We start from the raw sequence: 72,089 nt of genomic DNA, 5'->3' as shown, positions 1-72,089 counted from the left end.
ACTGTGTGTGCATCCGGACCTGTGTCAGTTCAACACATCAGCTGTTGAGTGCAGCCGAACTGATACTGCTGACTTTGGCCTATTTCAGCCAAAATCCAAGGTGTCACATGGGGCATCACTCAGAGGCTAAGCTCAGCTGCCCCCAGCCCCTCTGATATCTGAGGGCAAGGTGGAACACAAAGGGGTTTAACTTCTGCCAAATTAGCCCTCCTAAACACCACACAACTTAAACGGAACAGCTAGTCAGATTTTTATCTTGCTTGGCAGGCAAAATTCAGTCTGAGGAGATTGGGGGGAAGTAATTAGAACTCACCAATGCCTCTGTCTGAGAATATTTTCAGTGTCTTTTAATGTGATTGTCTGAACACTTACTGTAAGCTCTTTTTTGGTATTGATGCTCTTCCCAAGGCCTTGTCTTCAACCTTCTGTAACTGAGGGTTATTCAGAAAAGTGTGGAGAAGGCTTTATTAAGTCTTTCTAAGACTTACACTGAAACCTGCTTCCAGCTGGGAAACCCAGACAGAGACTGTGCTCATTTCTGGAAAACCCTCTCAAGGTAGATGAAAGTCAACCTTGTAACTGTCGGTATCTTCCAACACCAAAAGCGATGGAGAGGAAGAAGGGATTTCTTCTCTACAATAAACTGAACATGCTGCTTGGGAAGACCCACTCTCTGAAAGTGCAGAGAGTATCTGGGATTTCATTACAGCACACATCTGTGCCATTGGTTGAGGAGGGGACTTCTGCTGCCCTTCAGCATGACCACTGGTGGGGTCAGCGAGGGACTTGAGCTGTCCTGTGTGCTCAGCTGCTGACATATTTTTGAGGCTGAGAACATGTAAAATGCAATTTTTCTGATGCCTTCAAGTGACTCTGAGACCTGACTTAAGGCAAGACCTCAGAAAAGTCTAAAACAAGAACTTTTGCCTAGGAACAGCCACTGGGGTGAGAGCCCTAGCACTGTCAATACGTGCATGCACACTTGCATGCATCCATCCACCTCGTCTTTCCAACTTTGTCTGCTCCCTTTTTTCCTGATAAGGTATTTTTAGGAAAAAAACAGAAAAACTAATTACATCTTAGCACCAAATCAGGTGATAGATGAATTTGAAAGCAGGTACCTTGTGTTGCAGGGCTGCTTGGGTGAGTGCTTGGTGTTATTTCATTTACATACTTATTTACTTATTTTTGAGAGGCTTGCAAATGTGGCTTGCTTGGTTTCCTGCAGTTTGTATTAGGTCTCACTTCTCCCTCTCAGCAGCTCCCAGGTTGGGCAGCTGCCTTTCAAGCTGCTGCCTCTTCAGGAGCATGTTGTTGAACTATTCCTCTTCCAGGAATTGGGAGTAAGAGACAGCCTAACTCAGTGCCAAGGAGCTCAACTGGGGGCAGTGAGCCTTCAAGGTACATGATGAATCTCAGCATTGCAATGTCCGGTTTGACTATGAATTTAGCCCTGGTGTGCTCTCACAGAGGTAGGGTGATGTTGTGGGCTGCAATGTCATACCAGCATGGCATAAACCAGTGGAAAGGGGTGTCAGAGATGTGTATGCTGGGTTTGCATATTGCAATACATTTTGCACTGCAAGCATTGACTCTTCCATCAGTTGCTGGCTGTCTTAAAGGCCAATAATACTTATTTTCATGTTTGAGCAACAACTGGTGAGCAGATGACCCCAGGCGATGTGATTCCTGCCATAGCAGTCTGTGTTAGTGAGCTATTTAATCTGAATTTATGTAGTTACTGTAGTTAGTGTAAGGCAGGTCTGAGTTTCCCAGTTAGAGGGTGTTTTGGTGTATCTGTTCCCACACTGGGCACTTACCCGCCTGGGGCAGCAGAACTCACATGGAAGTGTCCTAATCCCCATGTGAATCTCCATCCCTAGTTTCTCAGCCATTAGTTTAACACTATACAGGATAATTTTTCTTTTTTTTGAGATCTAACAGCATTTTAGAAGTAAAGACAATCCAAGTAAAAATTTGCATTGTTACTTGAAAATCTGCTAGTCTGTGAGAAATAAAAATTTCCCTCTAAAAAGCCTGATTGAATTCCATGTACAGTTAACCTTGCACAGCTGATTATTGCATTGCTACTGCAGATGGCACTTACCCGAGAAAAGCCTTTTTAAAGAATATATCATAGAATTGTCTGAAATTTATCAAGTTAATTTGTATTGTGCACCAGTGGGGAAACTTCAGTGTTGAAAAATACATTGGAAAAATGAACATCTATTTAACTAATATTAATTACGATTTAGAACTACCATAAAGAAAAACAATGTGTTTCTTTTGTAGGGTGACTTTTTTTTTAGAATGTATGTACAAATGATTTTCTTTTTGTCAGAGCAGGTCAAGATATATATGCTATCTTTAGAAATTTGTAGATGTAGATACAATTTTTCTGGAAGTATTCAGCCTTGAAGGTCATGTTTTAAAAATCAGAAGGACTGCCTTTCCTGGTGCAATCCTTGATGCATTCCTTTTATGATAATTATCTTTGAGACAATTTGATGTTCGGAAAAGCTGTGGGAATTGAAAAACCTTTTCACAGCTCTGTGTTTTCTAGCTGAGACCATTCTTGTGCATTAGGATGTCACCTCTTGATGTAATAAAGGTGAACTTGTTACCATAGAGTGAAGAGGCAGAGAAATGAAAAGAAGGGTTAAAAATATCCTGAATGTTAGTTTTGTGCTGAGTACTGTATTTTTCAGAACTAAATATCCCAAGACACTCCCTTGAGACAAGCGGATGCAGTAAAGCTCAGCTATACTTGATTGCAGTCAGTAACATCACAAAATCTTATTTTAACTGGCTTTCCACACGAGCAACACTTGGTGCATGCTAATAATGCTGTGCTGCATTGATAACTAAAGAGAAATTTATTGTTAGTTTTCTATAATGAATGGACAGAAACCAGATTACCTGGATCTTTCGGACCTGATTAGGATATAATGACTTGATGAAAATAGTGTGATTGCAGTTTAGTACTGTCAGGTTGGGACACAGTCTGATGAGCCTGAAAGCTACTCTCAAACCTCATTTTTGTATCGTCATTTTGACCGGCTGTGCACAAACAGTATTAACACGTATTTTTGAAACTACCTAGATCTGAGAATGTGTTTCGGAGCCATTTGGTTTGATGACCAGCTTGGGAGAGGTTAGGCAAAGCAGGCTGCATCCTTTGTTCATGTCTGTATAGAATCACAGAATCATAGAATGGTTTGGGTTGGAAGGGACCATCTAGTTCCAACCCCTCTGACATGGACAGGGACACCTTCCACCAGACCAGGTTGCTCCAAGCCCCATCCAACCTGGCCTTGAACACTGCCAGGGAGGGGGCAGCCACAGCTTCTCTGGGCAGCCTCTTTGGTGTCTCATTTATACTTTGAGATACACCCAGTGTCCAAGACTGACCCCAACACTGCCACCATATTTCAACTCCTATACATCCCTACAAAACAGGGAGAGTGGGCTTTGGATGACAGTCTTGTGATTGCCCTCCAAACTGCCTGCACTGGAGTAACTGGTTCACCAGTTTTCACCACCTGATACTTCAGCACTGACCACTGCCAGCCACTTCTTCCACTCCATCCCTTTTACTGGGCACGAAAGGCCCAGAGCAGAAGGGAGGATCCAGCATGTGTCTCCAGCTGGGCACACTACTCAAGCACAACAATGTATATTGTTTGTTCTTTTTATGAAATTTAGAAAAGAAAATACTATTAATTTCTGTACACAAAGCACTTGTGGGTATAAAGATATATGCAGAGCCAAAACCCCCCCATAAGCCTCACTGGATATGACGGCAGCCTTACTGACTCCACCAGGAGTTGGAGGAGATGTGCATTGCAGGTAAAATTGTGCCACGTCCAGTATTCCTGGTGGCTGAGACCTAACACTGTTAAGAAATACTGTTGGGCCGTTATCCCTGAGGCCACATGCTTGTAAACAGCCCTCCAAGTTGTCCATCTGTGCTAGGTCTGCCTTAGCAAGTAATTCAATGCAACAGGAGTGGTTCAATAGGTTGGAGCGGTTAGTGCTGAGATTCCTACATCTGCACATGTGAGTTATATGGCTTTTTTCATCAGGCTAGATTTTAATTCAGGCCCTGAAACAAAAATCTGCACTATAGATGTGTTTTGAAGGATCAAGGCTTGGTTCAGACCCTTATATCCTCCTTATGGCCAGGATGCATTTGATCTTTCCATTTTCTTCCTGTTTAGAATCATGGAATCATTTAGGTTGGAAAAGACTTTTAAGATCATCAAGTCCAACCTTAACCCAGCACTGCCAAGGCCACCACTAAACCATGTTCCTCAGCACCACATCTACACAGCTTTTAAATACCTCCAGGGATGGTGACTCCACCACTTCCCTGGGCAGCCTGCTCCAATGCTTGATAACCCTTTCCGTGAAGAAATTTCTCCTGATTTCCAATCTAAACCTCCCCTGGCACAACTTGAGGCTGTTTCCTCTCGTCCTATCACTTGTTACCTGGGAGAAGAGACCCAACACCCACCTTGCTACAACCTCCTTCCAGGCAGTTGTAGAGAGCGATAAGGTCCCCCCTCAGCCTCCTTTTCTCCACACTAAACAACCACAGCTCCCTCAGCCGCTCCTCATCAGGCTTGTGCTCTAGACCCTTCACCATCTAGCTCCCTCCAAAGGGAACTTAATTCATGCACACTAAAATTACCCTCTAAAACAAGCGAGAGGGAAAGAAGTGGAGATGATCAGAAGATACACTTCAAAACCACTTAACTGCCTTCAATTAATTGCACTGATCCTTTGTAATGTACACACAACCATCCGTAGCTGTGACCTCACCCGTGCGCACAGCATGTACACTGTCATCTAACTAAAGAGAGCATTGTTATTTTTGTTATATTCACAAATTTAGAAACACTTAGCTAGCAGATGTTTCATTTCAAGGAAGGGCTAAGCAGAGTCAAGTGAGCAGTTTTTCTTCCACTGGAGACCATTAATACTACAAATATGAAAGTCGACATGATAGAAATTTCCTGAGCATGTGGGACACCCTGGTGTGCAAGTGAGTGTCCCTGTCTCTGATGTTCACTCACAAAACCTTAGTAAATGGGCTTATTGGGGCATTACACAGGAGATCAGGAGGATGCTCTCCTAATCTACACGCAAAGAGAATTCAGAGCTCCTGGCAGATGAGCTGTTTGCAACTGCACCCTTCCCACAGTGCAAGCACCCTGTTGTGTTACCCAATGGGTATTCCCATCCCTTCTCTCCTTCCTGCAGCTGGAGCAAGGTGCAGGACGGAGAGCAAAGTGGCATGAAGGTGACTGGCACAGGGCTACACTGGAGCTGGCTCTGTTGTCAAACCTCCAACAGAAGGAAGCAATGTCACTCTCCGAGACCAGGAACTGTGAAATTACCTGTTCTTACTATTCCTTTGTTTTTCATACTTTAGTATCATTATTAAGATATTACTGCCATCCATTCTTGTTAGTTAGTTGCATTCTTAGTCTGTTGGTTTCTTCCTGTCATCCTTTTCCTCTGTTTTTTGTGTCTTTTTTTTTCTGGGGGGAGTGGTTTTCTTGTTAATTTTATTTTAATTGCTGGTGAAAATAAAAAACTCCACATCAGGAACACTAACAAAGAACTAAAACCTCCAGAAAAACATCCTTGAAAGTAAAGAAAAAAAATAGTCACTGATGGCTCATGTTTGGTAACACAGAATATATATTCATTTTATTTTGGGATTTTGAATTTGCCACTGTAAGAAGCAGGCACTGATACAAAAGGCGGTTCTGCTGAAATGAAGACTTCTTAATTTGTTTATCTTATATTTGATCTGGAACTTCAAAATTTTGAAATCTGATCCTTTTCTACAGAAAAGAACACCAGAAACTTAATTTTCTTCTAGCGATTAAAGAAATCAGAATGAGATTAAGTAGAAAGCAAATGGCTTCGTTCATATAAGTACATCATATAAGTACAGTGAACAGCTGAGTAGGAAGTAAGGAGCTGAAATGCCTTACAATATATCTTTTTAGTAGAGGATAAAAGCCAAAATGTTCTTATTCAACTAGTATCAAGGCATACCATTTTAGTTCTGTTTGCTGGCCTTTAAAAAAGAAATGAGTCCATTAAATACCCAGTAGACACATTGGAAAATATGCTAATGCATAATTCATTAGCTGAGTCCCATGTTAAGGCTGCTGTTATTAGTCAAACAATTGCTTGCCTCTGGCAAGAAGAAATAGATGGACTTTACATTTCACCCTGTTGTGGTTTTACAGAGTGAGACATTCTCGGACAAAAAGGAGAAAATATTAGACTCAAAGGACTTCTAATGCGAATTTCCTACTTCCAGTTTGAGGCTTGATGAAGAAAAAGAAGAAATGCCTTCCAAACTCTTGGTCTATTATTAATCTGTTGGGATTTTTTTTAATTATGTGTTTAAATTGTGGCTTAATAATTATTGGGCAAAATATAACAAAGGCAAACTCTGTGAAAGATTCAGGAGCTGAAGTATTGCTTTCTATTGTCTTTCCTTTTTGTTCTTAAAGAATCTTTCAGGTCACCTCTGTTTTAAAGGGACCAACCCTACTCATGGCATGGGAAGAGGAGTAATTCTTTTTCACTAAATGTTAATTATTTTTCAGTAGTAATTATTTTTCATCAGTTCACCTTGCCTTTCTCTTAAAATCAAGAGTATTTGTTAGTTTTGTATTTTGATTTGAAACCCAGAAAATTTTGTCTCTTTTTATACAGTAAATTACCTGGCATTGGAATTTTACTGCTCTGCAGTATATTTGTTCAGCTTCTGTTACTGCTTCTGAAAAAGGGAGAAAACGGCTAACAGATGTGTAAGATTCAGCTTCTTAAAACCTTCAAGAACAATCAGCTGTGGTTGTTGAACAGAAAGCTGCTGGTATTCTTTGTGAGTAAATAAGAGAATGGCTAAATAAAATGGTAGCCTACTACTTCATTTACTAAGTCTCTAGGTGAAAATCGAGACATTTCTGGTTTTATGGCAGTTCCATCAAGTCTTAAATCCAGCCACTTCCACACATGAAGACAGTGTCTCTTTTTGAATAGCGAGATGTCATTCAATGGAAGCTGCTACTATTAACGAAAATCTGAATTATCGAAGGATTACTTCTACCAAAGGCAGTTTTAGTTTTATGCTTAATGTTTTAAAGCGAAAATGTTACTAGTTTTAAAATTGTTTTAACTAAATTGTTAGAAAATAAAGTATGTTTGTTTCAATCATGCATTATGGTAATACAGGTTTCCCTTATTCTGAGTGACAGGTTTTCCTAAGCTCTCTTTCATGCATTTTAACACCTGGCTGATATACCGAAAGCTTCTGGATGATTAGTATTTCTCAGCAAAGTGGTGCAGCGTAGGTAACTTTCAGGGTTAACTCTCTGGCACAGATCAATAAAAGATTACAGAAATAGTGTGATTACAGAAGCTGAAAAGCTGGCCCAGTGCTTTGAATACCTAATTCTTTGCTTGAGACTGGAAATCTTTCTTGTTGCACATTACAAAGAGTGATTTTTGTTGGTTTTTAATTTCTAAGGCCATAGAATTATATAAATAACTTCACACATTCTCCTATACACAAAACTCTGTTCTACATCCAATTTCTAATGATGCATATGCAGTGTAACACCAAACATACGAAAAAATAAAAAAAGCCTTCCTTATTTATGCTTTATTTTATTTTAGAAGATGGCAGAGAACACAAAGAAGGAATTGGTACTTGCATTTCTACTTTCAAAATGCTTCAAAGAAGCATAAAACAAAGGCTTTGGAATACGGTTTTCTTTATTTTCATTGTAAATCATATCCACAGAGTAGTCTTGTAGTCTTTTTTTTTTCCCCTTAGTCTTGTAATCACTTTGTTTACTATGGCAAAGTAAGTATTTTCAGACTTTGATCTGTTCCTTTGCTTTTTGTGTTTTCTGGGACAGAAGTAGAAGAATGGCCAGTCAATAAGGAGAAATCATCATATTGAAAAGAATAACATGATTTAATTGTTGTCAATTCATGGGCATTAGAATTCAGATACATTGTGAAATACAAGACACTGACAGAGAATGTGAATCGATTCTAATATTCTCTCATGAACAGAAAATAGCACAGACTTTTATCCAGTTCTTAAGCTGCTTTTTAAATTTTTTATTCAAGCACCTAGCTAGCTTAGTCGAAAATAAGAAAACATCCCGACATTTGACATTATAAAAGGAAATGGAGTCAGTAGCTGTAAAAATAAATATAATTCGTGTCTTTTTGTCTATTTGTGCCCACTTCTCAGGTAATCACACACTTTTTATGGTTTTTATACCTGCTTACATTAGGATTATTTTTTTCATACAAATGTATTTTCATCAAACTATCCAATTAACTGTATCTGTTATAATAATGTTGTATAGCAATACGCAGATCTAAATCTAGTCTGATCCCAAATTAGACTATTGGGCTCTTCATGAGTAACACGACGAATGCAAATTCACATACTGCAACTCCATTACATGAATATAGGACTCCTAGCAAGCAATATCTTCAACGCGGACTTACAGGCATAACTGAATGATAAATCTGGCCGTCTGTGATCGCACGCCAGCTCAGCGTCTCTCTGGAGACCTAATTCTGTGTTGCCCTGTGGTCTCTTTGTGCTGCCAAGCTGGGAGCTCAGGGGCTTTCCCTGGAGCTGAGGGATCACCTGGGTGGTGCAGAGCCTGCTCAGCCACCGGCCCTGGGTACGGGTGATGCACAAAGTGGGGGTGGGTTGGGGGGATGCTACGCCCAGGCTGTCACAGCGGCAGCCTGGAGATATGGACGCAGAAGGCATAAGCTAGCGCAAGCCTGAGATTGCTGTGATTTAGGACCTGACCAGCCATCTCCAGAGCGTTGCAAAGTTGGTGAAAGGCTGAATTCGCCTTTACCGCAGTGCCTTTGGTCTAGCAGTGAGGGCACTTTAGCCAGCCCCACAAGTGGGTTGGATATGTACATTTTTTATGCAGGCAAAATATAATCCCCAGTCCTGCAAAAAAGATGTGTCTCGGTGAAACCCTGCGAAGGGCTTCCCTGGAGAGGTAAAAAAAAAATAATCTTTTTCTTGAGGGTTTCTTCACCTCTGTGCAATAGGAAAACCATGCAGCCTCCTCCAGATCTAGCAGATCTTTGGGGAGGATAGAGCCAGCTGCATAAAAGGCTTCCCTCTTTACAGCAACTCCGGATCTAGCTGGGGTAACAACTGGGATATGCCCTATAGCTCTTCCCATCCCACAACCTCCCTGTCCAAGCTTCAGAAAAGACTATGAAAGAGTCTGCCTCCTTTTTCCATGTTTCTGAAGGTTGGATGGGGGAATAACATGTATTCCTCTTGGTCATGGTCCAGTCTTGCATACCCCATTCCTTATCCTGTATGGATCTTTTCCACTTCTCTTTCCATTTCCATTTTTTCTCCAAAGGGTTCAGAAAAGGTTCTGAAACGCCTGAGAAAATGTGTGAAATGGACATTGATTTTAAAAATAGATGTTCAGAAAAGATTACTTGGGTTTAGGGGCTTGACCTGTAATAAGTCTCTATTTATATCTAAGGGATAGAGTTTCAAGAAAATCCAATTCCTAGTGGATTAAAAAAAAAGGGGGGTGGGGTTTGGCACCGAGATTGCTTCGTCTGTATAGTATGAGCAAATATCCACAGTGGATGCAAATATCCTCAGAAGGACGGAAATTTGCCTCTGAGCTTGATGGGAACAAACTCCAATATAATACCTCTTACACTATGGTATCTTTCCACTACGATCCTACCATATATTGTTCCTGGTTTGTTCACAGAGTTTTAAAACAGGACCACAACCACTCTGGGAAAGAGATTTATTTACTCATGTCCATGGGAAAATAACTACACCAAACTGTTCATGAAAGCATACTACTTGTGTCCTACTTGGATAAATACCGTTATATCATCTTGTTTAGATACGGAAACAATGGGAAGCTATAAAACTTTGCATAATACAAATATTGGTCCTCTGAAATCTTCATAGTCAGCAAGCGTAGAGTAGGAAAAAGAGTTCTCCATTTTTAAGTGGTAGAACCAATACTGGATAGAGAATGTCAAAACTGCCTAAGAGATTAATCAAGACCAAGATACTTTTAATCAGCAGCCTCTTTGTTTTTTTGGATATCCAGCTTGAGACACCGTAAGTGTAGTAAATTTTCAGAAAGCCTTGAGCACCCACTCTCTGAAAAACTGGTTGCATTAAGGTATCTGAAGATGAGCACCAAGAATTGCTGCATCCAAAATAAGTTTGCATCAGAAATCCAAATTCCCTCAAATTGGTATTTAGGGAGGACCTAGTGCTTTAGGCAGCTCTGAAAATCCTAGGCACCATGCACAGTGCATGTTTATCTCTGACACTGGCAGATATAGGTAAACATCTTCCACCTAGACCACTGCAGATTTAGTGAAAAGAAGTATTTCAGTACTTTTTTCTGTTAACTCTTAGGAGGATTAAATAAACAATTCAGGGCCAGCAATACTGTTTTTTCATCAATAGTTTAAAAAACAGATGTACTTTTTAGATAAAAATGAGATGTGAGGAAATAAATTGTGTTTTTCTCTTCTAAATCTTAATAGCTGGTTTCAGATTTTATTTAATAATCTTGTTCTAAGACTTAATGATTTTAATGGGAATTTTTTTTTCTGATTTTTATTTCTCGTGATGTGTAAATAGGTAAGAAACATTAAATATTGTAATGTTCTTTCATTAAGACAATAGCACATCAAAGGCTAATGTGAAATCAAGCTGCTAAAGTTTACAGCTTCTCTGTCCAGCAGTTCATTTATGCAACTGCCCTGAGTAGATGCTATATGCTGCTTAGCAAATGGCCTTTAAGAGTTTAAAAATAACTCAGTAAAGCTACTCAAAGATAATACAACACTTCTCAGGCATCTTTAATTGGAGTTAAGAAGAAAATAGGGTTTTCTCATTAGGTAATTATTCACTCCCTCATCAATGACTTATACATAACAAAAACACAATTGAAATGTTCAGGAGAACTAGTTGTGCTTGTTCCTATGCATGGGACCATGAGCTTATTTTCAGAAAGGCAAGATTTTAAATTGTAAAACTAGTCCTACTTTTGTGGACTGTTTTAGCTGCTTTTATTAAACTCTGTGTTGTTCCCATGTGAAGCCAGTGAAAACATTTATTTTCTAACATACATCGTTGTGAGGTTTTTTTTCAAAACCTCACTTATCCCCTTTAACAAAAAGATTATCTTATTTCAAAATTCCTGATATAATCAATTTGCACTGTTTCTCAAACTGATACAAATATGTAAAATTTGTGCTTTTAAAAGCTTCTGCTTTGAGTAGCCTTACATTCCATAATTGTGCTCTAGCAATCATCAAGCTCTATTGCATGCCCCATTCACGAAAAGTATATTTTGCTGGGAAGATGTAGCTTAAAGAATTTGGCTCTAAAACTTCCTTACCTAGAGCATCCATTAAATTATATTAATTTAAAATATCTATGGAATGATACTTTTACAAAAATATATGAAAACAAACAAAAAAAATTAATGAGTTGGGTTTATGAAAATGACTCTTTACAGTAAGTAAAAAAGTTTTATCACAGTTTTGGTAACTTGCATGAGTTCATATCGAAAAGAAATCTTTCACATGTTCTTAATGAATTTAAAACTTTTGTGCTCTAGGTTTTTTCAGTTGTATGCTCTGAAACAGTAGACACCATACAGCTTGTGCTTTTTATCAGGGAAGCCTACAAAGCGAACCGCTGCTTCGCTAGGGCTGCAGCGTTTCCTTGGCCTGGAGATTGGGTAGCGGACGCTACCGTCAGCCAGCCAGCCGGCATCGCACCGATCGTACCCCAGGAGCTTCCAGGCAGCAAATATCTGGCCAACTTTAGCGATCTGAGCTCCGTCCTTCAAGCACGCCTGAACGGCTTCATCGTAGGTCAGCTTGGTCGGGTGAATTAGGTAGTAAAAGCGACCTAGTAAAAGAAAGAAGGAAAAAGGGGTCATTAATGACATGGTTAAGATGATGTGGTACTATAAAGGTGGTTTGAGGAGAAATGGGGATGTTCCACTGCAGAATCATATCAAATAGTGGTTGTTTTGGGACTGTGAAATTTGCTCGTTGCACTGTTAAAAATATCTTAATTATTTGTATAGTAAGTTGATAAATACTGGCACTAAAAAAAAAAAAAGGCAAGTAGAGAAAACAGGCTATTTGAACAAAAGAAAGTAGAACTATATTTATTTCTTCTAACTTAGCACAGCATGGCATCCCCACCCTCACTTGCTTTCAGTAGTAACTGAACTGTTGCAATGCATATTCATCCTCAGAGGCAGAAAAACAGCAGGAAAAAGGTCGGGGGACAGGGATGATGGAAGACACCCAGGGATTCGGAGGAGGGCACCTGTTCTGCATCTGGCTTTATGGTGCCAGATGCATTTCGCAACAAGGTGCCAATGACAATCCAGTCACATGTCTGAGGAACCCCACAGATTTCAGGCAAAGCAGAGCTCATGCAGCTGTAGGTTACTGTCAGAGAAGGGCGATGAGTTAAACATCCAAAGCAGTGCACTTCTGCATCACGCTCCCAGCATCAGCTTAAAACCCTTACGAGTTGTCCCCTCAGAAGCATGGCGTAGCAAGATCTGGCCTTTGATAGCACTTGGGTGAGGGTGGCTTGAGTAACACGTGCAGTTTTACTCTCTGACAAGGCAGTGACCTTGTTTCTGATCAAGTACAAGCACAATTTTTATTTTTTTTCCTGTAAGAAAGCCGAGATATTGCACAGCTTCTCAGAAGCGGAGTTTGAGCCTGTGGTAGATCAAAACCATGCTTGTCGTAAGTCTTCATTAGCAGCGTCAAAACCACGCGCAGCAGTTCTGCAGCTCTGTTTCTCTTTAGGCATCAAAGGGTATATCCTCAGCGTACGACGGCATTGAACTGATAGCGCTGCTAAGAAACATGTGCCTCTGTCTCAAGGTAATGAAAACACATGCCAGCAAGTAAAGCTCAAAAAGGAAGTCTCCCCTACCAATCCATAAGCAGCAATAGTACTAACATTAATTTCATTTATCAAGGCAACATAAATTCATGGTAAGCGTTTCACTCCTTATACTTAGGGTTATTTATCACCACTGATTTGACAATTAACCAAGTGTGAGGTAGAAATAGATTGTAGAATAATAGTGTTTATTTGAAGGAATAATAATTTCCAAATAAATTCACAACTTTTCAATCTGACTGTCCTGTAAAAGGCAAGTTACCTGAAAAACAAAGGAATTTATTCATGTGGAGATCTTCTAATTACAGAGTACGCTCTCTAATTCTTAATTAAGAATGTACTCCAGAATAATATACTTTTTATTCCTAATAAAAAAACAGGCAAACACAGAAACAGAATTCTGCTCAGTTTCAGAATACTTTCTTGGTGAAGAAAAAGCAGCGAGCAAGATGAAGAGTTATGTCAGTTCCAGATCCCTGCAAAAACCACATAGCTCTTCTCTAAGTAGAAGAAATGTCAGGTCAGATGACAATATAAAGAAAATTGAATTAACTCTGTGTAAAGCTTGGAAATTGTACACCATGACAAGAACATTAAAAAAAAAAAAAGGCATTCACATTGCAGCTGTGGTGAAGAAACTTATAAAAGATTTCACCACAGCTGTCAGAGACAGTATCTATAGTATTTCCACAGAAAACTGTTGAGAGTAGATAACCGACCCCTTTCTAAAATGCTTTCTTAACTCCATTTCAGCAAGTAGAGAACATTTACAGCGTGTTGTTAAAGAGAGTGTTTATTAAGTGGAAACCTCTTCCTACTATGTTATTAAGAGGTTTCTCAAAAGCGAACAGGATTTCAGACTTATGGGAACAGGGATTTGGACTGACAGTGTGTAAACTTCACCTAGCTTATTAGTTGCTCTTCAAACCATATGTCAATGGAATGTAATTTCCTAGGGATTTGCAGTAAGGTCAGGCTTTTGACATATGACATCAATAATAAAAACTCCTATACTCTGCCCCTTCCTTAAATGGGAGAACTTTAATAGTAAACCCCACAGGGGTGCAATGTGTGTCCAGAATGTCTGATTAAATAAAATTCTGTTAATAAACTCAGTAGAGATTTGCTGTTTTTCCCCTGCTAATAGGTTAGAAGGGTTCCTAACTTCTCAATCTTAGTATTTATTAATTTATGTGGAAGGAGTGCCATGGTCTAGTTGACATGGTGGTGTCAGGGCAATGGTTGGACTCGATGATCCCAGAGGGCTCTTCCAACCTGATTGATTCTGTGATTCTGTGTGATTCTGTGAGAGGGAGGCATTAATTGTCTGTCTCTCATTAATATCTGGTAGTTGGGTCACTCCTACTGAGGATGAGCGTGCTTGATTTGACTTCTCACATCCAAATCACGGAGCAGAGGGTTTATGCAAACCCAATCAAACCTCATCTATAATAGCTATTTTAATCTTTTGCATGTAACAGAACAGCTTAAAGAGGAAAGCTTGAGCGCTTGACCTAAATACCCTACGCCCTTGTGACTGTGGGAGTTTGAGGGATGCACCACCCTTGGAGATTTTTCCAAGCTCAGCTCTAAATTCAGAAATTTAAGACTAAGATTTTATACTGCAGCTGGGTGTAGTGGACAGTGGGCCATCATCTTCAGAGGCACAGCATGGCAGAACCACCTCATTTGCTATTTTCTGCATGGAAGTGTTAATGCAATGCCTTCAAAAGAGGGCTCTTGGTGGAGCGCCCAGAGAGGATGCATCCACGTGCAGCCAGCCATAGAGTATCTAAGCACTTGGGCTCAGCCCTAACACTGCTCCTGGCAGGTTCCTGGCTTGCTGGGGCAGGCGTTTGCTCATCCCCGTGGCTTCGATGCCGTGCAGGGGCAGCTGAGCAGTGAGGTCTGCCTGGTGGGTGGCAGCACATGTAGGAGGACCACTGAGTGCAGGACTGCCTTTCCAGCCAGCGATCGACGTGTAAGCCGAAAAGCTTATGACCACAGGAGTCAGTTGAGTTGTTTTACTGCGCAAAGAGCAAACTGGTCTAATTTGTGGTTTCATACGGCCATAAAAGGCATTCTCAGCAGCCAGCGGGGTGTATCTGTAGCTTGCACAACACGTAGACCCTGTCATCTCCTCAGCAGACACGGTTCAGTGTATCTTGTAGCAATACTAAATGGTTGAGAGAGGCCATTGTTCCTCAAAATTGAAGAACATGTTAGAAATTCGTGATGTGGAAGTAATTTTTTTAAATCCTTTTCCAGCACCCCCTAATATCAGCAGTGAATCTGGTGACTCAGAAGCAACCACTTCCAAGAAAGGTTACGAAATGTTCTTTTGGGGAGGTTTGTTTCTCTTTGTGGAACAACGGCTACATGTTCCCAGCGATAATATATTCTGAAATGGTCAAATAAGCAGTCAGTATGTGTTACTCAGAGATGACTTTCTGTGCCTTTCTGCCGTTTAAATGGTGGAGGTGGTTAGATTATCATCACATGCATTGCTGTAATAAACACGTGGTTCACAGCTGCACCTTTAACATGATCCTTAAAATTTAGTCTTTGTATTTTTAAGTTTATTAACTGAGATTTTTACTTGATTTTGCTAGAGCTGACAACAAATCAATTATGCATTGTGGTTCTGTGTGCAAAGTAAATAACAAAAAGTTAATGAGCAGAAAGTGTGATACAAGCTCTACTTATGTACTTTTTCTTTAAAAATGCTTAATTATAGAGGTATATTTAGCTATGTTTAGCTAGATAGATATGTTTATATTTAGCTCACTTAACACTTCTCAGTGCAAAAGATTCCCATGTTCTTTTTCTTTGAGAAACTCACTGTTCTCCTTCAGAAACCCTTTGAAATTAAGCAAAGAATAACCACTCAGCTATACCATCATATGTTCTTTGTCCTGTGCCTTTTGGGCTCTGTGGGGAAGACTGCCACAAAAGGATTTAGCTGCATTTATTCCCCTGAATTGGTGTGTAGAAGCCCAAATTTACCTTATAGAGGGAATGTATGGAAGAGGAGCATGCCCATTCCTTGGGGCGAGGATGGAAGAGAAAGGGAGGTGGTCTGCAGCCCTTGCAAATCTTTGGATCATGGCAAATTGCCCCACCACATGGGGCAGGAATCTTTATCTTTTCTAAAGAGAACATGGAGTAAAGTGGCTCCTATTGTGAAGGAAAAGCAGAGGAGAAATCGGCTGTGAGGGAGTGGAGATGAGCACACAGAGATCAGGAAATTCCAACATGGAATTTCCAAATTTAGCTTAGATATTTCCCACTTGTGCATATTCCTTTTCAATCGCCTTTATCAACATGAATAATGTAAAAGCAGGTTGGGAAACATGTTGCCATACAATAGTTATCTCTATGTAGGCAAAAAAATTATGTTATTTCATAATATCTGATGGATTTAATGGATAGCATTATGCTAATGCTACTTTTTGCATCGTTTTATGAAACACATCACTATATACTCTTATAAACTGTTAAATTGCTGGTACTACTATTTACAGAGTGTATGAAACATTTTCAGGTTTTTGGCTTTGCCTGCACAGACACAGAACATGAACAGCTCTTCTACGAACCAACAATGATTTCAGTATGAAGCAGTTCTACAGGCAGAACAAAATGTTCAACTATTGCACTTATACTAGTCGAAGAACAGACACTGCAGAGAGTCATTTCACAAAGTACTAAGATTATTTTATATTGCACTGCAGATAAACTTTGCTAAAACAATTTCCCTCTGCAGGTAACAGGAATGCAGTAGAATTCTTCACTAGTGGTATAAAAAAAAATTGTTTTTTACCAGTATTTTCAGCTCATCACAGACGGGATCCAACAGTTCCAGAGTGAAAACACTGAACCTGGGTTTGAACTCACTGCATTGAGTATGTGTTCATTTTCCACCTGAATGGCTGAATGTAATTTTACTGGTTTGTACTCTTCTTCAGGTAAAAACCAAGCTTTGTATGTATTTTAGAGAAAGACTTCTCAGATTTGATTGCTAAACTATTTAAAATTGAACAACCATCCCCCCCCCCCTTTTTTTTAAATGATCCCTGAGATCATCATGTATTTGGGGTATTTCTTTTCCTAAAAAGAACCCACTTATCAGAAATTTAAACCTCATTCACCCTCTCTCTTCACAGAAGCTCCCACAACTGATGCTCTTTGAGATTATTTTTTTTCTTAGCTCGCCTTACACTCCCCTGATCCTGGGGCCCTTGGCATTTTTCCAGCTCCCTGACATAAAGCTGAAGGCTTTTCTGTTTCACACCATCAGGAGACTCCAGCAGTCACTGCCACCGCTGGAAATGCATGGTGTCCTAACCACTTCTCGTTTTCCTTGGCTGTTGCTGAGCTGAGAGAACCAATATTGGGTGTTGCAGAAATAGCTCTTTGCCCATAGCCACTATCTTTGGCAATTGCAACCTGGTGGCAAAATGGGTTGTTACAAGCTTTTCCCTTTACAGTGAGAAAGCTAACATATGCTGTGAAGTGTACATGAGCTATCTGGAGTGTTGAGCTGAAAATAGGGAGCTGGCATTTTGGGAGAGTGACTGGGTTTATTGTGGGTATTAAGGTAAGCTTGGAACGTGAATAGTAGAGAACACAGTAGGGACATGTGAGGACAATGTAACCTGGTGAGTTGCTGGTTGAGGAAATGGATGCTGAGAGAAGCAGAAGTCCAGATTTTCTGCTGACACCTTGAGAGACTTACGTGGCACTGAGCCGTAAGGAACCAGAAAAGATGGTGCTCAGCTCTGTACATCATCCTATTGCTGTGTAGTATTCTGTTTTGCAGGTCAGTTTAACAGACTCACCAAGGATGAGATTCATTTCAGTGCCTTGTCTCTGATTTCTCTACTCCCTGCATACCTTATCCTCACCTTACCCCATTCCTCTTTCTCCCTTTTTCTCTCTCTTGCTGTATCAATGCACAGACAAAGTTTATCTGTCAGTACATTCTTTTTCCCATAAATGATTTTTCCTCATTCCTTAGGAGATACTGTCCAGCTGCTAGTGTGGAAAAGAGTGGTGATTAGTGACCAGTAGTCACAAACATTTACTCTGCAAGCACTGTAATAGTGCAGCTATCACATTTTAATTCTTTTTCCTTGTTTATTTTATTCCTCAGTGCTGTTTCTATAGCACAGGGTTAAATCTGCATATAAGAGATGAGCTCACATAAGATTTCACCTTGGATAAATGAAGCAAGAAAAAAATGAGCCAGCATTTCATGGAATGATGCAGCATGATAAAAATCAGCTAAACTTTTGTTTCAGACCACATCCAGCATAATTTAATACTGTTGGTTTGAGAATTTGGGGGTTTTTTGAGAGGCCGGAGCAGACTTAGCACTCGAGCACTCTTCTGAGAGCAAGGCTTATGTTTATTTTTTGGTGTGCTGTGGGACAAAAATGCTTCATTGTGGATAAGCGATCTGTGCATAAACAAAAAAGGCCATACTCCTTGGTCTGGGTGGGCCGAAAGCCAAACATGTGCAAAGTTGCATAGGAATTATCCACAAGTATGATGCTGTAGTGGATTGTAGACTCATTTTGCACATGTTCACTTGCAGCATTCCTCTCATTCACAGCCACGCTTTCTAAATCCTTCTCAGCCACTAGATTAAACCTGAAATGACAGCAAGCTGAGGTCAAGTCATTTCGTACCTAAAGTAACATCTACTAATAGCAAAAAAGCTTGCAGTTGCTAAAATAAGGTTTAGAGCAGAACAAGCTCAGAGCAAAAGTGAACAGGGTTTTGGCAGTGTACTAAGATTGGGAATCTAAATTATTAGGCATAAAAGCTAGAAATAGCTTTGCTGATAAGGAAGTATTAGTCATTAGCCTCAAGCTTTGCCAGGGGAGGTTCAGGTTAGACATTAGGGAGCATTTCTTCTCAGAAAGGGTCGTTAGACATTGGAAGGGGCTGCCCAGGGAGGTGGTGGAGTCCCCATCTCTGGAGGTGTTTAAGAAAAGACTGGACATGGCACTTAGTGCCATGGTCTAGTTGACATGGTGGTGTCAGGGCAATGGTTGGACTTGATGATCCCAGAGGGCTCTTCCAACCTGAGTGATTCTGTGATTCTGTGATATTAGACCTGGTACATGAGCAGGAGCTGACTGACACAACAGCATAGACAAAGTGGTGATCAGAGTTTTGTTTTGGTGATATGTTTAAGTTATAAAACATCGTAATTATAATTGAATTCAACAGGACAGCTCCATTAGTGAATCACAGATTTCTTCATCACTTTAGCTGAAATAAACTGGGCATATATCAACATTAAAAGAGAACATACGAATTTTAACGGGGTGAAAGTGGAGATATTAGAAACTCCTGCCAATACAAGTTCTGAGTTGTAAAAACGATCTACATGAACATGTGGCAAAGACAACTTTACTCTGCGCATGTGTCCTTGTAAATTCAACAATAACATTTTCCAAGCCTAACATAAGCTTTGACAAATCAAATATCACTTGCTGCCATTGGAGTTTCTTTCCTAAGCACAGAAACAGTCAGGGCAGGGGCGAAGAAGGCTCTTACCGTTGAAGTTTGAAGTAAAGCAGAAAACATCATATCGGCTTTTATCTTTATCCCAGAACCCGTAATTCCTGACCCCAGGCACTGTGTTCTTCCCTCCACACGGCTCCCTGGGCTTGGTGATGGGGTACTGCACGGAGCCATCGCTGAGCCAGCCGGCATTACACCAGTCCAGCCCTGATCTCCAGGCATCGTAGAGCTGGTCAAAGGAGGCGATAACAGAGTCTTGGTCCAGACATGCTCGCTGAGCCTCGTGGAAGTTTAAGTTGTAACGACCCAGCCGTGGAGAGTAAGGGAATACAACACCTGAAGCGGTAGAAAGAGGGTGCGTTACTGGGCACCGAAAGAGCAGCAGAAAGGCAAACGGCATTTACTGTCACCAGAAGGAGAAATAAAGGTTAACTCCATGATGTGTGTCAGACTGTTAAGTTGTTTTATTTATGGGGAAAACCACACTGTCAGCACATCAGCCATTAGGATTGAGAAGGGGATAGGGCTGCCGCCTTACCTAGCCGGCCCCTCTCTCCGTAACCTCATCCCTTTCCAATGGGAATGGTGCTAGCTTTGCACGTTGCTTTGCTGTCCCCACCGTGATCTCACCCTTGTGTACTCTGAGAGTGCTTAAAGATGACCAGAGCTGCCTGAAATTTTGCAACTACATGCTTTCAATCAGAAAATTCCAGTTTATCAGATGTAAGATCAATTTCTCATTTGAAAAAAAGTAAATTAAAACCCAGACCAATTCTTTTTTTTTTTTTTTGTGGGATGGGATTTGGGGATTTTCTGGGAGTCATTTAGAAAGAAGAAATTGTAGTACAGAGGTATATGAACTATTTCTTTTTACACATAGACATTAAAATGAAATGTTTTGATTGACATAAAAGAGTGCTATGTTCTTTGCATGGACTCTTGCCAAGATTTCCTGAGAGGTTCAAGACAGTTGGTTTTTTGTTTGTTTGTTTTTATGTTATTTCACATTATCCTAGGAACAGGAAGGTATTTCATGCCCGGCTTAATAACAACGTTTCAAGGCTAGACTGGTAGGAGGCATAATTTTAGAGTCCTGAGGTCTTAAAGTAGGAAATCTATAGGGAAATAAAATCAGTGAAGTTGTGTGTGGTTTTAGGGAGACTTTTCTGCTACTTCCCAGCTGTTTTTTGGCAGTTTGTCACCACTCAAGGAGGAAGAGCTCCTCACACAGGGCATCAGGGAGCACGTTTCCCCAATTACAGATGGTGAGCCATGTAGCACACAGCACGCGGCAACGCAAGATAGCCCAAGTAGGGAGCCATGTGAGATGGCACCTTCCCTCACTACCTCTATAGCTGCCAAAGAACTGATGGTTTAACCGAAGGATGCTTGCTGGAGGGCCACTGTGCAAGGAGCATAGGTCTACCAAATGCTTCCTTCCACCCCTGAGGACCAGCCACAGGCCAGCCCAAAGGCCTGTCTGTTGCTCAGTGGTGGTGAGCCATTGCAGACAGGTATGGTAGAGAGACCTTCTCATAACCGGGACATCCAAGCAGAGATGCAAAACGTGGGGACGCCTCCAGAATTGTTTCAGCAGCAACATTTAATCAAAGTCATTGCTGTTAGCTGGCAGATTTTTCCAAAGTACATTCTCTGCTTGTTTTATGAAAAAGATCTGTAGTTAAATGTTACTTCTTGAAGCATGAAAGATGTTTCAGAAGATGCTGAAGAATCACCTCCCTATGTGGCTCTGATAAAAGAGAAGAGAGAGACTTGAAACAAAAGTTTGAATCAGACCACCCTAACCTTTGGCAGGGTTTGGAAACTTAACTCAGATCTAAATTTTAGTGTTGGCTTTAGCCCAATCTCATAATAAGCTGAAATAAAACAACATCAGAGAAGATCCAGCTCGTAATGTTAATTCTCAAACATCTCTGTAGAACTAAGTGCTGTAGGATGCAGACAAGATAACTCATGAGATGAGCCAAAAACTTTACACTGGTATAAACATCCATCTTTCTTTGTACTTTCTCCCTGCTGATGAACTCTTCCGCCTACAATAAGTTCCTTGTCCCTGGGGCAACGTAGCATAGGATAGCGAAATTACATTATGAACATGCAAGACTGTCATCATGCAATGAAGCCGTTCTTCTTTACAAACATTCAAACCCACTTTGGTGTCTATTCCACCAGAATCTTAACATCTCCTCTCCTTCCCTTCTCTCCCTTGCCCATCTATTGTCCAAGAAGTGTTATTTTTGTTAAGTAAAATCTTTGGTATTACTAAACCTCAGTGACTTGGTCCAAGAAAATAAAGCATGCAAATGTAAACTTGGCAAGGTAATAATAAACAATATTTTGCTCTCCTTTAGCAATTAACAAGAGAGTCTGCTAATGTTCTTTCCGTTTGTAAAGCTTTTGTTAAAGGGCATTTCAGTTATTAGCTGTTCTGAACTATAAAGCATTAATGTAATGTAATACAACATGTGCTGTAAACTGTAACTTCATAAACAAGAAGCTGTAGCTGTTTCATATTTTTCTGGATCTCTGTTTTTCCTTCCTCCTCCTCTCCTCTTTTAAAAAATTATTTGTTCCCCCTCAGTGCTAATGGATAGAAACATCCCTGGCTATAATAAAAATGCAGCAAATGTCAGAGGAGTCCAAGCTTTATTACTTTATTAGAAATCCAATACTTATTGCTTTTCCAGAACTACATTTCCCCAGACAACCAACTCCTTGTCCAGTACATGTGTCTGGTTTGCATATACCTGTAAAAAAACCCCTAAAATCATCAGAGGTGGGTATTTTTTTCTCAAGACCTAAACTTACATACTTTTAAAAACTGAGCAACAATTAATCGGAAACTACTCAAACAGATTTGATTCCTTAAGGTTTCCAAAATCACTTTTTAAAAGGGATTAAATAAGTATGTAAATTTGTTATGAATCTATTTGAGTTTGACAGTTTGGGACATAATGTTTTAATAACATAAATATGCACAAAACTGTAACATTAGCTTTGGGCTATATTCGGGGGGACTGCATAGAAGCTGATTCTTGTTTGAGTTCATCTACAGTACAAGCCTGCAACTGATTAGCATTAATTTCACTCTGCAGATGGGGGTGGCCATTGGTGATTTTGTAGAGCAAAACTGACTGGGCATGTGTTTTGTGTAGCTTTGCATTATCTTGCATCTTTGTTAATATTTTTTTTCTTCTCAATTTCCCTATCAAACCTAGCTGAAATTCATGGTTAGATCTTACTATTCACCTTCCCTCTGTTACAATTTAGCAGTGCTGAACTGTAGTTAATTGCAAAGCATCTTCTTCAGTCTTGGCTTTTATAACCCGTCAAAAGATAATCCATCCCATCTGTTCTTGAACGGACAAAAGCTGTCCTGAGGCTTGTTGCTGTTCCCAATCTACAGACTGAATCTAAGCGCCTGACTCCAACTTTACCACTAGACAAAACACCCGCTTCCAAATCTTAACAAGTTCAGCTTAGAAAATGGAGGAAGATGAAAACTTCCAGCCTCAGGTGGTCAAAGTCTGGTTAGTTTGTGGGAAGACTGAGCTGGGGAGCCTTAACCTGATCTCAGTGATTCGGCTCCCTACCCTAAGGAAGCAGCTGAGACACTTGTGGAGCCTGAATGGGGAATATTAATTTACAATATAGACTTTATAGTGTGGTTCCTCTCTCAAACACGCTGTTTTCTGGAACAGGTCCTGCTCCCAGGGCAGGACCTCCTTTCCTCCAAGCAAGAGAGAAAGAACCTGAGACGCATCAATTCAGTGGAGAACAAATCTGTTAGTGAAAGAGGAGGGCCGGGTGAGGCTTGCTGTATGCACCCGTGACAACGTAATCACAGAAAATGACTGTTGTAATGGAAATTAGGATTTCTACCAAAACGGAACATAAGAAGTGGATGTGTAACATATCCTCCCCATATGCACACCTGTACTTCCATGAAAGCCTTACATTCAATTACGCAAATGTACAACTCTGCTTCAGTTACTGTGGTTTTTATGGAATGCAAATAGATGGTATCTGTGTGTCCTCTGTAAGCTATTTGTATATCAGGGTCTTATGTGCAGGTAATCCCTAAAATTCAGTCACTACAGACACACTGTCAGTGCAAGGAGCTGTAATGGTTACCCAAGACAACATGGTGATGAAATAATCTTAGAAAGCTCAACTTGTGTAACAATTTACGGGTGTCTATTAAGCCAGCACCATACACAATCAGCAGTTTTAAGAGTATTTACACACAGAACAAAATAACACAAATTTCTGTTGACCCATATGGAAAAAAAGGTCTTTTCACAGCCAGAGTAAAGAAATGGGCTTCCTTGAGTTCTAGCCCGAACAGAAATGTAAGTCTTCTTGTAGCCAGTGTAAACACAGGGTAACAGTAGGGTTTGCTATATACTATACTGTAGGGTACAGTTTTATGCTGGCAGGTTCATACACTTGATGGCAAAATTTTCCATGCTGGATTTCTAAAATTCAAGTGGTAAGTCCGTCATTTTCCTTGAGACTCTATCTCCATTTCTCTGCCCTACAGGACTGTCAGATACCCGGTCATTCAGCACAGACAGCCTGGGTGGGCCACTAGCCGTCAGCAGGTATCAACCTCCCTAAAAATGAAACTGAAGCATGAGATGGTGTCCCTCCAGCCCACGGCATCCCGTAACCAAGCTGTCAGTGAGGTTGCTTTTTTCTGACCAATACAGACATACGAACGAGACTCTCCTGGCCTGGGCGCAGATTATTCCTTTATTTTTCTACAGCCTTTATCAAAATTTGGACACTGTTGTCTTACTTTGCTCTCCTTAGGTTAGTTAGTCCTAATTCTTTTAGCATTTTCCTTTCAGGTCATCATTTCCAGATAATTTTTTGCTGCTTTAATTTGAACTTTTAACTTCACCTGCAATTTTTCAAGTATCACTTCTCACAGCACTTGCAAACACAGCTGTGTCTGCAAAGACCTGTTACCCTGTCACAGAAGGAATTACGCTGGTCTGTCGTGACTTACTCGACAAACACCCGGTGTCTTTTACAAGACTTTTTGTCGTCTTCTAGGCACCCACAAATAGTGTGCCCTATAAAATCAGTTTTATAGCAGAGAGAACAACAGATTGTCATGCAAAGGATATTTAAAATAGCTTTCTATGTATGAATGTAACACCAATACACAGAAGAAACTAATATGACATATGTTATTAGGTTAATCTGATTTTGCCTGCTGTTGAGAGCATGGACTTGGTTTCATTTTGGTTTTGGCTATGAATACCCCATTGCTTACATGCAACTTTAGAGCAAATGACTGGATTAGAAAATGATTGCTGTGACAATTTGGAAGAATCTGTTTACATGGAGCTTATGGATTTGTTTGATCCGTTTTGAACTAGAAAGTCTGTTTTTTAAAGAGATGCCTGTTCTTTTTCTGACTCTGTCTTGGACATAAAGGCTAACATACCTCCAAGCAAGATCATAAAACCTGGTGGGACTTTTGGTTCACGTGGAGCCACCCAAAGAGTTAGCTTCTATCTAGAAGCAGCTTTCTACAGAGACTTTTAATGGCTTTATCTAGATTTGCATATTTCTGGTACAAAGTAATTATTTTATAGTCTGTATTGCAAAACTACCGTGTTCAGTTATCACCTCTCCCTGAAGACAGAAACTATAAAAAAAAATCCCTAATAGAGTAAAAATCTGCCTTTGGCAGTTTAGCCTTGTTCCACTTTCTTTATCACCTGGCCCATGAATCTCACAAAGGAACAATACACAAAATCTGTGCCTGAGCAGTACAAGTGAGAACCAGTGTTGGAGGCTTTGCATGCCTGGGAAGCCGAAGCACACAAACCTGATGTAGTGAGATTCATTACAGTGCCTAGGATTCACAAGAAAGGAAAATAGTAAAGCACTAACATAAAGAAAATTTAGTGTAGAGCAGTAAAACACCAACATAAAGAAAATTTAATGTAAGCTGAGAATTCTTTCTTTGTTTACGACTCAGGCAACAGTATCTACCTGCCATAGGAGACCTTTCAATTTGTTAAGCTCTTAACTCTCAGGACATTTGATAAAGGCTGTAAAACTCATGATCCGTATTTTATGTGCAGGAGGACAGTAAGGCCAGTTCAGTGAGAAAATGGCTTTGGTGACAAGGCCAACAAAAAAATTGTGTCCTGATCTCTGCAGTACATTTCTTGCAGCCACTGTGCCCAGCCCAATCCTCCTGCCCTTAGACCAGTCCTTGTACTTAAGGCTACATCAGGGTGATAATCATGACATGATTGAATCGTTCTTAAAGCTGGTGGTTGTGAAGTACTGCAGCGAATCCTAGTCCTGAGCTCTAGCTGCTAGACAGCACTGTCTTGCTAGTGTAAGGGGAAAGTGGTGTGGTTCTGCATTAAATAGTGAAGAAAACATACCAAAAACATGTAAGGTATGTAAAAAAACACAGACTGAATCTAATTCCACTGTTTTTTCAAAGCTAAAAGTACCCAATTATTATGAACAGTTTATTTAATGACAATCCCAGGAGGCTTTTAAGTCTAACAAGAATAAAACACTACCACATTCAGAGCAGAATAAAGGTCCACTGAGGCAGAGGTCAACTATTTTCATATTGATATATTAACACGCTTTCTCCTAGCCAAAGCTATACTGTTTGTACAGTGAGTTCACATTGGAGAGATCAGCTGTTTTGCACTGCTAGCGGGCATTCCTGGATATAAATGGTTTTATCTTGCTGCCAATTAACATCCTTAGGGCCACCATCTCAGGACATCAGGCTATTGATGCAAATCCTTCCCGCTGTGAGATTAACCTTATTATTCACAACAGATGTAGAACGTTAGGATGGGCTGATATACTTTTATTTCTGTGCAAAGATTGATTTTTTTTCCCTTTATCGGTTCTGCATTACCTAAATACATGAAACAGCAACTAAAGCCAGCACTGCAGAAAGCTGCAGATGAGGTGAAAAAATAAGCACAGGTGCATGCAGAAGAATACATTCCATCAACTATATATGTCCACTGTAAATACAAGTACATCTTAATCATTGTCATTTTAGAAGGACACTTCAATGAAACTTAGACCCAGAATCATTGGATTTAGTTGCCATAAGCAGAACTGACACTGACACACTCACTAGTGTTTTCTCACTTCTTGAAAGTTTATGTTTTATCATGAAGCTTCACAAATGAAATTTTCCTGTCTTCTTAGGAAGCATCACTCTATAATGTCAGAAATGAACAGTTTGACACCTGTCCCACAAAAATCATTAAAAAGACATTGTTCCTTGTGTTAACCAGACCCTAGTTGAAATACATAAACTTTCCTTTCAGCAGAGATTGGAACATACTTGGCTGAAGAAATATGATTTCTCCTGTCCTTATGAATGTCCTTATTTTGGAGGTGGGGGAAAACACGGAGGAGTGGTGCAGTTGCACAGGGTGGGCTGGAGATGGCATACTTCAGAGGGAAACACTGTTCAGAGTAACAGCATAGGCTAGAGGACAGTGTATATTAGAGGTGGGAGACAGATCTCGTATCCAGTGGGCTGGTGCTATATCACAAAACTGTCACAGAAAAAATGGTAGAAAAATCTCCTTTTTTTCAGTTGTGCTATTGTATGCAGTAAAGAAAAGACTTCTCATTGCTTTCTTACTCTAGTAACCATCAAATATGGCCTTTCAAATGTGGATCTTTGCATGTGCACAAGTATTTGTACTGAGCTTCAGTACATCTGCCCCTACAGCCAGCAGCATCTCCCCTTCCCCAAGCCCTCCTGTCACAGCAGGAAGCATTTGTACTGGAACCTCCTCGCTTCTAACAGCAGACAGCTAATGAACTTTTGTTTCAGAGGCACAATGCTAAGTGGCACCAGATGAGTATCTGGTCCAGATGTGTGGTGTGACGAACACTTTGAAGATTTTACACTGGCTCTGACCCTTTTACATTGGCAAAAATATCATAATGTTGTAAAACACAGGGAAATCCCAGTATCTGATGGGGAACAAGATATACAGTTATTTATCTGGAACATCTCAAAGCCTGATAGAAGCATGTACTTAGGAAGTAAGCAGACCCCCAGAAGAATATTATTGAATTATTGAGCATCCTCGCAACCCGGGGTGGGCTTCAGGACCGCCTGCACAACAGTGCGAGAGGAGGAGAGACACGCTGGGGTCAACACAGCTAAACAGATGTGTGTTTCTGACCTGGATTACGTGGTGCTTGCTATTCCTTATGTGCAGTAAATAGCTGCACTTACCGCATTTTTATTGCATCCTTATTGTCTGGAAACCACCCTGTGATGTGGATCACTCTTGTCCCCTGGCGCTGCCCACCTCGAAATGTGTCTCCTGATCACAGGGCCCACACTTGCAGCCCGGGCAGCCGACCAGAGCCTTGCTTTCAGTGAGGAAAGGCTGAGCACGCCAGGCAGAAACTGCTCGCCCTTCAGTGGCTCGTCTCAATGGCAGCAGCTGCAACAAGCAACCACTGCAGTGCCTGCCCCAGCGGAGACTGAACACACCGAGCCTTTGGCTAGCAGAGAAGAATAAAGTAAAACGCTTTTTCTCCTACTCATTTCTGCCTTCACTCAAAACTATTTTAGACAACTTAAAGTGGACATGTATATGTCCAGTTTTCTTTATCTCCTAAATCTGAAAAAAAACCAGTATGCATTCTTGGATTGGTTAGCTGGATTAGATGGGTTATGTGGGCTGAAACAACCTAAATCGACTATCCTGCTGGCATGGAAACTGTGCAGGGCCTTTCTGCACTCAGAAATGGAAGGTTTCAGCAGCCTCCAACCAGGAATGGAAAAAGAGATGCAAAGAATTAAGCTAAGCCCATGACATCTATTTGGTTCCAAGAACCACTCAACCAGTGTTATTGTGCAGTTAACTATATAACCATCACAATGTACAATAACCCTCAATGAAAGAGTCATACACTTCACCTGTCTACCGGTGTGAGAGGCAGGGGCTTGATTTTCTTCTTTTCTTTTCTTTTTTCTTCCTAACTACTTTTTACAGAAAACGTGGCTTCTATAAATTTCTCTCTGGCACACACTTGCTGGTTAAGCGTAAGGGAGACATCTTAAAGGATAAAAGGAAGACTAGGAAAAATGTGGTCCCTCTCCAGAAGGAAACAGGAGACCTGGTTATCGGGGATATGGAGAAGGCTGTGGTACTCAACAGCTTTTTTGCCTCAGTCTTCACCGGCCAGTGCTCTAGCCTCACCACCCAAGTCACAGAAGGCAGAGGCAGGGACTGGGAGGATGAAGAACCACCCACTGTAGGAGAAGATCAGGTTCGAGACCATCTATGGAACCTGAAGGTGCACAAGTCCATGGGGCCTGATGAGGTGCATCCACGGGTCCTGAGGGAACTGGCGGATGAAGTTGCTAAGCCGCTATCCATCATTTTTGAGAAGTCGTGGCAGTCTGGTGAAGTTACCACTGACTGGAAAAGGGGAAACATAACCCCCATCTTCAAGAAGGGAAAAAAGGAAGACCCGGGGAACTACAGGCCAGTCAGTCTCACCTCTGTGCCTGGCAAGATCATGGAGCAGATCCTCCTGGAAACTATACTGAGGCACACGGAAATCAACGAGGTGATTGGTGACAGCCAACATGGCTTCACTAAGGGCAAATTGTGCACAAATTTGGTGGCCTTCTAGGACGGGGTTAGAGTGCTGGTGCATAAGGGAAGAGCGACTGATGTCATCTACCTGGACTTGTGCAAAGCACTAGATGCTGTCGCACATGACATCCTTGTCTCTAAATCGGAGAGACATGGACTTGACAGATGGACCACTTGGTGGATAAGGAATTGGCTGGATGGTCACACTCAAAGAGTTACGTTCAACGGCTCGATGTCCAAGTGGACACCAGTGACGAGTGGCGTTGCTCAGGGGTCGGTATTGGGACCAGTCCTGTTCAACATCTTTGTCAGTGACATGGACAGTGGGATTGAGTGCACCCTCAAGTGAGTTTGCTGACGACACCAAGCTGTGGGAAGGGATGCCATCCAGAGGGACCTTGACAGGCTTGAGAGCTGGGCCTGTGCGAACCGCACGAAGTTCAACAAGGCCAAGTGCAAGGTCCTGCACATCGGTCGGGGCAATCCCAAGCACAAATACAGGCTGGGTGGAGAATGGATTGAGAGCAGCCCTGAGGAGAAGGACTTGGGAGTGATGGTTGATGAGAAGCTCAACATGAGCCAGCAATGTGCACTTGCAGTCCAAAAGGCCAACCGTATCCTGGGCTGCATCCCCAGCAGCGTGGCCAGCAGGGCGAGGGAGGGGATTCTGCCCCTCTGCTCCGCTCTCATGAGACCCCACCTGCAGTGCTGCGTCCAGCTCTGGGGCCCCCAAGATAAGAAGGACATGGAGCTGTTGGAACAAGTCCAGAGGAGGGCCATGAAGATGATGAGAGGGCTGGAGCACCTCTCCTATGAAGACAGGCTGAGAGAACTGGGACTGTTCAGCCTGGAGTAGGGAAGGCTCCAGGGAGACCTTCTAGCAGCCTTCCAGTACCTGAAGAGGCTACAGGAAAGTGGGAGAGGGACTTTTTACAAGGGCATGGAGTGATAGGACGAGGGGAAACAGTTTTAAACTGAAAGAGGGGAGACTTAGCTTAGATCTTAGGAAGAAATTCTTTGCTGTGAGTGTGGTGAGACCCTGGCCCAGGTTGACAAGAGAAGCTGTGGCTGCCCCCTCCCTGGCAGTGTTCAAGGCCAGGTTGGATGGGGCTTGGAGCAACCTGGTCTAGAGGAAAGGTGTCCCTGCCCATGGCAGGGGGGTTGGAACTAGATGGTCTTTAAGGTCCCTTCCAACCCAAACCATTCTGTGATGATTCCATGATGATCTTCGTGGAACATTTAGTTTACTGCTGAGTTCATTGCACTGCTTTGGGGAACAAGGCCAAGTGCTGGTTTACATGCATGGAATCTCATAAAATTCATCTGAATTTCATAAGAGTAAAGGAAAGTTGAATTTTTGGTCCTCTTTAAACCCGTTTCATTAATTTTTCTAATGCTTTGTACTCTACTGTTTTCAAGAATATTGCTGAGGGAAATGACTACAGACTACATGTAGGAGTTGTCTTGGCAGGCAATATAGAGATCTATTTCATGTAATTATAAGGCTGGAAAAAAGAAAATCATTGTCTCTGCAAAGCTACTTTGACATTTTTCCTCTTTGTAAGAAGATTTGTATTTGCTTGATAATCTAAAATGTCCTGAAGTTCTGTAAAATGTCTGTTAGGGGAATATTTAATATAATTTTGCCTAAGTCTACTGTAAAAACATGCAATGACTTCTGTAAAGTGATAGGAAAAAATTAAAAACATATGGAGCTCTTCATACTATGTTTGGTCATTCTTTTTTGGCTCCCCTCACGCTGGTTCTCACTGGGAGCTGAATATGCCATAGGCTAGCATAAGTTATAGAAGTCCTAATGTTCTTCTAATTTATGACCGTTGTCATGGGCTGTCGGGCCAAGATCCCCAGAGCACAGTGAATCCCACTTAGCTTGCTGTTGTCATTGATAATACAATATCAGCAGTATTAGGAGAAAAAAGCAGGTATTTCTTAAAAGCATAAAAATTTAAATTAAATATAATTCAGGTGTTACCTACCTTCCAAATTCAGAGCTACCACTGCTGTATCGTCCTCTAATCCTTCAATCACCTCACACTTGTATCTCCCGTAATCCTCCAGTATTATATTTGTGATTATAAGAGAGGCATCATTTTCACTGCTTTCCCTCAGAAATACTCTGCCCTGGTAGTTTCCATAGCTCTTTCTGTGGTTTCCCATTGCAACAAAGACGTCCACTTCTTTGAGGTAATCTGAGGTGAGTTTGGTCCACTTGACCCGGATTTTGTGGGTTCCTGAGCCGGCTGTTGATGTGTGTTCATGGTAAAATTTACATGGCAGTGTGACATTGCCACCCCGGTGTGAGAAGATTTTAGCTTGCTCTGCTACCACAAGTAGACGGGGTCCATTTTCTGCTAGGATTCAAGGAAAAAAACAAAACCAAGAATTAGTCTGCAATCTGCCTTTCACAGAATGGGTATCATCAGTGCCATAACAATCATCAGCTATATTATACATTAGGATCATTTCCCTGCAATCATTTTGTACCTACACAGTAGTAGGGTGTATAAACCAGTTATATATAATTATTTACCTAGCTGCACATATATCTGCGTGTGTACACTCCCAGACAGGCAGAGAGGCAAACTGGTTTGCAGCATTGCTTCCCCCATGTAGACAGAGGTCATCCTATATACTCCATAGTCATGAAGATGGACTGGTATAAATATATTTACAGAGTTGTATAGCTGGTGGATGAATGCCATCATTCATAAAAGGCTCCACACAAACATCCTGTATTTCCCTGCGGGTTATTCAAGAGCTGTCTATCAATGCTGCATTTTTTTTCATAATTCGGTTCTCATTTATGGACTCAGCTTATTCAGGCAGCAGCATACAAAAGTCCCTCACGATCTGGGATGCAGTGAATCACACTCACAAAACAGAAAAACCATTACTGTATCAAATAGCACTACTTATATTGACATGAAAAGTGTCAGCAGGATTCTAAAATGTCTCATTTTCTATTTGTATTTTCTTCTAACATTTGAGTTCAAGTTCCTAGTCTGACATACTTCCACCAAAGTAAGGAAGTCCAATTTATCTTCAAATGTAAAATTCGTTCTTCTCCTGGCCCCTTTCCTGATCATCTGTCTGTTTGTTCCTCATCTGTTTTCCTCGTCTCCTTCAAACTCATCACTATTTTATCTTTGATATTTTGATCTCACTTTTCACACAAACCCCTATTTGACTGGCTGACTCCTTTCCTCCTCACCCTCACCCCAGACTCCCTGATCCCTTTTGTCTCTACACACATACATACAGCTGATGTTGCTGTATGAAATCATTATCTTTAGGGCAGTCAGCTTGAACAGCTGCTCGCTTCCAACCTTAACTCTCTGGGGTTTCTTTGACAGGCTGTGCTGCCTTGGGAAAACACTGGAAAGCTGGATGTACCCAAAAGCAAGAATATTTCCTCCTTCCAGTAGCTCTTGCCTCTCCTCTCGTGCGCAGTTTGCAAACCTGATTCAGCAAGCTCAGCGCTTCTGTAGATATTGCCGTCCTCTATCACTGAGACACTGACCCAAACTTGCAATGAATCACTAGCGCTCTGCTCTCTGGGAAAAAATTACCAACCTCACTCTACATGACAGATTGCAAAGACAGACTTCAGAACTCCCTGTGTGTGTTCAGCAAGTCAACGTAGCCGCCTAGAAATGTGGTTCCCGACTCTAAGGCTCCCTCTAACCTCAGCAAAAGCCAAGGCTACATTCCCAAATGCAGGGGCTGCTGAGAGGTGGACTCTATGAAGGCTAGCAGCAATTTTCTGCTGGCGTCCATGGGGATGAATCTGGACTGATGGGACAAAGCGCAAAAATGCGTGCGCAAATGTCGTCGGCCAGAGAGAGGTGTGGATGACTGAAGGAGGGAAGGACTGGGATGGAGGTGGGCTGACAGACGACGTTTCAGTGATGAGCCCACCAGGGAGTATTCCCTCTGGCCAGCTGTCTGTTCACACCACTGCAAAAACCCGTGTGTGTCTGCAGCCATGGCGGGTGCAGGGAGACGTTAGGATCTGTAGCTCATAAATGTCTCCAGACAGTCCTAGGCTTCTGAGTCTTGTTGACCCGTCTACCAGCTAAAAGATATATTCACCTAAACTGCAGTTTCAGCTTGACTTCTCTATCTGTCCACGCTGGCTACACCAAGCAGCAGAAGAAACCCCAGAGTATGCAGCATTTTACTATTATGCCAACTTGTTCAGGGGTGGTAATTGCAAAGACAAGCTCACCGAGTGCAAATGTGCTTAAGAAAAACAAGTATCCCAGATGTGCAGTTCTTTGTCAGGGGATGCTGTGTCAAGAGCATGCTATTACCCTCACAGGACAGATTAGCCAGGGCACCATCTTCCTCCAGAATGAACAAGCTTGAAAGCTGCAAGTTGTTTTACCAGGATGAGAGAGCTTCCTACCTGGTGAAAAATCATTGCTGCAGAACAGATCACCTGTAGCCCCATATAACTGGTTTTCTTTTTCACTGTGCTTCTTCCCAGAGCTGAGCAGAGCCTCAAGGCTGCTCATATAACCCCTCTTCCCTCTTTCAGGAGAGAGCATCCAAGGAGAGAGGTGATCTAAGGCAAGGCACCGTGGAAAGTGTTGCTAACACTGTTTCCACAGTGAGAAGGAAGAAAGTGAAGGCAGCCAGGATGGTTTGTCTGCAAATTTCTGTGTTTCCTTCATGGATAAAGATGTTCCACAGACTTCTGTCCACCTTGGGAGGAGAAATGTTATGCTTTGGGCTGGTTATTACCAAGAAATCTGAATCAGAGATCAGCTGTGTTGGGTCTTTAATACTGAAATAGTCAAGTTAATAAATATTAGCAGAAAAGACTGGGGCAGGAGGGAGAGTCTGACTCAGGCTGCTAATGCTCGCTCTTTCTAACAACTGCTAGTCTGTGCCAGCAAGACCTGGAGACTTGCCCAGAGTGCTGTCACCTCTGACTCCAGTGTTAGCATCTTAATGCGGTGGTGTACCTCTCTCCTGGCTGCTTCCCATCTCCTCTGGCCCTCTGCAGCAGCCATTACCGGAGTTTATATATCATAAGTGTAAAGAACAGAGGGGATGGAAACCTGGGGAAGGAAAGAAAAGCATGGCTTTTCTCATCCTGGAACATCTCCTACATCCTTGGAGGTTCAAAGGGAGATGCAACGCTTGAAATATGCCTCCACCCTCAAGTCTTCTAAAGGCCAATTCCTTTTCACAGAAAAAGAGGTGATGCACCCTTCTCTCTGGCAGGACAGTGGGGCAGAAAATGACATTGATGCTGCTCCCAGATCTAGGAGAGGAGGAAGGAAGAATCTCCAGGTTTCGAGGAAAAGTGGATGTCAGATTGGGGGATGCTGCACATTTTCTTTTTGGGCTAGAAGACATGCAGAAGACATGCATGCAGCAGAGGTTTGGGATTAAAAATGAGATGACTGGGGTTTGGCAGGAGGCCCAGAGGTCATTATTATCCAGCAGCCAGTGAGAACCAGGGCCAAATTCACCTAACTGCATATTTTTGGGAACATGACAAAATGAATGGTCTTGGTCTTTCAGGATTTGATAGAGGAGTTAAAAAAAAAGCCCCCAACAAACAAAATAGGGCCCAAACACAGAGCAAACCAGAATCTCTTCTTTTACAATATGTTTAGCACTCTGGATGCAGCATTCCAGCTCACTGCTGTGAAAGTCAGCTTAAATTAGGAATAAACCCTGCTTCCTGGGTTACCCTAACAGAACTAGCAATGATCTGTTGTGAAACGGTGATCTGATAATGGAAGATGGGGCAAACACTGTTTTAAAGGGTTGTCAGGGTGGCTCCCTGGCTGCTTTCCTTATGGGGCTTCTGACAAGGCTGCTCCTTCCGAATAAAATTATCTTTGTATCTAAATGGCAGGAGTATCTAAAAGATGAGTGCAAGAAGGAGAAAGATGAGACACGCGAGTGTTATCACAGAGTCCAGCATGTTACTTGAAGAAGACAATACTTCTTTTTCCTCAGAACTACTTTCTTCAGAAGTACCATCAGAGAATTTGCAAGGTGAATGGCCAAACAACTATAAATCCTGCAAACCCCAGATAATCCCTCGCTAAGCAGTTGTCTGCAACAGGACAGTTTGGATCCTGGCTGGAGACAAGACAGACCACATGCATGGCCACTCAAGAGCCTCGGATGGTGGACTAACGGTGAGGAATGTGCTGGGCAACCTCCAGGTACTCCTTCTGTTGGGCACAGAGATGGCAACAGCCTGGTCATTGGCTCTGGTCTCAGCTTCAGGGTCAGAAATGGGATTAGAAAGTTTTGCTAGGTGGGGTTTTCACCCTTCCAGGCATATTTTGCCTTGTAAGACAGGCAGCAGCGTAGCTGTTAGTACAGAACTAGACACCGCTGGTGACTAATTTGCCATATTTTTTCTACTCCTCCTGCCCTACTCTCGATTCTGACAGGCTATGGCCTTTTCTTAATCCTCTTGGTGCAATTAGATGGATGACAAAGGCAACATAAAGCAAAAACAGCTAAGCTAGCTAAAAATGAGTCTGTTCAAGCGGCAGACGCAGTCCAGCTGCACGGGGTATCACACAGCTCTGGGAGCTGTTTTTCCAAGCTGTAGGGAGAGACTGCCTGCCGCAAAGGAAAACTCACTTGGAAACTTGCTATGCAGATCGCCTTTGCTGCATCTCAACAGTGCCAAATCCAGCGGGTATATACTGCAGGCAAAAGGGTATCTTGCTACCTTAAGTAATAAGGCACAGGCAGCAGCATGCTGTTCCCCTCTGTTGTATTCTCCACCTCGCTCCCTTGTCCGAATGCTATGCAATTAGCACTGCTGTTCTGGTTGTCATTACTTTGTACACACCCAACCTTGACTTCACTGTGATTCCCATTTCAAGGACAGTAAGTGGACTTGCTCTCACGCTGCTAGAGCTCTCAGTTCAGTCTCACCTGCTGGCTTATTGGTGTAGTTCCAAATTTTGCTGCTGGACACACATTCAGATTTGTTTGACTTTTTAGTGTGGGGTTTTCTTTTTGGTTTTTGTTTTTTTCTGTCTTAACTGGCTTCTGCACTCAAAAGTAATGGCAAACCAGGTTTGGAAGGCCAGGAACATAGCGTGGGGCAGAGAGGATGAGTCACGCCACGGTCCTTGGCAAACAGCTTTATCCACTTTATCCATCAGAACTGTCCAGAAGCTTATGTTGACCTGGCTACAAAACTTGATTATTCCCATATTTAATGGACTAACTTACAGAGAAACAGTGGAGAAAAAAATCTGCATTTTTTAGAAGGAAAAAGTTGTAAGTCAGGGACCACATCATAGATGTTTATGTTTTGCCACATAAACTCATGTTTTGCCTAAATGTTCCACATTGTTAGCAAGCCATTAAGTTAACAACATTGTATGCCATCCTACTTTAAATAAACAGGGTTGTTTCTTGCTTTACTGTAGTGTTACCAGAGACTTGAGCGTAACGCTCATGCTAAAATATCTTCACTCTTCCTATAGCAGTGGCATGTTTTGTTATCCTACCATGCTTATTTAAAACTCAAAAAGAATTTCTGTGATAACAATAATTCCCACTTGCTACAGTTTGTATGGAAGTGCATCACTGATATAGATGCGTGCATTACTCAGAGAGTCTAAAGGGAAAAACATGAGGAAGAATTATGCACACACTGTTTTCCACATACATTTCCTACTACATTTTTTCTAACTATGTCTAGTTAGTTAAAAGGCAGTTAGCCTTTTTACTTTTGCTTTTGGAAAAAAAAATCTCAAAACTTTTGTATATCAGCTGTAAGATCGGGAAAAGCTGTTCTTATTTGGCCCAAGCATTAGTGTCATTTTGTTAATGTCACAAGAAAGAAAACACAAGCACCAAACACCCATGTTCCTACTTCTAAAGTGGCAGGATAAAATATTCTCTACACATTACTTTTAAGTATTGACATACAACTGGTAAGAGAGATGCTAGATAAATCTCAGTTAAAAAGTTCAGGTACATGGTTCCAAATAGTAGCACAGCTAAAAATACCCATTTTATAAATGGCAGAGGAAAAATCTGTCTCTCCAACATAGAGATGACAAGATTGAGGTAAAACGTTTTTCATCTAACCCCTTCCACTCAACCTGAGTAACACATCGGGGGGAATTCTTAAAGGAGCAGCATTAGCTCAAGTTTAGGTTTCTAGAAGACCTAACAGCACATAAAACCATCAGAGAAATAACAAACTTCATCTCTTCTAATATATTGGCACGTTTTGCCTTAAATAAACTTTAAGTATGTGTTTACTTCAGTATAGATGAAGAAATTGCATGAAGATCAGGCCTCATAGAGCAGAATAGAACAGAAATCACGACAATGTGTCTGTGCTCTTCTGCACAGAAGGAAATCTTCATGTGCAGCATTGACAGTGTTGGAAAAAAACAAAGTATCACACAGAACTGGTGATGAGCTTTTCCAGTTCTTTAATTACCTTTAGATGCTATATATATGGAATTAGCTTGATGTAGCAAGTAAAGGCAAATTAGTAACTTAAATTTATGTTTAATGTCAACTCTTTTGCTTCTGTAATAACTTTTTACAACCTAAATACACTGATACCTATCATTTAAAGTCTATTCCAGAATATGCAGTCCTGAATGCCTTTAGTGAAACTGACATGACAACAGAAGGTGAGGCTGCTCTTTGCTGACATTTCTATTACATGCCGTTGCAACATGCCATGCTCTGAAGAGAAAAGCAAGTTGTGTTGACATAAAAGCAGCAGCTCAATTACAAGAAGAGACTGCAAATGGATCATGACATAATCTAAAGTGTCCTGAATGGCAACAAAGCTAGTAAAAAATTTTAAGTGGAAAAGACAAATGCAAAAAAAATGTAAAGAAATAACAGGTAACATCACTGAAAATGAGAAAATGCAAAAAGGTGGACTAAAGGAAGAAAGTCAAAAGGAAAAGTGGAAAAGCATGAAGCTTGGGAAGAGAAGAATTAGCATAAGAGGTCAAATCAGTAGTGCGTCTAATCTCTTATCATGTTTCTGGCTAGTCCAGCAAGTCTATGCAGCTTCTTTCTCTCTGTTGGTTCTGTCTTGTTTTGAAGAAAAGGAAGTGGACTGTAAAAAACCCTCATTATCATGCAGAACAAGCTGGGCAAAGGCTTCTTCTGCTTTTGTTATTGATTAATTGATTTAACTTTCTTTTTTTTTCAATAGGGCAATATTAGAAAGGTTTCTGCTCATTCCATGTTAACATATTTCTTGGTATGTATAAATAAATCTGTGCAGAGATCTTTATAGGTAAATGGGTGTATTGTCGTATCTGAAAGGTGAAGAAATGCTGCATAATATAAATTCATTTATATCCAACGAAAAGCTAAGAAGTTAAAGGCTGATCCTTCACAAATCAAACTTTGTGTCCTCTTCATTGGCCTTCCTTGTATTTCTAAAGCTTGAATGGAGGCATATGTTAAGGCTCCTGCCACCTTTAAGTAATTAACCTAGCAATTACTGTAATGGCTTAGTCAATTTCGTTTATTTTGCAGAACAGCCACACACAGAAGAATGCTCTTATCTCTGAAGGGTAGTCTGCCTCTTTGAATAATTGGTCAGCGACTAGCACTGTGAATAGATTAGAGAGATATACAAAGCTGAGCACTGAAACGAATCATCTTCCTCTCCTACGGGTCACAGATTCCTTCGCAGATCTTGACTTCAGAGAAAAAACTGAGTCCTTAATTACACTGATATGCTTAAAGTAGTATTGTTTCCTTGTTGTGGACACTTATGTGGCTAGAGAATACTTTAGTCCCATTTTCATGTTCACCAGATGATTTCATTTAGGATTATGATTTTTTCTAAAGAGTGAAACTGGTATCCCCTAAGGTACACACAGTTTACTTGGAGGGGGGGGGCGCGGTGTGAGCAGGACAAGACTTCTATTAAATATAGTTCTCTCATTTGCTTTTATGCACAAAAGTTAAACTGGAATGACTTTTGTAGGCAGACAAACTACCAGAGAGGAAGGTGATATGGTCAAGCAGTCTAGGGTAGTAGAGCAGACTGACCAAAACCATGAAATCCACCACGGGCTTCAGGAAAGGAAATAAAGTCACAGAAGAGATAAAATGCAGGTTTAGATATTTTATAAATTTTGTTCATAGATATTGGAATAAAACCAAAGTAGAAAAGACACAAACAAAAGAAGTGGGCCCGCGGAAAGAAGCATAAGGAATACCGGTAAAGGTAGGGAGGTAAAACTGTCTAGCAGACGAGAAATCTGAGGTCCAGTTTCACTGTATTAACCAAGAAGTGGGAACCAGGAGCTAGAGCTGACAGTGGCAGCAGGAACAGAGATATTAATGAAGCATGAGACTCATTCCTGAGAAAAATTTAGAGATTTAAGACAGAACATAGTTATGCCTATAGCAATGTTGAAGAGGTTGGCAAGTAAAGCTAAAGAAATCCAGAGTTTCAAGAGCATGGGCATTTGAAAGACAGAGCTCTGTGTTCTAAAAGCAATGACCTGTCAGTATAATCAGAGAACAAGAGTAATCAGAATACAATTTATGAAATACTGTTCGTTCTGGTTAGCACGGTACATTAGTGCTTCAGCAGGTTGCGAAGAAATAAGAAATGCTAGTGAGGACAACATGGGGCACGTACCAAAAACATGTCAGGATGGACTGTAAAAGGTCTTACTGTAGCAGTGAAAAAAGTTTTTTAAACAGCACAGGTTCATTTTGTAGTATGGAGTCACTACACAGATGAAAGTGGAAGACAATAGAGAACGACCCAAGCGTTATATTAACAAATCCTCTCTTTTTAATAACATTGGTTTTGATGCTCTGAAAATATGATGTCTAAAGTATATGAATGTGTTGATATGAAGTGAAAACAAAAAAAAGATGAAAGCTGAACTCAGAAAATAGAGCTTGTTCAAAGAAAAGGGCAGAAAACCTCACAGCCTGAAGTACTGACGTTACTACTGACACTGGTATGGCAAACCTGATGGTAGAGATATTAGCTCATCTGTCACTTTAAGAACGGTACCATGTATTTCTGGACAACAGCAAAATAACAAATATAAGTAAGGAAAGTATTTTAACCATTTACAGGCTGATTAGTCCGACCTCAACAGCAAATAGGACCTTAGAAAAATTTTTGAAGAAAAATTGTTGAAGAACAGAAATAGAGTCACTAGAAAGAGGGATAAAATGCAGTAGATACTTACTAAAGGGTGGCAAACTAATTTGATATCAACTATATAATAAAAATAAATGTATAAGGCCAGGGAAATGTAATGTATCAATCGCTTGGAGCTCAGGGAAGCGAGTGATATGGGAAATATATTAAATTAGACCGGACGAAGAGAATAGGTGTTTTGGTAGAAACTTTGCTAAGTGTCTAAGAACTATATATAGAGGAGACTGAAATTGGTTGGGCTGAAGCATAAATGATTAGCCTAGAAAAAGACCAGTGAACTGTTTCCAGTATAATTTTTGAGACTCCTTAATATTTCCACTAATTTTACCTTATAAAGTAAAGGTGACTATTAATAAAATTTTCACATGGCATATTAAGCATCACTGAAGGGAGGAGAATGGACATTTAGAAAGTTTGAAGAAAGAAGGCTGGAAAGAGTACGATAACATTTAATACTAAGTGCATAATCTAGATTTTTAAGGCCTAGTATGAAGAATTATTGATATAAACCTTGAACTTGTTAATTACAAGTGATAATGAGGGAGAATGCTAAATTTTGTCTACCACAACAGACTTTCAAACAGCACTGCAGCATGGCTGGGAAGAGTACAAATTTGATCCAAGGTCTGAAATACAAACAAAAATACTAATGTCATTTATCGTGGGATATTTTACCTGGGATAAAATCCTGGCTGGATGCACTCAAGAAGTATGAATTTGAACAAGAACCAGTGTACACATGAACTACTAACATTATCAGGTAACTGGAGGTTATACACTTAGAGAATAATTTGAAAACGTTTGCAAAAATGATAGTTGTGAGGATATGGTGTTATCTTATTACTGTTTTAAAGTGAACATCAAGAAGAAACAACGCTAGGAGAAGCGCAAGGCCATACAATGGCTGCGAATAAACATGGAGAATTAGGAGACTGCTTTTTGTATCAGAAAAACGGGGTCCAAAACTACCTTGCAGTAATGAGATTTAAACCCCAGCTCTTTCAAAAATGAAACTAAACTTACAGAAGATTACATGATGTAAAGAAAGGGGAATAGAAGACCGTTTAGTTCATTGCCTCAGGAGATCCCTTTCAGCTCTATGTACTTTACTACACGACATCGATCTGCACCTTTTTCCAAGGCATTCTGAAGCACTGTCATGGTTTAAGGCTGGGCCGGCTATTAAACCTGTGGCAGACGCTCTCTGTTAACCCTCCCCCCGCACCCGAAGGGAAAGGGAAAAGGAAAAGGGAGAGAGACTTCTGGGTTGGAAAGTTAAAACAGTTTTAATAAACTATAATAATGAAAAAGAGTATAATAATAATATTGGAATAATCAAATATATACAAACATATACAAAAACAAGATTGAGCTCCCCCGATGTTGGCCACGTCACCACCGGCACTGCAGGGCAGGCTCCGGGAGGGCCCAGGCTGGGCCTAGCGACGGTCGAGAGCTGGATTCAGGGATGCACGGATCGGGACCGGGGGCAGCAGGAAAACAGACAGAGTCCTCTTTGGACACTGGGCAAAGGCTCAAGCCGCAGAAGCAGCTCGAAGCAGCAGAAGCACCCAAAACCAGCAGGCGAAGCAAGGGAAGGGAAGGCAGGAAGGGGCAGAAGAAGGGGTGAGACCCTCGTGATCCCCCTGCTTTATACCGAGAATGAAGTGTATGGGATGGAATACCTGCGTTGTTTCATTTTGGGTCACCTGCCCTGTCCGCTCCTCCCTGCAGGTGTGACCCCCCTTCGGGTCTTCACTCATAAGCAGTGAGGAATTCAGCAGTGACCTTGGTTTCTCTAAGAACAAGTACAGCAAGATCCTTTCTGCATAACATCCCTACCGGTGCCTCAGCGATAACTACAAACTTTGAGCGTTATCAGTCCTGGAAGCAGACGCTGTCTGCAAAACGTGCAGTTACTTTCAGAAAGTGCAGTTACTTAGAACAGACTGAGCTGAAAGTAAAAATCACTGAAAGGAAAATTGGCTGGTTTAGGCTAAACCAGGACAAGCATGAAATCCAGAAGGAGTTCAGCTACACATCTCTCGGATTTCAGCTGTGGAGGGGGATGCTACACTCCTTAACGTAATATAAAATACCTTTTGTATGAAGCTATAACACATGTGTTCCACAGGCTTCCCTGATTTCCAGCTCATTTCCAGGTGTAGATGATTGTATGTGCTTATGCAGCATTGGGCAGAGTGCAATTCCAGCCCTGACAGGACTCCACAATGCAGAGAGGAATGAAAAAAAAATACTAGTAAAAAAAACAAATTCCAAGCAGGTTTATTCATTTTGATTTGTGGTTTGTGTATTTCAGAGCATGAATCAGCTGATGTACAAAGTGCATGGTAGAGATCAATTTTAACCTTTATCCAGCTTTCCTTGCAGGAATAAACTCTCAAGGTTCAGATGAGTTTCCATAGAATGGTCTATCTCAAAACTATTATCGGCTTTGAACTCTTTAGCACTTGCAGAATGCACTATACACATGCTGAAGGACTAGTAATAAGTCACATGTATGACTTGCAAAGTACACTGAACTGCTGACTAAGCAAGTTCAACATACACAGATTAAGGAAAAGTAATTTTGATTTGGTTTAACTCTTTCCACTAATTTAATCTCCCCAAAAGATAAATAAAGTTCAGAGATGAGAAACTGCATTATACAAGGAAAGGAAAATTATATGTTTATTAGATATTGGGGTCAAATTTGAAATTTACCCTAGGGAACGAATGTTCATCATCTCACAATAGTGATATGTCGTCATTTTGATGTAACACGTTCATTTGACCTTCATCCTGTGAGTTTCCTTAGACTGAAACCAGCTATCTGTTATTCCTTATTTGACCTTGACAATCGAGTGCCTGTTTTGATAGGTGCAGGGTACCTTTAACTTCTGTGACTTTCCTGTGAACTTCTAAATGTTCAGGCTTTCTTAGTAACCTGCCCTAACTTGGTAATTCACATTTACACAAACACTCAAATAACACAATTTGCCAGCTGTTGAGAGAAAGGAATCAAATTTTAAAGAGAGAGAGAACAATAAAGCTGCGTTTCTTAATTTTGCAAGATTAATTTTAGCAAGCCTCGAGAAACACATAAATGAAAGCAGGAAAATCCCTGTTAGTTCTGCTTGTCCTTACTGCATAAATTCCCTGCTTTTTCTTACACAGGACGACCCTCAACGACTGAAGCTGGGACTGAAAAAAACAGCTGCATTGTACTGCAGACTCAAATCCTGCTACAGCTATAAGCTCTAGGATTCAAACGTGAACCAAACAGGATTACGCAGAAGGCCGGTATAATACTTAGTGTGAATTAAAGGTATGAGGGCAGACGTATTTCTTTTGGGGTAAGCTACTTTTTTTTTTTCTTGTTTAAATTGCCCAATTATGATTTCAGACGTGCAGAGCCTTTTTAAATAATAAACAGCAATAAATTTCTGTAATGTGAAGAACTATGTATGACAGTCTTCTTGAAATCAAATATATTCCACAATAAACTAAAGGCATTTCAACCCATTGCATTTGATTATTACTTTAGGATGCGTGCTTTTTTCCTTTATGTTAAATCATGCTGTACTTTGGTCACTAATCTTTGCAAATGACTAAGTGCTATTAAACAGTGCAACTTTCATTTTTTTACTTTCCTTAGGAGTAATAATAAGGCAACAGAACCAGAAAAGAAAAGGTTTGGTCACCAGTAATAATGTTATTTTAAAAAAACTGCAGCATAATAAAAAATTAAGGATCATTAAGCACATTACTCTGTTTACCTCTGCAATCTGAAGATACTGGTATTTTCTCACGTATTTCCTTACCTTGAATGTGAATAATTCTTTCATGCTCCAGACTTGAGTTGTCAGGGTGAGGTTCAGCCCAGCAGACAGAAATCAGCACCAGAAAAAGTAGACTCTTCATCTTTATAGTCAAAAGAATCTTCCTCACTGTAAGGGCATCACATACAAAGAGGCTTGTGAATTTTTTGAAACCTTCACAGTGTTGCACTGCACAACTTGTTACAGCAATGATCTTATGAGGGATCTATAACATATTTAACCCTCTCAGATGAAAAAGTTCCAACAGCTAATAATTGTTTAGGCATGAAGACTGGACCTTTTTATCACGGGCTTTCATTAAATGAAACTGGCAATCCACATTTAACTCTGCCTATGCAGAAATATAACATGAAAAAATAAAAGCATACGCACAAATATCTGTAAACCAAACTCCTTGCAAGACCATATGTAACCAATACCTGTGTTTCAAAAGAGGTTCTAGTGTAATTTTGCTTTTTCAGACCTACTCTAGATCTGGTCTGTAAATACAGTTAAAACAACCAAAGCTATCACTATATCTATATCCACTACATGATGCAATCTGCTGGTGGTAGATTTTCAAGATTAAAACAATCTTCTTGCAGGTTTTGGCATTTCAATCAAGGCTGCAAGTTAACTTAGCAGCCAGGGTGGTAAGTTTGCTTGAGCTAAGCAGCAAAGATGACAAAACATTTCTTAGGCTGACTAGAAAGATCTATTTTATTTCAGATCCACTTACCATTTTAAAAGGTGCCTAAATACACAATGAAATGTTCGAAACCATGCACAAAGTAGGTTAGAGTTGTATATGCTACCGCTGCAGTTGCCCTGATTGATTTTTCATTCATTTCTACCTAGAATGCTGACGCACTAACTTAGCGTGCCAGGTAGGGTCTCTGCAGTCAGCAGAGCTGAGCGCTGCAGGGAAAATCTCTGCCAGCCTCTGAGTAGTAATTAGGCAAATGAAGACCTGAAATAGAAAAGGAGGCATAAAAATACAAGAGGTTTTATGTAGAGGGTTCAGGCTGCTGTGTGTTTTATAGCTGTAATTGTTATGACCCTGATTTCTTGAAATAAAAGATAGCTATTTCCAAACTTTGCCTTTTAAGTGACTAAGATTTTTTCCCCAATCATCAAATAGTGGCAGCATTATTAATATGCTTTTTCTCTAATGCAGAGAGAAATTTATTTTTTCCCCTTTTCTCTATCAGAGCTAGAAACACATGAAAGTTGCAGGGTACTCTCGATCAGAACCTGGGTCAGGGTCCAAGCTTTGCAAACAGTCTCTGCCCTCAAACAGACTCAAACACCTACGTGTTTCAAGTCTAGATCCAAAGACTGTAATCTGAACAAACCTCTATTACAGACTAAAATGCAAAAATGCTATTGCCATTTTTTTCATAACAGAACATGCATGTTACTTGCCTGCCCTTCCATTTCTTCAAAGCGAGTTTGGGTGGGAGTTCAAAGCCAATTCAGCATCCCTTACTCCTTACTGTGGAGTGTCTAGAGGTAGGACAAGTGCTCGCTGCACACTATTTTCCAGGTGGTCCACGCTCAGTAACTCAAGACTCTCCAGCCACTCCCTCTTTCCTGGAAAGCTTGGCAGGCTGATGACCTCCATCGCAGAGAGCAAGGACAGATGTGGCTCCGCCTAGAGCACACCAGCCCGAGCCTGGACTGACCGGAGGGGTCACACAAGTGCAGCTGGGTGTTCCTCCTGCACAACGGGACCAAGACAGAGCAGGGCACGCTTGTGTCAAACCACACTGCCCGTTCCCTCACAAATCCCAGACCAGGCACCGGATGTATTTCCTCTAACAGTGAAAAATGCTTCAGGTTTGGGGTTTGGGTTTTTTGGCTGTTGACTAACAAATGACAATTCTTTTTTTTATTGGTAGGGGAGGGTGTTACTGATTTAGGAATAGTCTGGGTAACAAAGAAGGTTTGATTTTGAAGGCAAAGTTTGTAGGGGTATTCCCACTTCAATCTGCAGCTTGGAGCCTATGCTGGATGCAAAACCTGCTGGACCCAAAACCTGCTGGACCCAGTGAGTGGGGGTAAAGCCCACAGGGGCTCTACGGACCTGCTCTAGGAGTGCCTTAGCCGCTCATTAACACTTTGCCTCTACCTCTCGCCACAAACCTGTTCTTTTCCGTGGCACTAGTGAAAAGAAACAGCCACATAACCAGATGACAGGTAGTACAACCTTTTTGGGGGACAGCATCCCCATCTCCACCAAACTCTGTATGCACAGCAACTGGGGCTCTATTGTGGAATAAGAAAGATTTATCTTCTGTTTACATGGATGGAGAACTCCACATGTGCGTCCCTTCCTTATCAAGGTGTCCCTAATATGATGGGGGAAAGTCCTCCATGTAGCATCATCAGGTCATGATTGTGAGATCAACTAGTTTCAGAATTAGCCTGGCACACTGAGGGGGCAGGATACACCTTTAAGAGATATTTGCCTGTACCTTCAGGCAAATATCATGCTACTCTATAGAGTTCATGTGATCGCATCACACAAGCAGGATGAGAGCCAGGTCAATGATGACTTGGAGATCTGCTCTTCCTTTTCCTCAGTTTCCTGGATGCAGCTGAACAATTTCACATGTCACATGCCACAGCCATGGTACAAAATCAACCTTACGGTTACAGATCAACATGTTTTTTGGAGGGATGTACCCAAGATGGTGGTACTTTAGCACTGTTAATAGGCAAAGTTCACACTGGCTGGGTTTCTGGTTTTCCCCAATTGCCACAGACAGAAAGGGCAGCCTAAAGTGTTCATTGCGTGTGCAGGAGCACACACACAAATAGCATGTGTGTGCACGTCTGTGCTCTGACGCTGGTAATGTTCATTTGCACTGATGAGGTGTGTTTGTCAGACTGCACAAAACTAGCAAGAACTTAAAAACTATTTCCCAGGGGAGCAAATGCCTGGTCAACATTTTAGAAAATGTATCCATCACGTATCTTTCTTTAAGTCACCAGATGCTTCATACCTGAGGTCAGTCAACTAAGGGCAGAGTTTTAGCCGGGCAGAAGCATCCCATTGGGGGCCATTTTAACCCTCCATTTAAATCTGAGCAGTTTTAAGGATGCTCCCCCTTATTGCCATGTACCGCAGCAGCCGAGAAAATTTGGGTATCTGAAGTCAGGAATACCCCGGCCTCGTAGCACTCTCCTCCTGGGATTCCCCATGATGGGAGCTGCGGCATCGAGCCAGAGCAGTGCAAAGCAACATTACCAGGCCAAGAATCTGACCCCTGGTGTTTTGTAGGTTATCCAAAAAGCAATTAGTCGGAGGAATTCACAGCCTCAACTCTAGCCAAAGCAATAGAAGTCAGACTCCAGTTCTGCAGCAGCCTAGGAAAACCTCAGGGGAGAAACGATAGGTGTGGATGTTTTCATATTAAAATTAATAAAATCTTGGCTGGGAGTAAGTGAATTGTCAGTAAGAAATGCTAATGATTAGTCATACTCAAAGAAATTTGCACTGGTTTCAATTACTGCAGTGTGTGAATCTGCTGTCTCCCTGGTCAGGGACACAAAGAAGCTGAAAAGTATTTTTTGAAGGGAGACCTCAAGGCTCAGGGAAGTGGTCAAGGTGACTGTACATTCAGTTTTTAAATTCTCAAGAACTGTTCATTTTTAGATACAATTTGAAATTCTGATATTAATTGCCATTTTGTCATACTTACCCAGCCATAATTCATCTACTACCGGCAAATCTAAAAGGTTATAAAGCACCTATGTTTGTATTTTCATATAGTATTCTGAAAATAAACAGAATGCCTTCAAGTAATTCAACTGCATAAGTAACAAACATTTCTCTTAAGAACAGAGCACAGAAAAATATTGTTACATATCGATCTCTGCTTTTAATAAAATAACATATTTCTTATTTACTACTGCAACTACTTACTAGCTACAGAATATGAGAGCATCCACTGTGTGAGGACAAAGGTCCGCCTAGCTCAATATTCTCTCTCTGACAGTAGTTAAAAGCCTGGGGAATGCCTTTGCTCACAGGAGTTAATTTTTGTCTTATATTAAGACATGATGATGTCCTATATCAAATGCTTGTTTCCCTGAGAAGAAAGACCTATGGAAGCCTGAACTCACAATGGCTCAAATGCACATGGTAATACAACTACCATCTCCTATGATCCAGCTGCTAACACTCTTATCCTAGTAAGATAGGTGCTCTGTGTCCATCTGGGAACTGGTGATAAGAACTAGAGAAGTACCTATTAAGGAAGGAAAATTTATGTATTTTCAGGAGAGGGTGTCAGCTGCACTAACTGAGAAACTCTCATCCTTAGACAGTGCTGGTAGATAACAGAATAGGATGAAGACCGGTCTAGGCAGTACTCACCCTCTTCGATAGCTTTTCCTAAAACTGGGAAGTTGGAGTACAATACTTCAATCCAGTTGATTAGACAGATTTCTGGTATCAAATGACTGGCCCAAGTCTCCTAAAGATCACACCTTATATATACGTATAGACTCCTAGGTTTAGGCAACTGAGTCAAGCCATAAGGCTGGAATTCAGCTCCAGGCTGTAGACACCTAAGTTAGTTTGTCTGTATGTAAAATGTTTATATTTCACTTAGGAGTCCAAGCTATTCTTACAGTCAGTTTATACCTAACTAATGTGGTCAGTGGAAGGCAGATGTGTGTTTTGTTGACCTAGGATGCCTTTTGTCTATTCACTTTTGTCTTTGAATAACTTCCTCTATCTGCAGTGTGGCCTCTCTGGAGAAGTGGGAATTGTGGGCTTGAATCTCGCATACTGAAGTGGAGGGCACATCTTGCACAGCTTCTTTGGCTGAGTAATCTAACATGAGGCTGTTTTGCAAACAACGTAGAGATGCAAATTCATTTAGTCAAGAACTTATCACTTAGGATTAAAAGGACAGCAATAGACAGAGGTGCCTGAAGTGTAGATCTGACTCAGAGCTCCTTACAAGCAGGGATTTAGAGTCTCTCTCATAATTAGCATTTCTTTTGGCTAGCTCTAGACGGCTTCCCACTCAGCATGGTAAGCAATACTTTAAGAAACAAATACTCATCTCTCTATTGACTGCAGAAGTGTTCTGACTCATCCTGGTAGCACTGACACACTCATTTTAGATGTTCTGATGCCAAAAGTGGGCATCTAAAGTAGGCAACAGCAAAGTCAGCCTCACCCTTGAAAGGCGTCTAGCTTCTTATAAGTATTCACAGCCTCCTTCAAAGATCTTCCATTCTCCAAAGGCAATGGTAAAGTACTCAGTTCCAGCTACAGACTTAAGACCTCAGTTGGTAAAATCAAATGAAAATCCACTTCTTGCCCTGATATGCCCTTACACCATCTAGTTTTGATTCTACTTTTCACTTATTTTGCTAAGAAGACAGGTTCTTCTCAGTGAAAAAGCCCCTCCAAGCTGATGGAATTAAGGCAAGATAGGTTTAGCAGACTGCTCCCCAAGCTAAACTGTTCCCACAAAGGAAATTTTGCAGATGTCATGGCAAAAAGAAAGAACAATTGATGGCATAAGAATAATAAAGTTTACATGCTCTATTAGAATGACTTAGAGCAAGCTTTGCAAGACCTCCTCCCATGGTACTTCATTAGTTAAGGCAATTTCTAAATTTGTGAGACTGTGTGAGTCTTGGGGCCATCTAAAGTGCCAGACGGTCAATGTCTGGAGAACAGGTTGTCATAGTAGCTCCCTAACCATAGGCAGAACACTTCAGTGGAAAAGCAGCATGACCATTCAAAGACATCTGGAATCCCCTGGAGTCTATTAATTCCCTGGGAAGAATGCTGATAAATTGCTTGCAGGGAAAAAGAAAATATCTTTAGTCTTTGACGTGTCTGCCTTGTGTTAGGTATGAAATTTACTCCAGATACACAGGGTAACAATGGTAACAATACTTTTTACTTTATTCATAAAGTATAGTCAAGGGCATGTGGTCTATCTTTATGACTAAAAGTTAGAAAATTTGGTAGTCTAGGTTTAATGCAACCATGGACAAGGCAAATGTGCTGCGGTTAAGGTCTATCATTGATGGAATACTGGTCACTCAGTGCTTTGGGTAGTTTTCTTCCTTGTTCTTTGTAACAGATTATATAAATATGCCTTTAGTTCAGGAACATGGATGTTTTTGCTTAAAGTACGGTAATATTCTTTGATAACACATAGTGCAATGCCATAGAAAGGTAACTCCACTTCTTGCTTTGCAAAGCAGATCCACGAGTTTGTAAACCCTTCCTTTAGAGTACTTACTGCAATCTCCACATATCAGTGGTTTTCAAAGAATTCTTGCAATCCAAACCTTGAGATATGCAAATAGGCCAGATCCTATCTGTTTTATCTAAGGGAGGTGCAACATCTCTATTCTGACTGTCCCACATTTATTTCAATGGAGTTCTCACTCCTTTTCCCCAGCTAAGCTGACTGTACCAGCAACATAAAAATAAAAGTTAAAAACATTAACAGTGCTTCTACATCCTTGAAGGATCCCACTGTGTGAGAGAACAGATGCACTGCCAGACTTACTGAGTAGGAGCCCGGTGCCAGCCTGCTGTAAGGAATTACTAGCAGTGTACCATTTTTGGCATGGATCCTGGTGCAAAGCATAAAACAAGACCCCTTGTCCAGCCAACCATGAGTTCTTAGTCCTGTCCTCCTTCTTTTTTTGTGGTCCAAGAACTGCACTGTCTGCACTCTCAATGTCATTGAGAATGACTTTAACAAGCCACTCCATTTCCTGAAGAAATAATAACAGTGATATAATGCCCTGCATATTTTTTAAATTGCTGTTACGCATTGCTAGTGCAAGTCCCCATTGGATCACTGCTTCTAAGAAGGTAAACATTTTAATTTTACAACAGCACTGTTTTCATCAAACATCTGCTTCTTACTGCAATGATACATAAGTTTTCTTTGGATATTTGGTCATGAAGAATTAGATCAAAGCCGTATGGGGATCACTTGTAAAAGCACAATTCTTTCAACCATTTCTTAATTGAATTAACCAGCAATCAACGGCAAAACATACTTTCTACTGAGATCAGTTATTCTAAAGAGGAGGAAGGTCTAGAGGTTAGGGCATGAGTTCAGACTTTGGGGGACACGAGTTCAACTCTGCCCTCTCTACGCTTCATGTGGGACCTTGCAGGGCACGGAATTGGTGGGGAGGATCAGTTTTCCTTATCTCAGCTCACTGTCTGTAACACAGCGTAACAGTATTTTCTGTTGTTCAGAGGGTATTGTGGAAGTGAGTATATTTACAGTTAGAAGGAGCTCTGACATTGCTGAAATGAGACATATCAGTACCTAGAACAGAAGGGGACTTCTTCATAAGGGGATGACTACAAACACTACACACTTTCATGTGCTGAAGCACTGTGTGATAGCTGACCATCTGTATCATGCAGACAGACACGTGGATGTCTACTTGAACTAAGCTTCCCTCTGCTTTTCTTAAATATCTTTTCATTGCAGTATCTTAAGCCTGACAGCACTGGAAAAACACATGAGTCATATGACTGTTTAGTTAACTTCTTGTTAGTTAAATTCTGTTGAAAACAAATAATAAACATTTTTAAGATCGTGGATGTTTGCAAGGCAATTTATCTAAATAAAGACAACACTTTCAAACTTCATTGCTAAGTAGTGTTGTCTCAGTATTATGTATACACTTTTTTTTGTTTTGGTTTACAAGACAATCAACAATAGCGGGAATACAACAAATTCAAACTATGGTCTGAAGTCTACTTTTCATTTTGAGTCAAAAAAACACACGACCCACTCAATTATTTGTAAAAAAATATTCTTTGCAGGTTTACAGCAATGATAACAGAGACTCGCACAGACATCCTTTGTCAATCAGATGTGAGAAAGATGCCAAAAATTAGTTCGTATTTAAAGGTCCAGACTTCATATATCTACCAGTTGCAGATATTGGCAAATAGTGATCGCAGTTCTGCATTTTGAACTAGGTAATTAACAGTAACACTAGAAAGAAATAGGAAAATAATTTATTGGATTCAAGAAAAAAAGACAATAACTTGAAAACTAAACTTGTAAACTGATGGTCCTGAAGAAATACATCTTGGAAGCTGCAAAGTTTCTTTGTGATGAGTGAACAGTAAATGCAGTGCCAGTGAAGGAGAAAAGCTTTGCCACAGGTAGATCACACCAGACTAGTTCTGTGTCTAGACAAGAACTTGATCCGATTACGCTCCTTGGTTTCCAGGAAAGCATCAAACCACTGGCTGTGAGTCAAAATGGGAAATTACCATTGAGGACAGGGAAGGAAGTGACTAGTATAAGGAGTCAAGGACTTTTCAAAAAGGTGGATGATATTACAGTTGTGCTAAAATCCAAGATTTTGCTACAAGGCATCACCAGATGAGATCAAGGAGCAATCTCAAGACCAGATTTGTTACATGGAGTATTTTAACTAATGAGCTGGCACAGAAAGTAGCTACATACCAATTTAATCTGTGGATGAAAAAATGTCGAAGGCATTGTCTGTATGGAGCAGAATCAGCACGTGGTACCAGATTAAGTGGATGGTTAGCTAGATGACCTCCATGAGTGCTGCAATAGGAACTGGAAGTTTTGTCAATGGAGCTGTCAATGAGCATCGCAGGGCTGGACTGACCACTTTGTATCACCATCACCTTGGCAATCTCCTTTTCAACTCCATACCACTGGCAACACCTGCAGACATACTGCCTGCATCCCTGGTCCTGTGGCATTCGGAGGCAGTAACTTAAAATGGGACACATGCAGGCAAGGGTTTATTGGGGCAATCGGAGGAAAGGAAAACTTGTTTTATTAAAAGGAGACCAAAAGAGCTTGTCTTGGTTAGTCTGGCAAAACACAGCTGAGCAAAGATGTAATTGCTCTCTATAAATATATCACACAGTAAATGCCAGAGAAGAAAAAGAACATTTCAGCTAAAATTTAGGAACAGAGCAAGTGGGGCCATAAATAAGTTTAAACTGGAAATTATATGATTTTAAGCTGTAGAAAAACATCACAGTCTTCCTAAAGACATTTTAACAGGGAGGAAAGAAACACAGCTAGTTTTAAATCAGAAAATACTTGCTCTATGAAAAACAGCCTGGGATGAAGGTGAACATGGATAAAAGAGGACTAGGCTATGACACAGGGTATCTCTTTTGTTTGTTCTTGTATATCTATCTTTTGGCAAAGGTCTCAATTTGAGCAAGTTAATCAATTCCTATCTCAAGCAGAAATTTTTTCTTTCCTTTTATGGCAGGTCCAAACTCTTCTGGCTACTGATATTAATGATATGATCCCATATACTCAGACAGGGCTTTCTATTGCTCCAAATGCAGCTACAAACATGCTCTCAGTAATACTCAGCACTGGCAGCCAAGCACATCTCTCATCATTGGCACTTCTTATGAGAGATATCTCAAAGCAGCTTTTAATATTCTGACTTGGTATCTGACTACTGTAATTTCCTAAACAGACTCTATGCTTTACGTAACAATGCTGTTGCCTCTGATACAGATCATTAAATATCTGCAAATGAAATGGAGACACATGTGGCTGGCTGAATAGCCTGACTTTTGCAGTGCTCAGTCATATGGAAGGTTTGGCTCTGTCTGCTGCAGTGGTGATGTGCAAAATGTGAAGAGCAGCCCTTAAGTTCTAGAAGTATGGTAGGGCAATGCAACCTTTCCACAATGCATTCTAGTTGTGATGCTTTTGAGATTTAGGATAATGTAAAAATAAAGGAAAATGGCAGTTCCATTTCCACTCTGGACCACTAAGAATGACTCAGGATATTAAGTTAAGAAAATTAGGAGAATTTCAACACATACTTGTAAATCAAAGACGTAACGTAAAAAAAGAATACCTGAGCTCCTCCCAATACACTATCCTGGTTTAAGATATTGATAAGCAAATAGCATAATGGTTTGAGTAAATTTCATAAAATGTAAAATATAGATTAACTGAATAATTTGCAACTGTTTGATAAAATCATAATGCAGAACATATCATGGTAAATAAAACTCTCTTAAGTTGTGTAAGCAAAACAGCTTGCGGAGTATGCAGTTTAGTGCACCTTGTACAAGAGCAAAAGTACATAATGTTTTAGATTCAGATATATTCAGATGTACAAAGATGTGACTGAAGAATCCATATCCAGGAAGCACCTACATTCTGCATTACAAAATTAAGTAACATATAAGCATATAATAAGAAAAAGAATGCGTGGAAAGCCACAGACTGTCAGAGTTGAGTTTGGTGTACACAAAGATAGAGACTGTGAGAACAAAAGCCTACGGACAGCTTTTAATTTGTTGAGATATGACATAAAACAGAAGGCATTTTAAAAAAATCAATGTCATTGTTAATTGAACTGTTCTGACATTTATTTTGGCTGCCAGCAATATCTGCTGGCTTTTGGTCAGTCCTTCAGGTAAAGTAAACCTGTGCAGATTTCAGAAAAAAACCCATAGACCCAACAACAGGTTTTCTTGACAATCTCTGAACTGGAAAACTCAGTTAACAAGGACATTGTATTGATTTGGATTATGCCAGACAAGGCCATGCCCTTGCTTATTCAATAATAAGAATACCCGCAACATTGGTAGCCTGAAAATGGACAGGGTTTCAAAGATACATAAGTAGGATATTCAGTTTAAATAAATGGCAGACAGATAGGATTCACATACTTTTTGCAAGTGCCACTCAAGCAAGTCAGTTACAAGGATCAGCATTTCTAGTCATCCCGGATAAATACCAGACTTTTTTTTTGTGCTTTAACATCCTCAGGATTATGCAGGCTGTTTCAACTTCACAGACATAATTCCCAGTTCTCGAATAGCACTTGTCAAGGCTTTGAACACCCTCCAACCAGTGTTACCCCACCCACATCCTCATATCTGAAGCGAAGCTGTGCTTATGAGACAGTGTTTGTCACACGGTGAAGGATGGTGGGAATCCTAGGAACAGACATATGCTACAGACAGGGATCTCTTACAAAGATCTCATACTGTAAACTTAAGATGTTGGAAAGGTGAGCTAGAGAAGGTCTGCACTATTCCTGCCCTAAGCAAGTATCGCAGGTGACGGGCACAGGGCAAGGCTGACTTTTGCCTTGACACAGTACAGCCCTTCCCATGCTCTTTTTTTCTGTTACCAAAGCTTCACTGATACTTTCACACCCAGTACTTGTCCCAAAGACTAGAGTGGCAAACTGCTTGTGAGGACAACAGGGAAATATCCATAGTAAGCTCCACTCAATGCAAATAGGGGTGTTAAAATTGTAGCCTGGAGTAAAGAACTGAAAAGTAATGGAAACAATGCATTACAAGTTGAAAGAGCTCCTCTCCTAAACTGTCTGAGTGGAGATGCCCTGCCCCAAATTGCTCCTAGAGGAAAAAAGACTGGTTTTCCCTTTGGTGTGCTAATGGTAGGCATTGTTGCTGCTAGCCTCCATTGCCCCGCAGGGAAGAGGAGAAAACAGGAGGATCTACTAAGGAGTGACCTGGAAAGTTGGTATTTCTGCTCATTTGCTCCACAGTTTGTACTATGGAATAATTGCGATTTTTCTCCAAACCACATGTAACATCACCTACCTTAAGCATTTGTCAAACCACAACAGATTTGTGCTAAGCGTCAGCAAGGCTTAGCGTTTCCTTACTGCTTTTAGAAATTAAGGTTGCGATTTTCAACCAGGACCATAAATTATCAAATAAACTAACTGCTGGCTTCTACTTAAGCCAGCTTTCATCTCAGTGACTTGTACAAATTTCCCAAGCTGCATAAACTGCAGAGCACACAGGGCATGGGACACTGTTCTGGAATCTCTCACTTACAAGTAGTTTCCATCTTGTAAGGTCAGCTCAGTTTCATGTCTTTCTCAGGGGCCAAATGCACAGACCCACTTACATCCAAATGTCAGGGTTCATAGTACAAATGCCATTCTTGAGGCTATTTTGCCAGGACAGGGTTTTTAAAGAGTCAGATAGCAGGGGTTAAAAAAAAAAGCCCAGAACACCCAAACCTATCCCTGTGAAGAACTCCATAAACTAACCCTAGCAGAGCTCCACCTCCCAGCCTGAGGGCTGCCAAACAAGAGATGGGAGCTGTGCTAATCCCTAATTAAATTTAATCTACACTAGAAAAGGTTTGTTGATTTAGCTAGATAGGTAGAGAAATGCTGACAGGTCAGTCCTAATGCAGGCATGGCTATAAGAGGAAAAAAAAGCCTCCAAGAGCATAATTGATAGCAGCTGGTGAGCGAAGTGAACTCCATTATAGAAAGCACAGGCTTCTTGCACTTGTGCAACTGCATCAATGGTACATGACACACTGGACAAGTGACCTGTGGAGTAGCTACAGACCCCAAGTCCTGCTCTCCTGTGCCCATGCCTGCCTTGCAGAAAGCCTATGGTTTGCATGCTTGAACCAGCCCAGCAACTTGCCCCTGTTCTGGCCGTGATGGGGTACCTGCCGTTGCAGCAGCTGCTACTGCTGTGAACTGGAGGGCAGATGCTCTGCCTGAGCCACAACAGGAAAAAAGGTGAAACATATCTTAGATCCCCCATTGTACACATACAATGTTACATACATATACACACATATATATAAATGTACACGTACATGTATATGTACATACGTATGGATGACCAAACTGGCTGTTGAACATACTCTGATAAAGCAATATATGCTTTTGGCTGACACGATTGCACCAGTAAAAACCGGTAAGATAAACCAGCATGCAGGAATTTTGTTATCCTCTTTCTAGAGATGTCTACTTGAGACAAGGAGAGAAATTACCAAACATAAAATACTCAATAAAATAATTTGTCTCTCTTTTTTTCACTCTTGAGGCATCAAGACACATTATTATCTGCTCTGAAAAAAAAGAATGACTACTTACGCAGTTATTATGGACCCCAGGCAGAAAGTGAATACTTATTCACAAACTATTAACTTGCTGTTCTCTGGGATTGAAAACTCGAAGGATGAACTTGAGCAGGTCCCAAATGCAACCTCTGCGCCCAACCCTCCTTCATACTTTTGTAATAGTTAATCTGTTTCTATAATGGGTTATTCATGTACAACAGCTATTTTAACATTCTCATAGGAACTGCATATCCAAGGGGAGAAGAGTTGTCATTTTAGGGGCCGTTGCTAGTGCTATAGAAAAAAGCAGTAAAGAAAATGTCACTGAAATTAGCAGAAGATTAAAAAACATGGTTTAACTGGCTGACACGTGATAACAATCTTATAAAATACCCTGTCTTTTGGTCAATTTGAGGAACAGATAGTATCTAAAAAGTACTGTCATGGGCCTCAAAATGAAATAATCTGAAAAGCATAAGTATAATAAATGAGCTTTTTAATAATCTAGTCTCACTGGAAACACTGTAGACAGTAGAAATCTCTTTCTAAAAAATCAGGTCATTGCTCTAATTAAATCTGACATAGACATAAAAGCATGCATATACAGCCTGCATTTAACGAAGAACAATTTCGCACCTCCAACATGCCAGTAAAAGATTACACTGCATAGAATTAATGCCTTTGAACTCTGCTATTTTAATCTGAAATTTATATGACACATCTTTTGAGGTATAGTCATGGTTCTGTTTTATATAAATGTAGAGTAAGGACCTTTTTCTTTGCACTTCTGGACTAACTTGCGGCATTTAGCTTTGATCTTTGTTGGTGTCGAGATGGAACAATGCCTGCCATTAGATACCAGAGGCATTTTACTTTCAGGGAGTCACAGTGTCTCAGATGTGCTGCAGGGAAAAACAATTAAAGAAATGTGATACTTTCTCTTCTATGGGAAGGGGAGAGCAATTGCAGCAACAAAACAGGTTTTTTCTCCAAGAATGTGGGTGAGGAGCTGGGGCAGAGGAGAGGAACAATTTTTGGCTGAGCATCTGATTGGGACTTCAGTTCTAGGTGGGCTTTACATGGCTCACCCAAGGGAAGACATCTCTTCCTCAGCTGTAATGCAGCTCTAAATGCGTAAAGGCTGTTCTAAGCAAAGCAGACTGTAGTCTAGACTTTGGCAGTAAGGGCAAATGTACAATTGCAGGAAGGACTGCAAGTTCCCTGCAGAAACAAGTTGGGGAACAGGAGTGGAGACTGAGTCAAGTCTAACATTCACACCCACAAATCACCAATTGACAGACCTTTCTGCATAAAGCAGAGGGTGGTTGCAACAGCTCTTGGGAGCAGAGTGAGAGCAAGAGGAGAAAACCAAAACCAAGAAAGAACTGAGAATGTGCTGTGGCTGTGCACCTTCCTTACAGTTACTGTGTGAGATAGTGGTTGACCTCTATTTCACAGCTGGGACATCAAAGGCTGTAAAGCCAGATGCTATTTAAGAGCTGAGATATTCCCTTCATTTCTACTATAAAAGGACTGGCACACATATTTTATGAAGGATTTCAAATTGGTCGTAATAAAAGAGAAAAAAAAAGCCTTCACACTAGTCCTCTACTGCAAACACCTCTGTTTAAATGTCTCAAATTAGATTTTGTTGGGAAAAAGATACTGGCACACTCATAACCCAACATACTTTCCGTTACAAACCCATTTCTAGCGTAAACTCTGAATGCACAAGCTATAAATAGCACCTTGACTACAACATAGACTTTCATTGTGTACTCTGAATTCAGAAACAATATTTGGACTTTAGCTGATTTCTTTCTTTATAATTCTTCATAACTTTTACCATTTATTTATCTTTTAATAATATTTTGTAAGAAACTTTTTAAATAATATTATTCAGACAGGGCATAAAAGATGTGTTTGCAGTGAAAAGCCTCATACTTGCTGCTCAGTGAGCAACACAGTGCAGTTCCTTGCTGTGCCATGGCATAACAAGCAGTAAATCCCAGGAAGAAAGAAAATCCAGGACTATGGTCCAGTATCCTTCCATTTAATATCCAACCTCTCTGTGCTCACTTCAAACTTTTGTGGCTGTTAAGCACCTTCTCTTTGTTAATCAATTGTGATTTTATTCAAAGTATTTTTTTTTACCTTTCCTCAGAAGGCTTCTTTCCCCTCATGAAAAGCTTTAACCATTTTCCAGTGTGCTTCCACATGTGTGTTCACCTCCAGCTTAAAAACACCCCTTCCTTCTGTTTACTTGGTAAAAAAATAAGAGAATAAAATCTAACTACCTAGCATTCCCTACGACATCTAGAAATAGATCCTCTAGCTGTTCCAAAACACCTAGGACAATGCTACTACCTGGAAAAAAAAGAAATACCTAGGAAAAAACAACTAACGAAACAAAAAACCTAAGGTAAACCTTTCTAAAGTGTATGAAGGTATTTGAGACTGTTGGTTTTTAATGTTTTACAAGGATAAAGAAAAAGACAGTAATATCTGTGTAGGCACAGCTTCCATTTTGCTGGTCATCAGAAAAACAGAAAAGTAGTCTAACTTTTTGGGGTTGGCAAAACAGAGTAGTGGGTACTGTCAAAGGCAAATATTATTTGGTTTTTAGCATGCAAGAGCAGTGGTTAAACAACACTGTCTATACTTCTTGGTCACTGAAACAAAGGTTATTAATTTCACAAGAGACCTCCACAGCTTACTGTAGTGATATGCTATAAATTCAGTAAACATTTTCAGCACTGCAATCTAGCTGAGGCACTATCCTGAGCTGAAAATATTTTCTGGCAAAGTGCTCCTTGCTGGTCTGTTACTTGAGTCTCATGGTGACTCTGTACAGTATCTTTGAGAAGTGCACAGGATGCAGTCATTGCATAGACACTGTAAATGGAGTTTGTCACCATCTGTATATATTGGCATATTTAGGATTCTCTGCACAATGGAGATGTACAACCAAGAAACTGTAAGATTTCTCTTTGCTTCAAAACTAGTGTATGTGTTCCAGTACATAAGCTTTTATTTTAAAACAATTAGGAAATCATTTTAACTTCACCTCTACTTTTACCAAATGACTTAATGCTAGTTGTCATCTTTGTAATGCAATTTAAGATGTAGGGATGAAAAGTGATTTTTAAGAACTGAGTATTATTTTCACAGTCCCAAAGAAAACCTTCCAAATACGAGCTTGTGACAAGCAGCTCAGTGGTTCCTAGCTGAACTGCAGTATTCTGCCTAGAACAGCATCCTCTGAGGGGCCCACAGCTCCAATTTGGTTCAAAGAAGTATGTCAGATGTTGAGCAACTATGATTTAAATACAACACAATTAATGCTTTCATGGGTGATATCTTTAGCAGAAATACTCAGCTAGTTCGCCTAAGTCGACCACTGCAAACAGGTGGATGGACACATAGAAACTGCTGAGAGATATGGGGTTAAACCTCTGGTCCTTCCATGTGCCACTTCTGCCACTGTGCTATGGCGTGTATCACATCTACCCACAATGGGAAAGGATGTTTCCCACATTCTTAAAGCATCATTTACTACTGTTTGCCCAAGCCCATGCTGGCTTTCCCGAAACTCCAAGGTCATAAATGTCCTCTCCCACATGCTAAGATATTGAATACCCTAAATTCTCTAAAATCCTTGTTATCTTCTGATGCAATAAATACCCAGTTTACAATGTGAGCGTGGTATATAGAAAATGGCTTTAATATCAAAGTATCTTGGGAGTGCACTTAATGGTGTGAAAAGTGGTGCCCTGGACCAATACTCCTTATGAAAAAAATATGCACAAGATGTGCTGCACCGACTGAGCTGAATAAGAGATAATAGAGGAAGACTTGACATGGGCTATGTGAGATGCATTTGTAATGCAGTGCTTAAAGAGTCAAGCCCCTTTGATATGTATGCTATCAAAGGTGGCTCAGGGCAGCTTGTACAAACAGGCAGTTGCTAGGACTATTGGAATAGGCATGGTCTCACTGTGTTGTTTGCCCATGCCAGAATCCAAGAGAAAGGCTGATGCTGTCTCCACTTCGGAGGGCGAGTGGAACAGTGGATGATACTGGGGTGAGAAGGACAGCTGCACCTGCCTCGGCACAGCAGTTGCTCTCCCTATCACTGCTTTCCATCCAGTGGCCAGGGGAGAGGTCTCCATACCTCCCTCCCTCTGCTCTCTGTTCCAGCTCTGCCTGTCTCCTATCCTTTCCCTGTGGCAAAAGACACTTGACTAGCAAAAGGTCTGAACCGTCCTCCTTGGAATGACAAAATTCAGTTCTCCTTTGTGGTGGTAAACCTTCATGACTAAGATGCCAGGAACCGAAATGAGAACTTTACTTTGTGACTTCTTTATCAAGTCCATACCCACAGAAATATAACCTGGAAATCAGCAGAACAAGGATTGACATGCTAGCTGAGAGTCAACCCAAGGGCCTGGACACGTGTTAGTTGGTCAGATTGATGACACTGTCTGCCAAAGAGGCTTTGTGAAGGGAACACTGCTTGAAAGAAGATTGATGGTACAGTCCTGCCCAAGGCTAGAGCTCAGTGTGGGGTTTGCAGTCTCTCATTGCCTAAGAAGTGACATGGCTAGATGAGGACTTGCTAATTCAATGGGAAGCTTGGCTTCCTAAGTTTAGCTTTCTCAAACTTGAATTAGCCACCTTCCAATGCCTTGATACAGAGAAGATCACATGCTCTGATAACTGAATGCTTCCTTCAGCACATGGAGGAATAAAAGCTTTATGACAGTAGCAATCCATCTAACCCAAGGAGCTAGGATGGCATACAAGACATATTGACATGACAGATGATGTTATTGGCCAGCATATGGAATAATTTTACCTGCTTTGGATATGCAGTAAGAAATACCTAAAAGTATTCCCATTAAGCCTAAGAATTTATAAATTAATCATTTCAGAAGCTATATGTACTTTAAAGGGAGAATGAAGTCAGAAAATCAAAAGGAATATTATTGGCCTCTGAGTCAATGAGCCAGAAGACATTAGCATATGCAATTTTTACTGTAATTATTTAAGATCTTTCAGGCTGCTGAAATCTTTGGAAAAGTAAACAAAGGAAAGTTACATGACTATTTTCAACAAAGCATGAGCTGGAGCTGCCTTTTTTGTATTCTTCATAGGGAACAATAACCTCATTGCTCAAAGCATTTTGACCAGATTTTTATTTGCCTTCTACTCATGTAGACCTTTATATCTTCGTAAAGTAAATGCATAGCATTCACATACAATGTATCTTAAGCAAGGTGAATAATGGGGGGGTTCCCTTGCATTGAAAAAGGTGCATAAATTTCCATGTGTAATTTCTATTACTATATGTATTTTTTGGTTTTAACTTTGATCACTAAAATGTGTGTAGATATAAGTAACAAGCTGTATAAATTTTTTGTAGGGTTTTTTTTTTTTGTTGTTTCCACATCTTCTCGGTGGTGTTTGTTGTATTTTTTTGTAGAAGCAAACTGAAAAGTTTCTGGGGCAGATGACGACTGTTTTTTAAATTACACAATTCCCAGTACTCTCAAGCTATCTGAATTCTTTTCTTTACATACACTCCCATTTTCATCTTCTTACTTTCTTGTAGTCTTTAACACGCAGGCATCTCTTCTTTATTTGGAATAATTATTTGAAATACTATAGAAGATGACAGCCCCAAGGAATACGAGTGCTGAGAACTATTCCAGCTTCTAGAAGAATTGCTGTTTTGGGCTCAGTGACTAGCTTGCTGTGATTCAGGGTTGCGCGAAAGCTCATAAACCCCTTTGGAACCATAAGTTTAACATAAAAACAATGATGTGGTATCAAATGAGCAATGACTGGTGATATAGATGTACTCTCCATGAAGTTCCTCTGGACTTCCTTCATTATAATCCCTCCCGAAGCCATTGGAGATGGTCAGGATTAGACTGGCTTGCATGAAGACAGATACACACCTTCTGGGATAGTGTCACAAGAAGAAACATATATGGCACTGAGCTGGAGGTAATAATATGCCTTGCTTGACTGAACTGGTTGCACAGCCACATTTTATAGGTGGCTCTGTACCACTACCTGATAAACTGATGGGGTTGCCTACATGAATACCTCTATCTTCATACCATCCCTGTGAAGAGGGTAACTTTTATCATGCCTTTTTTATAGATGGAGGAATGAAGGACTAAGAGCTGCCAACTTATTAAGGTCACACAGGGGTTTAAGTCTGAGCAGGGAACTGAAACTGTGCTGCTCAAGCAACAGTAAAATATCTTTACAATAAAATGTCTTAACTGCTCAGTAATACTTTATTCCCTATTGCAAGTAATACATATTTAAAAGATAACAATTAATATCTGTTTTCAGATGCCTGAATCTCAAATTGATATTGTGTTACATTCTCTCTGCTTGTACAGCAACCACTGTTCTTCCCTTCAAAGAGCAAGGAGTTAAGATGGCAATAACGATTCCCTGTAAGTCCTTTGTGGGCACTCCATTACACACAGAGAAATTATCAGGCTCCGTGGCAGGGAGATACAAGCAGTAAGGTGCTGGTCTTCAGCTTTTCAATAAAGTTTCCTGACTTGTAATCATATTAGAATTCCTGCAGCAGTGAAATGATAAACTACATTAGAAGGATACAGCAAGCACTAACTTATCCCTAATGGTCTATTTTGTGCCTATGGACCTTTGGCTAGCCTCTGCTGTGATTTTATTTCAGAAGGAGGAAAGCAAAGGTCAGCATCATAGGCAAATCTGTTGGCTCATTCCTTACTGTCCAAGCAATACACTATAAGAGATATATTTGAAGTCATTTTGAGATGAAAGATAACACTTCAAAAGGCTCTTCTAGCACTGAATCAACCATGAAGTACCCATAGCTCCCTGAGTCAATCTAGAGATCCTGATCAGTTTAGTGCTGGAGAATTGCATTAAAGGTCAAAGCCAAGAGCAATCAAGGGCTGCATGATAGGAAATAGAAGAGTCTATCGGGAAACATAGTGTAAATGAGCCTCATGTTTTCTGTTTTCTGTCTTTCTTTGCTCCCTTCTCTAGATTCACCTAAATACAGTTTTAAGAGGACTGTTCAACTCCTGACAGCAGTAGTTACCATGCACAGAAGGGGCAAGCTTCCTCCTCACACCTCTCTATTCTTGTTTGAGGAAAAGTAATATTGCATTTTTGATATTTTTTACTCTATTTCCCACTACTTTTGCCCATCTTCCTCTTTCCTTGAATGGCATCAGAAAATGCTGCATGAGTGGAGGTTTGGCATCATTTTGTAATATCTTGTCCTTTATTCTTGTGCTTTTGTATATCCAAGCAGCCAAAAAAGAACTCATCACCCTTTTTAGCTAAAATCAATGACTCTTTTTCTCTTCATCACTGTAAGTCTAGATAATACATGAGTAAATATGAATTTGACCATAGGAGACAAAGAATCAGAGATTAGCTGAAGCTGGAAGAGACCTCTGGAGACCGTCTAGTCCAACTCCCTTGCTCACAGCAGGGCCAGGTAGAGCAGGTTGCTCGGGTCTGTGTCCTGTTGGGTTTGGACTGTCTCAAAGAATGGAGACGCTTCCACCATCTCAGGGAAACCTGTTCCAGTGTTCAATCACCCTCATAGTTTTCTCTTATGTTTAAACAGAATTTCTGGTATTTCTGCGTTGGCCCCTTGCCTGCTATTCCTGTCATTGGGCACCAGTGAGATGAGAATGCCCCTTTCAGTCTCACTGAACCCTGTGACACAGAGAATTGCTAGACCAAATCACGTGGCTAGGACTCTCTTACTTCTCCAGTTCACATATTCAAGCTTTCCACTGTAAGTACAAAGGCCAAAAAGACTTTTCTTAGTGGGAGTCAAGACTCTTATCTAATATTATGACTTTAAAACTGATGACCTAATAAAACAAACCCACAAAATGTTATGAGAATTGCAAGAGTCGACTGTTATGCTTTCTAGGCCATCTGCCATATTTAAGCTTCCATGACAGAGAAATATGAACCAAATTCTCCTTGAGGTAAGCCCACATGTATTTCTTTTGTGCTATATTGCCCTTACTGAGGTCTGGGAAGAGCTTATGTACCTTATGTACCTATAGAGAACCAGAATTACCTTTTATATTTTTTTTCAGATCTGCAACATTTCCTAAAATGACAATACGCAACCTAAAAACATGGGAACAAAAAGTCACAGCTGCTGACCAGCAGAGTGTTTAATTGGTTCTTCTGTTCACAGTTATTTGCACAGTAACTGAACTTGCAAACTTTTAAGTGCAAAAGAAGAGGCATATTCTTGCTTCTGGTCTTCCTCCAGACTACAAAGATTATCTATAAATTTCCCTGAAGTAGACACAATGGGACTGTGATTCCAGTGCCAAAAGAGCCATTGCTCATAGGTGGCATTTCTGCGAACTTAGAAGACAGCCAAAATTTATTGAACCAAGATCCTGGATTTCTAATGACTTTGGGTCATAGTTTAGGGCATATTCAAGACCGACATAAGAAATATGCTATATTGGCCATTTGGTGTCAAAGGAACTCAAAGATGGTGTGTTTCCACATTGGAGATCCCCAACTCCCTCTCTTTAGATATATTTGTTAGGGTGAGCTCTTGCCCTCCCAGCATGTGGTCTCCATTATTACACTACATCTGTAAGATTTTATTTAACCTCTATGTGAGAAACTCAATATAAACTGGACAGTTGGTACTAATATATATATTAAAAAGCATAAAACCTGTAAATCACAGTTCCATGGCAGTTTCTGGAGTAATAAAAAAAAAAAATAAAATCAATGAATATCATTGTCTGCAGAAGGAGGGTTGTTTTCTGAGATGACTATTTTGCACACTGCAAGTCACAGAAACAAATATAGATTTGCTGAAGCTCATAATCAGCTAGAAATAAAAAGTCACATTTCCCCAATATACTGTCAGGAGAAGGCTGAAGTCCAAACAAACAAACTGCAGTAATTCAGTAATGGTGCAGTCCTGAACCAACATTCCTCAGATAAAATAATAGAAACTGCATCAATCATCAGATGCACCAAAAATAAGTCACCCTCACAATATGACTTGACAGGATCTATGTCTCTGTGTCTCCCGGTTCAAAAATAAATGTTTGTGCTTTCCGTTGACACTTACAGTGTTTTCCATAAACGTGGTACCTTTAATTTTCTGATAGATGACTATTATTCCTTGGCAATGTTCTATTCGAGTGACATTATCTCATAATGCTCTGCATATTTTTTTGCTGCTTGATACTTCTTGAGAAACAGTAAACCCAAAGTTTCTATCAACTTGGTACCTAAAATGAATCACTCAGTGCTGTGATACGCATAGGTGAGGATGCCTCTTTTGTTTCAGAGCTGCAGTACCTGATTAAAAATAAGTAATTACAGAATCACAGACTGATTAGGGTTGGAAGGGACCTCTGGAGATCATCTAGTCCAACTCCCTGCCAAAGCAGGGTCACCCAGAGCACGTTGCGCAGGGTCGCATCCTGGCGAATTTTGAATATCTCCAGAGAAGGAGACTCCCCCCCTCCCTGGGCAGCCTGTCCCAGGGCTCTGGCACCCTCAAAGGAAAGAAGTTTCTCCTCATATTGAGATGGAACTTCCCATGGTTCAGTTTGTGCCCATTGCCCCTTGTCTTGTCACTGGGCACCACTGAGAAGAGTCTGGCCCCATCCCCTGGACACCCACCCCTAAGGTATCTCACAGAATCACAGAATGTTAGGGATTGGAAGGGACCTCGAAAGATCATCTAGTCCAATCCCCCTGCTGGAGCAGGATTGCCTAGACCATATCACACACGAACGCGTCCAGGCGGGTTTTGAATGTCTCCAGAGAAGGAGACTCCACAACCTCTCTGGGCAGCCTGTTCCAGTGTTCAGTCATCCTCACCGTAAAGAAGTTTTTCCTCATATTTATGTGGAACCTCCTGTGTTCCAGCTTGCACCCATTGTCCCTTGTCCTCTCAAGGGATGTCACTGAGAAGAGCCTGGCTCCATCCTCTTGACACTTGCCCTTTACATATTTATAAACATTAATGAGGTCACCCCTCAGTCTCCTCTTCTCTAAGCTAAAGAGACCCAGCTCCCTCAGCCTCTCCTCATAAGGGAGATGTTCCACTCCCTTAATCATCTTCGTGGCTCTGCGCTGGACTCTCTCTAGCATCTGTAAGCATTGATAAGTATCTGATTAGTATAAGCATTGATTAGTATCTGTAAGCATTGATAAGATCCCCCCTCAGTCTTCTCTTTTCCAGGCTAAACAGACCCAGCTCCCTCAGCCTCTCTTCGTAAGATGTTCCAACCCTCTGACCATCTCTGTACCCCTCCGCTGGACTCTCTCCAGTAGTTCCTTATCTTTCTTGAACTGGGGGGCCCAGAACTGCACACAGTGCTCCAGGTGTGGCCTCACTAGGGCTGTGTAGAGGGGGAGGAGAACCCACCTCGACCTGCTGGCCACACTCTTCCTAATGCACCCCAGGATACCGTTGGCCTTCCTGGCCACAAGGGCATAATGTTGGCTCATGGGGAACTTGTCCACCAGAACTCCCAGGTTTTTCTCCACAGAGCTGCTTTCCAGCAGGTCAACCCCCAGCCTGTACTGGTGCATGGGGTTATTCCTCCCTACGTGCAGGACCCTACACTTGCCATTGTTAAACTTCATGAGGTTCCTCTCCGCCCAGCTCTCCAGCCTGTCCAGGTCTCGCTGAATGGCAGCACAGCCTTCTGGTGTATCAGCCACCCCTCCCAGTGTTGTGTCACCAGCAAATTTGCTGAGTGTACACTCTGTTCCTTCATCCAGATCACTGATGAATAAGGTAAACAGGACTGGAACCAGTACTGACCCCTGGGGAACACCACTAGCTACAGGCCTCCAACTAGATTCAGCACCGCTGACCACAACCCTCTGAGCTCTGCCATTCAGCCAGTTCTCAATCCACCTCACTGCCCACTCATCTATGCCACACTTCCTGAGCTTCCCTATGAGGATGTTGTGGGAGACAGTGTCAAAAGCCTTGCTGAAGTCAAGGTAGACAACATCCACTGCTCTCCCCTCATCTACCCAGCTGGTCATGTCCTCATAGAAGGCCATCAGATTAGTCAAGCATGATTTCCCCTTGGTGAATCCATGTTGACTACTCCTGATAACCTTCTTTTCCTCCACAGCTTCTCAAGCTTCATTTACCCAGATGACATTTGAAGCCAGATTGGACTCAACTGTATCTGCAAAGATCATGTATTTGAATTACTACACTCAAGAACAAAGAGTTATCTTCATGAGGTAGCAACTGTAAAAACTCATTAACTTCTTTAGATTTTATTAAATACTCTTCTGCTTGTTTAGATGCCAAAGCAAGTAATAATTTTCAGAAGTATTTCTCCCAAACAAAACCATCTAATTCAGTAGAATTGTAGAAAAGTTGTCCAACTGAGGACCAAAAGGAGTTACCACCATCATATTTCTATCCTTTTTGTCTAACGTGGTATTGAAAACTGAAACAATGGGACGTGACAGGCTTTTCAGGCAACATACGCCTGAGCTTTCTCATCTTTTAGAAATCTTTCTCCAGTCTTTCTTCCTGCAACATGAACCCAATACTTCTCCTTTTCTCTGCTGTAGACATAGGGAGTGGACCATTTACTTTATCTTTGTAGCACCTTTTTATGATTTAGAGACTTACTGTGCCTGTCCTTCAGTGTATTCATCTTTAGGCTAGGCTAGGTTACTTTTTTCAGTTGGTTCTTTCAACTCATGCTTCTTAAACTATCACTTTTATTATTTTCCTTACAACTTTCCTTAGCTGGTCTGTACAGGTCTCAGAATGCATTACTTGGCACTGGAACAAGCTCAAATGAGACCTTAGACCTTACTAATCTTTGTACATTGTTTTCTTTCTGCCTCAGTTTACCACATTATATTTGTTAAAAAGACTTTTCCCAGTTTCTTCTCCAGTTAGGCAAGAACATTTTAACTTCAAAGCACAGCTTCCAAAATAATTCAGTCTTTCCCTATTTTGCATTGTCTAAAAACTTAAGCATATTTTCTAATCCATCATCCAAGTTACTAACGAAAATATTGAAGCGTACCAAAGCCTACTAGTCCTGGCAAAATCCCATTCGATATGTGCTTCTATTTTCACGGTGAGCTATTGATTTCCTAACCAGTTTTGAAAATATGTCACGCCAGTTTTATCAAGATAATATCTTCCTAGCTTGCTCATGAAGGTGTTATACATGCCACTGTCATTCTCCCATCCTACTGGGGAATGCCCTACTGGATTTTGGAAGTTTTACTTATTGTCTGATTTGATCAGAGTGGAACATTCATTAAAACGCAGATGCAATCAGATATGGAGGCTGCTTTGGAAAGATGTATTAGTTGCATGCTTCTGTTAGCCTGCTCATGGGGGAGAACAGAATGAAATGCCTCAAAACTAGATGCAACAACCCATTCATCGGCTAAAAGACCAGATGTTGTCATTAAAGAGAACCATTCAGACACATCAACAAATATTTTGTTATTCTTTTGATCTACTCTGAGAGATTCTAGGTTAAAATTGCATTTTTTTCCTGCTGGATTTCCCCGGACATATCATGATTATTTAATTGCACAGCACCTTTGGCTCTTGTATAGACATTCTACTCCTATCTGCTCTTTTCTGCTTTTTATATTTTATGTTGTCAGAATAGGACCAGCATGTCACACATCTGGAGTGCAACTGTTTTTTTCTCTGGCACATGGTTTACAGGCTCAAAGGAGCTGTGTCGAAAGACATATAACCCCTGCAGCAGTCAAGTGCTTCTATCTGTCTTCTACTATGTGCTCCCTTATGCATGGGTCGTAAAGGACCAGACCACCTCAAACCTGCACAGGGAGCAGTCACATCAGTGTGCCATACCAGGCATCAGCCACTGGGTAAAGGACATGATGCCTCTCACCCTGGCACTCAAACCTGTTGATAGCCTTCTTCTTTAGCAAAAGATAAAGGTAATCTATTGACTTCTGTGTCTTTTCCCATTTGTAATGACATTTGAGAGAACAGATCTACAGTACAATGTGGCCAGATTATAATCTGGTTTACCAAGCCTTTTAACCAATATTTAAGAGTAAAAAGATAGCAGTCTGTAGTTATCTTTCTAGCAGTCTGTAGTTATCTAATAATAACAGCTGAACTACCATCCCCTCTATTCACTCTTTCAGCGGGGCAAAATCTGGAAAATGATTGAGAGTCTTTACTGTCTCTCCTTGGTTCTTAGCTCACAGAGATGACCATTAAGTCCCCAAAGTACATCAAAACAGCATGACATATGTGACCATAGCACCACATGCCCGAGCAGACGAATACACAATCACTGCATTAATACAGTTTTTACAATAATTCAGGTTGGAAAAGACCTTTCAGATCATTGAGTCCAACCTTACTTTATTTCAGTACACCAGTGAAAATGTGTTCTAATCAAACTAATCAAAGAATGAATACAGTAACATCTGAACAAAAAAACAAAACAAGCAAACAAAACATCTGTCTGCCTGCTTGACTTGCTAATAAAAGCCGAATCACACTTTGTACATCTATTTTAAATCTAAATAATCAAAGCTATTAAAGAAACAAGTTACAAAGACTCGGCAAAACTTGACATTTTGCTTCAGACATTTGGAAAACGTGAAACATGGGTTATCTGAAAATAACAATATGCTCATTAATCTTTCAGGTTATGCATGAAACTAAAAACGCAAAGCTTCACTACTGCATGTGCAGCATCTCAGGTGGCAGAAAATGGGAGCGAATTACCTTAGGCAATAAGCAGCGCGTATCAGAAGGTGGCAGCACCGTTATGATCTGCTGTAGTTGCAACACACGCATCACTGCAATTTCAGTAAAAGAACTACCACACCTACTGTAACATTATTTTTCTCTGATACTGTTCTTATAAATCTCTTGGTTGAGATCAACACTATAATGTTTTCACAGCTACTAAAGAACAGGAAAATTTGCAATGTGCTTTCCCCGTTTCTAGGTAGTATGTTTGTACGTGACTCAGGGCTGGTTTTTTTTTTTCTTTAAAATATGTTTATGGAAAAAAAACAATCACCACATAGATATTTTGGGGTGTAGCATGTATTTTCTCAAATATTAATAAATAGATGAGTAGTTACTCAGTTCCAGTCGGAGGGTTTGGGAAGTTATTTTAGCAATGAAAGTTTTTTTCCTCTCTTTCTACACAGGGATTCCATAGGTGCAGGTCTTGATTCCTCCACTCTTTGTAAATGTGCAGTTTTATTTAACACTTTATTGACATTGCTGAGGTACTTATGCCTCTTAAGCTAAACAGAGTTGCAGGTTAGAAGCTTTATGCATTGCTTTTTGATCAGCCATGTGTGATATTACGGATGCCACCCTGCAAATAGATGAATAGTTTTATTCACTGAGCCCCGTCTGAGTTTCTGTTGATTTCACCGAATTACTAATGTAAGTAAACTTGTTTATATGTTGTTTTGCTGGATCAGAATCTCACAACGCTGTGGTATTGTACCATGCCTTTTGTGTATACGATCTTCCAAAGCGCCAGTGCCAAGCAGTGATAGCCACTAACTAGCAGAACAATGAATCACCAGTTTTAAAACAATGGAGGGTAATAGTCTGTATGCTAAAAACTACAAATCAACAGCAGGCTGCCATTTTACACAATCGATTTTCAATCAACAGGCTCCAAAAATAAATTACACATTCTAATAGAGCATGTGAGCCTATATATATATATATTTATATACACACATACATACACATAGATGCACACAGAGTGCTTCTTCTCTATGTGTATAGGCATTATGATTGGAAGGGAATACTGACGGTAAAGAAATGTTGATCACGATAGATCATAGAATCATGGAATCACAGAATGTCCTGAGTTGGAAGGGACC

General features: G+C 40.7%; 1 protein-coding gene across 1 annotated transcript; it reads right to left on the bottom strand.

Annotated features, from left to right (window-relative positions):
- Positions 1-11,714: 11,714 nt before the first annotated feature.
- On the bottom strand, positions 11,715-44,353 carry HAPLN1 (hyaluronan and proteoglycan link protein 1). The gene is made up of 4 exons (XM_068423661.1): positions 44,254-44,353; positions 31,227-31,601; positions 19,598-19,900; positions 11,715-12,004 (listed from the first exon to the last, which is right to left on the bottom strand). Exons 1-4 carry the CDS (start codon positions 44,351-44,353, stop codon positions 11,715-11,717), a joined length of 1,068 nt encoding a protein of 355 aa, XP_068279762.1.
- Positions 44,354-72,089: the final 27,736 nt, after the last annotated feature.

This window comes from Nyctibius grandis, chromosome Z (genome assembly GCF_013368605.1).
Source record: "Nyctibius grandis isolate bNycGra1 chromosome Z, bNycGra1.pri, whole genome shotgun sequence".
Taxonomy (NCBI): domain Eukaryota; kingdom Metazoa; phylum Chordata; class Aves; order Nyctibiiformes; family Nyctibiidae; genus Nyctibius; species Nyctibius grandis.
This window is presented reverse-complemented; position numbering and strand designations above follow the sequence as displayed.

Excerpts from the sequence above, each read along its gene's own strand:
- HAPLN1 (XM_068423661.1), bottom strand. The coding sequence starts at position 44,353 with ATGAAGAGTCTACTTTTTCTGGTGCTGATTTCTGTCTGCTGGGCTGAA. Across the intron at positions 31,602-44,253 it reads AAGAATTATTCACATTCAAG|CAGAAAATGGACCCCGTCTA; the intron begins GTAAGGAAATAC and ends CTTGAATCCTAG. Across the intron at positions 19,901-31,226 it reads GGTAGCTCTGAATTTGGAAG|GTGTTGTATTCCCTTACTCT; the intron begins GTAGGTAACACC and ends CTACCGCTTCAG.